This window comes from Orbicella franksi, chromosome 6 (assembly GCF_964199315.1).
Source record: "Orbicella franksi chromosome 6, jaOrbFran1.1, whole genome shotgun sequence".
Lineage (NCBI taxonomy): Eukaryota > Metazoa > Cnidaria > Anthozoa > Scleractinia > Merulinidae > Orbicella > Orbicella franksi.
In genome coordinates, this window is record NC_138150.1 from 30732042 (window position 1) to 30798018 (window position 65977).

The 65977-nt window shown below is 38.0% G+C and overlaps 2 protein-coding genes and 2 pseudogenes across 3 annotated transcripts; 2 read left to right on the top strand and 2 right to left on the bottom strand.

Annotated features, from left to right (window-relative positions):
- The first annotated feature begins 8415 nt into the window (after positions 1-8415).
- LOC145489241 (uncharacterized) lies at positions 8416-9083 on the top strand (annotated as a pseudogene).
- An 8762-nt stretch (positions 9084-17845) lies between these two features.
- On the top strand, positions 17846-19954 carry LOC145489997 (uncharacterized). Its single transcript, XM_081469085.1, has one exon. It carries the CDS (start codon positions 18239-18241, stop codon positions 19952-19954), a length of 1716 nt encoding a protein of 571 aa, XP_081325211.1. The 5' UTR covers positions 17846-18238.
- Positions 19955-20270: 316 nt separating this feature from the next.
- LOC145490605 (uncharacterized) lies at positions 20271-23319 on the bottom strand. The gene is made up of 2 exons (XM_081469695.1): positions 23004-23319; positions 20271-22670 (listed from the first exon to the last, which is right to left on the bottom strand). Exon 2 carries the CDS (start codon positions 22635-22637, stop codon positions 20271-20273), a length of 2367 nt encoding a protein of 788 aa, XP_081325821.1. The 5' UTR covers positions 22638-22670; positions 23004-23319.
- A 5330-nt stretch (positions 23320-28649) lies between these two features.
- Positions 28650-38634, bottom strand: LOC145490606 (DNA topoisomerase 3-alpha-like; annotated as a pseudogene). Its single transcript, XR_014049711.1, has 20 exons — positions 38518-38634; positions 38103-38186; positions 37610-37669; positions 37459-37509; positions 36845-36919; positions 36560-36610; positions 36376-36454; positions 35553-35666; positions 35285-35353; positions 35000-35028; positions 34243-34301; positions 33635-33698; positions 33171-33267; positions 32507-32680; positions 32046-32131; positions 31410-31664; positions 31256-31292; positions 31066-31148; positions 29490-29633; positions 28650-28732 (listed from the first exon to the last, which is right to left on the bottom strand). The product of XR_014049711.1 is annotated as a DNA topoisomerase 3-alpha-like (transcript).
- Positions 38635-65977: the final 27343 nt, after the last annotated feature.

The following is a 65977-nucleotide window of genomic DNA, read 5'->3' on the forward strand; positions in this document are numbered from 1 at the left end:
ATCGCGCTATGTCCTTTCAATATTCAGAACTAGTGTTTTGGTAGATCCATCAGAAACTGTATCACTTATGGAGCAAATATTGTAAACAAAGATTCGCTTATTGGTGTACCACGGAGGTACACCAATATGGCGGCACCATACTGGGCTCTGTAAATTTGTGCAAAACATTTAGGCGAATATCTGAAGTTTGGGATAGCGCATAGACCTAAAACCGCATGTGCCTTCTTTATTTATCTTCTATAAGATCGCATTTTCTTGTTTGTTTGTTTTTTTTTATGACATGACAATAAAAACGATCTATTGTAGTCCGGATGTCTGACTAGCTGTGCCCATGATTTTTTTCAAGATTCAAAACCTTTACTCGACAAAAACAAAACAGCCTTTCCAAAATTTTTGTGAAGATTCAAAATCCTTCTTTACTCGACAGAAACACAAACAAAACAGAAGAAGCCCTTTCTAGAGCGATCTTATTTTAAATTTTAAAAGTAATTTTAATACGGTTGTACTCAAACAGCACTCTTACAAGTAGTTTGCGATGTGTGAGAAGTGACGAACTGGAAGATTAAAACCTTTCAAGTAAGATACTTCACTTTATATTCTCGAGAATACTGCTCAAATGTAAAGGATGCATACAGGCAAAACAACAATTCCATGTATCATTCATCTCAGGCTTAATGGGAAAACTAGTGAGCATTCACGAGTTGATTTTATTGACAAGCCGAGGTCATGTCTTAATTACTACCCCTTGCTCTTCATTTAAATTTCTCTCGAAAAGAAACCACCATTGATTTCAATTAAGCAAAATATTTTTTCTCTTATCTCCATTTCCGCAACTTTTGGTTATGGTCTTCATCAATACCTTGAAAAAAACAAGAATTGCGAGAAATAATATTCGATAGTTTCAGGTTGACCTTCAGCATAACGAACTGGGTGGTAACTTTTAACACGTCCCATGCTCAAAATGTTTTCTCATATTGTTTTAAATGTTAACTCTGAGAATTTAGTTTTTCAAAGTGGCAACTCTTAAGTACATCCCATGCTCAAAAATGTACATTCTCGTTACTGATTTTCTCATATTGTTGTTAATATTAATTCTAAGAATTTGCTTCTTCATCAAGACAATATCTTCTAGTTAATCAGTTTCTGAGATTTCCATAATTCTTACACTGAAACTGTTAAAAGTTAACGAGAGTAGAAATAATGTACTTATCTGAGATTTGATGTTTCCAATAGTCAACTTCTGCCAGAGTCCAACAGTACATTGCGATCCAAGATGGCTGCCCTTTCTGTCAACAATGATATATCAGCCGCATGGAGCGAGAGAGACAGAGAAAAAAGACTATTTAATCAACACTACCTTGTCAACTAAAAAATTTACAGCAGTGTCAGATACAGTTGATAACTATGTAAATGCAGAAAACAGTGTTTTGATGTGTTTTCGAATTTTAGCATTTTCTTCAAAAATGAAATAGAATGATGGGTTGTATTGTTCGCGCTTCTAAGAATCCAGGATAATGCTTTCTAACTTGGTTAATAATATAAGCTAGCTATTAAAATTGGATTTAATGATTATTAAAGAATCTTTTTTATGACCATTTACGTCGAGGTATTCTTCTCTTCACCTAAACGTTTTCAGACGCTTAATTCCAAGAACGTAACATGAAAAGAAAAGTGCAAGATGTTCAATTCCTTCACATAATAACTCCACCCCCCAGGCGAAAATGATCTGAGCCAACAAATGTTCGACCCAAAGTCCTTCCAAACAAATGGTAGTCTCATTACAATTATTATCGAACATAATATAGTGCACGTGTATTGTACTGATATAAATTATGGCATTTTGTGGACAACAAGACAACCGTACGCTTATATGCAGCAATGGCACGAAACTTGAAAATCTATCAATTTTACAATCGGAATCACGATTTTTAACACTTTCGGAGTGTAAAGATAGGAATACCATTATCTACTTATCTGAGATGAGATGTTTTTCCAATAGTCATCGATCGTACGCCAGAAGTGAAGCTCTGCACACTGCCATCCAGAATTCAGTTAACGTTGATGAAATTCAAATAATTAAGGTTGATGAATAAATCCAGAAACTCGTGAACTGTCCTTTAACACATCTTTGGTCATCCTGGAGATAGCAGAGCAAACGGCAGCATCTTAAGTTATTTAATCACCTAGGTTTAGTTATGATTATTTCATGGTCAGATAACTTTCTCACCCCAAAAACCTGTTCGCATGTTGTGGTCAGAAAGTTGACCCATAATAAATGGCCCTCTCAAATTAAAACAATCGATTTGGAACAACTCTTCATCTTTCATGTATTTCTATTCAACTTGGTAGTATAAGAATGAGTTTATAATGAAAGATAGCCGCCATTTACGATAAAAGACTTGCTGAAAGGTTGATAACGAGATTTACATACTTTTTTAATTGATCCTCTTCGTTCTCTGTGGGACACTAAGCAGCCACAATCCATCTACATTTATCTCTATTTTGTACGATATGTCGTTGCTCATTGAGCTCATGGCAGGCGTCAGGTTGTTTTTGGCCAACCAGGTTTGCTGTTGCCAGTTGGTGTCCATCTCTAGGCAAACTTGGAAAGTGTGTGGTCAATCCATCGGATTCATCTGCGTTTGATTTCCATGACAACATTCTGGCAATAAGTTTTTCTGTCAACGGATCAGAGATAAAGAGCAATATTCACTGCTTGCAGATATTGACGTCAATTGTTTTGAATTTAACTTTCTACAACCAAACAACTCTTTGTTTCAAAAGCCAACTGCTCTCATGTCGGCGAACAAATAACATAGCTAGCCTAACGAGCTTGCAAATCTTTTCCTGCGCTGAGAATTTTTTCTATTTTTTTGTTCATTTTTCTCATTGAACTACGCCTATAGGCTCGTCAGTTAGCTTCAGCTCAGATAATTTTTTTTTTTAGAATTAATAAACGAATTTGCCAGTGTAGTCAATAAGTTAGAAGCTCTTAGATTCTTGCTATGGATTTCAAAAAAAGGTTTTTAAAACAGAAAAACACGATCGCAGGACGATAAACTGAAGCATTCTACGAATGGACTATGTAAAAGAAAAAAAAAAAAAAGTAAAACTTTTGTGCCACCAAATCGTAAGATCTTTGACTCGGTACTCGATTTCCTGTATTTTTAAGATAAATGAAAAATGAGTTAACTTAATAGTACGGAATAAATAATACGTGTCAATTTTGTCTGTGGGTTAATTTTAAGCAAAAATACGTCCAAACACGAGACTCGTCCATTAAAATTACGAAACATTCAGCACCAAGGTATACAAAATTACCAGCGACACGCACTCATTTTGAAATCTATCACATTCTTTATTAAGTTGCAAACCGGTTCTAATGTTACGTCTGAATGCTCCTAAACTGGACTTATATTATATTAAATGAAATCTAGCGACAACTGTGATTCACTTATCCGAACTTCAACGGAGTTGTCGTCAACATGAAACTTGCCAGGAGTCCATAGCTGGTCGTGCTACACTTCATTTGAATTGGCGAATGACGCCTGTCACTTCAATTCAATTCCTTTGGATACAACTTTGCTGCCTCTGGTCAATTCTTGTGAAAAAAACAGGAAAGTCATGGTCAAGTTTTTCGCGTGTTAACTCAAGCAAAACGGACTTGAATGAGTATTAGTATCAGTTAACGGACGTCTATCGGCCTTGCACTTAACAAAACTCCCTCAAAATGTGGAATAACACTTTTAAACGACTACCAACAAAGTGGTGCACTGCACTGGGAACGAACTGAAGATTAGTTATAGGTTTTAATATAACTACATATCTGTTCTCTTCGTATCAGAGCAAAGGCAAAGGCGGTTGGAATTTTCTGTTTTTGTAACAGTTAAAAAGAGTGTGCGTGGTAGCGCTCCGAGGTGACGAAACAAATTGCGAATGACAAAGTCAAACGGCAAACCAAGCAGATTATCAAGCTGTAAACAAACATTTTATTAAAAATAATCATTCAGTTACTCAGAAGAGAAATGTTTGCTATTCGGTTTTTCAACTTCGCCTAAATACAGTCTTCGGTGTCAAGGAAAACCACATGCACCTCGAAGCTTTCACAGCATGGAGGAAAGTTTTAATTTTACCGTTAAATTATCAAATTGAAAGACGAGGGAAACAGCTAGGACACGTAACTAGCTAGAGAAAATGTGGACTTACCTGAAGGAAGCACATCGGCTAAGATGTCTTCGCCCTTGCTTTCAATTCAACGGCGGCAATAAATAAAGAAAATATGGACTTGCCTGAAGGGAGCACAGCGACTAAGATGTCTTCGCCCTTGCCTTCAATGCAACGGCGACCGACGCTAAAATGGGTGTGTCATTCTACACTTCTTTATATATGCCCACATTAAAATTCATTACAGCCACGAGAAATATGCTTTGAACAAAAGAAATGCATTCCACGTCAAGATTGTATGCTTTGAATTGTGAAAAATGAGCAACTTGGGAGAAAAACACGCACCTGAAAGGAATTTTGATCCGAATATGCTATGTTTGTAGTTAATAGGCCAAATTTGACATATTAAAATTCTAACTTGGCTCCGCGAGGCTTAACGGAATAATAAAAAAAGAAGTTAATTATTCATCCCTTAGACCCGAGGCGGTCTCTTTTGTTTTATTCCCCTAAGCCTCGGAGCCAAGTAACACATTTAATAAATCGCAAGTGCCCTCTAACTGTCGAAAACCTCACAGACAAGAACACCGCGGTGAAGCGTCGTAAAACGTACTTTTGGTCCAGCTAAGTAATTACAGTTGCGTCATAATTCAACTTTAATAACGACGAAATTTATGCGCGCGCAAATTATGACGCATACTCAGTTTTCTTACCTCTTTTTCACGTCTTTGGAAAATATCTTTGGAAGAAAAACTTTTCTCTGACAATGAATAAGGTTACGCAATCGCATGAAGATCTAACCGTCGATACAACCAACATTTTTAATTTTGACCATAAAAATTCCTGCGGGCGAAGTTCGCTGGAAAGAACGTGCTGCACTACGGTATTTTAAGTTAGCCCTTCTATATCTAGAATTCAGTTTCTTTGTAGAATTTAAATCTTGCTATTTGTTCGGTTTCTTTTTAACATTTTCTTTCGTTCTCATAATTTCTCGTAATTTTTTTTTACGGAAATACCCAAATTTAAGCTTATTTAAAGGAGCTCAGTCACGGTTTGCGCATATTGAAAATTTTAACCTCAATTTTTCAAATTCGTCGTTTGCAATCCGTGTTAATCTTCTCTATCCTTAGCCATCCTTGTTCCTTTATGGTTTATCATTATGTCTTTGGTGTTTTTCTATCTTATTAAACTGTTATTTTTCAGGTTTCCTTTACCCTCCGTATCTGAAGGTTTATCCTGTCCATTTGACGCGGTGAACCAGCTTTTTCACTGCAAAAGTACACAAAGGAAAGATTAACAAATATTGCCAGAGATAAAGTTCGATAGACTGTAAACAAGCAGGCGCGGATCCATACCTGTTTCCATCTTTTTACGGAAATCGGTCAGAATTTTCATAATAAAAAAAAATCAATAGATATGTATCTATTTTTAATAAAAGTAAACTGCAAGTTGAATCTCGAAAATAGTTTTGACATTTATTTTTTATTTATTCTTTTTTGCCAATTACCGGAAATAGACAAGGGTCATAGACACGTTCTGGCGGCAAAATTTTACAGCCGGGAAATCACTAGTCTCCCGACGGCGGTCACGCCATCACGTCATCGCCGCGGGCGTCTAGACCAAAATTTAATTTCCCCGGGCGATTTATGCAATTCTGCTACTCGATTAGCCTGTATGATCATTCAACGTCTTTGGACAACGACTTCAACAAGAGTGTGGAATACATAACAACGTCAAGATGTCACAAATTACTGACTACGTCAGGAAAAAAGGTCAGTTCGGGTCTTTGTTAATAATGGTTGAGAGTGGACAAATTAATTTTACTGAAAAGTTATTTTCGTTCGGTATGCACACGCCTGGCTAACGTGATACCCAGACGTGTATTTCTGGGCTGAAATTTTTCCTCTTTCTAATACTTGAACAAAAGATTTATCTTTGCAGTGGAAACTCGTTCTAGCAATAGCTTTGAGGCGACTGAAAACATATTTACGAAGCACGATGTTACAAACGAGATTGACAGGACTTGCCTTGCTGCACATTCATTACAACATGGACATTGACTTTGACGAAATAATTCGCAGATTTGCAAGGCTTCATCCAAGGAGAACGGAACTGGCAAATATATTGTCTGAGTGACTCAAAAAGCCAGGAAAGGGTACTTTAGGTAGTTAAAATTGAAAAAATTTCCTTGAGGAGCATCCTCCCGGACCCCCCTAGGAGCTTGCGCCTTCGGCTAACCCTGACCTTTTGCAGTAAATCGGTCAACATTTTTCCTAGATCCGCGCCTGTACGTTATACGTATATCTTGTGTTTTTGTTTTGTTGTTTGCCAGAGTATTGCGTTGGATTTACCTTTTTGATATCTCTGCCAAGTTCAGTTTTAAAAGGTCTGTCGTTTTACACACTGACCCTGTTGTTTCTCAATTCCTCTCTGAATCCTGTTATTTACTGCTGGAAAATGAGACACATTCGACACGCTATCATAGACGTCCTGTGAAATATATTACAAAGACATAACCAAGCAAACTTGTAGTTACTAGACAGTCCTGTTGTAAGAATAAGTTTAGAAGCATTATAATGACTAACTTTTCATCTCGACCACGAAACTACTTTTTGGGAATTTTGCTTTTACTGATAGAACATAATCTGTGTACATTCGGTAGACGCCTGTTAATATATGATGTACAAATATAAAATATCAATGTTTTTAATGTCAGAATAACAATTAGCTTATTCTTATCTTACTTCTTTCTTGAAGTCTATTGGTAATCAAATAAAATATATCTGTTGTAAAAAGAAAAATCGTTTTTTAGAAATATTTTGGTTCCATTTCTAAGGTAGCGGCATGGGGTAGGCATCTCCGGGTTAGTGAATCTTCAACAACCAAATGATTTTTCGTGTTAAGGAATTGTGAACTCTATCGTCCCTATCAAGTCGATGCATTCGTATAATTAATCTAAAATTTATTTCTTGAGTACAATTCCCCCCCCCCCCCACCCCCCATGATCAGGAGTAATTCTGGTAGAAAATCAAGAGAAGATCAAGGTATTTATCTGGATCTCTCTTGAAAATACATACATGTTCTTTGCCGGCTGGGAGGTCCGTATGGTGAAAACCCGTGACAGAGGTCTTGAAAATGCTGCCCAAGGCCGCAGGCCGAGGGCAGCAGTTTCAAGCCCGACGTCACAGTTTTTCACTATACGGACCGACCCTAAGCTGACAAATAACATATTTATTTTTACAGGATTAAGTGCCATTACAGCGCCGAGCTACAAACAACCAAACAAATTCTCACAACTTCGACATACTCAATTGAATTTACTTACACTGACTTTCCTTGCCATTTAAAAGTGAATAGAGCTAAACTTTCGTTGGTTAATCGTCGATTGAAGTATGAAGAGGGCGAAAGATTGACGATTACCGCCGGTTCACTCAGGAATATTGACCAACGCGACAATTTCGCCCGCGCGGTTCCCCGCCGGTACCGTGACCGTGGTCAGAGATAGGAAAATCCGGACCGCACTAAGAACCAATCAGATTTCAGGATTCGTTACCGTGCCCTCTTGGGAAAAAATAAATCACGATATGTCCTTGACATCATTGTGCCGCCATTTTAACAATCACTTCTTATCCACAAACTCAGGTTATTCTTATAAGTAGTTTTTTTGAAACTCATTTCAGAATAAAAACTAGCGATAAAAAACGACGTTTAGATCTCTCTGAGGCTCCCTGCCACTGTGGAAATAATATTCCCAAGGCAGTTGCTGGCACAGTTATCCAGAATGGTTCGAGACTAGCCGATCCCTATGGCCTGCCAAAAACCCACAAGCGACAATTAGCAATGCGACCAATGCTCTCGGCAACCGGGACATATAATTACAAGTTGGCAAAATGGCTTGATTAAAAGCTTAAACCTCTATCAGTCAATGATCACACCATCAGTAATGTTTTTAATTTCGTGGATGCTCTCCATGACATGGAAGTTTACGATAACAGCATCCTTGTTTCATATGACGTAACTTCACTTTTTACCAATGTCCCTGTTGATGAGACGATATAAATTCTAGCTGAAAAGGTATTTAAGGACGACTGGTTAAATAAGCAGCATAATCTGAAAATTACAAAATCAGGCTTGGTGGAGTTGCTTAATATTGTCACCAAGAACCAGCTTTTTCAGTTTGAGGGGAGTTTATATGAACAAACCGATGGTGTTGCTATGGGTTCGCCAATTGGACCCCTAATGGCCAACGCATTTATGTGCAGTATCGAAGATCGACTTCAGGACCAAGGCAAGTTAACCGAGTTTTACAAACGCTATGTGGATAACACATTGAGCATAATGCCTGACACCGAAACAGCTGAAGCATTCCTTTCCTCTCTAAATGAAAGCTATCCATCTGCCAACTTCACCATGGAACTTGGCGAATATGGTAAACTTCCGTTCCTGGGAACGGAGATCAGGAAATGCAATGGTCGCCTGGAGACAAGGGTGTACAGAAAACCAACTGACACCGCATTACAAGAGCCACGTCAATGTTAGATACAAGAAGTCAATGCTAAAAACAATGCTGGATCGTGCCTTTAAAGTGTCGTCTACCTGGCAACTGTTCCACCTAGAATTTGATCGTCTCAAACAGACGTTCTCCCGACTTCAGTACCCAGCCTAACTTCTGCAATCGACCATCAGTAATTTTGTCACCAAGAAAGTTTCTGGCGATCCAATTTCCACACGAGCATGTAACGTAAATGAAGCGCCTGTCGATGTCAGAATGGTGTTACCATTCAAGGATAAGAGTTCAGTCAATTCCGCGCGAAGGCAACTTGGGGAACTGGGTGGCAAAATTGGAATTGATAGTCGCCCCGTGTAAACAAGCCGTAAGATCGGACACGAGATCAAACCAAAAGAAAAGAAGCCGCCTACCATTAACCAGCAACTCGTGATTTTAAAATTTTGAGACAGAGCCAAAGTATATTCGACTGCCTGATCTACGAAATGCTCTTTATAAAGGAGCTTCAGCCAACTTTGAACAAACAGTCAGATTCAATCCGTGCAAAGTTATTTATATCGTTTTTTTGTAGTATATTTCATTATTTTAACACTTACATTTTAGCGCTTGTATTTACATATTTTATCGTTGGACCGTTCTCACGCCCTAATTTGTACTTATATATGTATATTTCATTCGCTTTTTTTACAACTTGAAAATGATCTCAGAGAGATCGAAACGTCGTTTTTTATCCTTAGTTTTTATTCTGAAAACTGAGGCTATTGTCTAGGGAAACACGTATATTAGGGAGCTTAAGAAAACCACGACGGCAACGGCAACGGCAACGGCAACGTCGCTAAACAAAAAGTTTAAGGTGGCTGAACACAGTTTTGATACCTGTGTTTCATTCACCTTTTTCTCCAAAACCCTTGATCCCTCGGTCGCCAAAAATGGCAGCACGTTAACAACACAAACTTTGGTTTTTTGATGGTTAAGTTGACGTATGTGCCGTTGCCATGGCAATATGAATAAATATAAACAGGCCTTAAAATCGGTTTTGTTTCTTTGTAAAAAAACTAGTCATTAGATTCTCTTTATAATTTGCGCGCAACAAGCTTGTAACGATTCTCACAAGTTGACACCATTTTGTTAATAATTTAACAGAGATCTTTAATTATCCCTTGTTGAAGGTTCACTAGAATATCTCAAATTTCCTTTGTTGAAGTTCAATTATTTTCAATACTCCAGTTACTTATTTCCTAAAGTATTCTCATGCAAAATTTCGTGAAATTCTAATCAGCGGTTCTCGTGAAATAGGCGTATTTCCGAGAGACCGAGAGTGCAATTTTTCATTCAATCGCAATTTTTTGACTTACTACGCATGCGCTGCATTTAACTGGGTTTTTTTTCGGTAACAAAGAAAAGACTGAGAATTGCTGGGTTCTTTGCATCGCTACCTTTTCTAACATATCTTTGTAATAAAAGACTAAAGCCATCAATACACTGCGTTCAATTATAGAGAAAAATAGCACAGTTAAGGCGAGTATTGAGTAAATTGATCGCTCTATTGGCGGCATGTTTGTTTTTTGCAATATTTGTGCGCGCGCTGAATTGCATAAGCAAAAGCGCGCGCCAAAACTGTGTTCGGCCACCTTAATGAGGAGAACAATGGCTGTACACGTGCGTTATAATTCTTCGTACATTTCTTTGCCGTCCTCTCCAGAACAACTGCGTCGTCTACGGAACGTGGACGAAGACGGCTAATTTCTGATACTTCCACTGGAATTGAACCCCGTCGTTGGGTGTTTAGCTTTAGCACGTTTTTAGAGCCATTAGTGAACCGAACAGATCTAAACAAAATATAAAATAAAATAAAATATAAATTCACTTTTTACTTGGCGTCTTCCTCGGCGTCGTTGTCGTGGTTGCTTAAGCTCCCTAACAACGTGAAATGACCTGATTCTGCGTTGTATGGAGAACATGAACCACGACGGCTAATTTTTTAAATTTTTATTTCGAATTTATCGATGTGTCCCAGATTCAGTTTCGGGATAGCTTTGACAGTGATAAACAAAGTAAATGACTTTAGGTACCGAGAGATTCGGAGATAAACTACAAAATGATTGTTTGATAGACGTTGTCCTCGGCGTCACCGTCGTGGTTTATTAAGCTTCCTAATTTCGGGACATGAGAGATCGTCGCGTTTTTTTCTTTGTCTAGGTCTTTGATTAAACTAAGATGGTTGCAAAAAAAAATTGTTGATGTATGGCATACTCTTTCTGACACTTTCATTCATTAATTCTTTCACCATCGCCTGTTTTCAGTTTTATTTACATTTCAAAACACACTCATTTTGAAACTTGGAAATTTTTGTTTTTTCCAATAAATGGTGGAACCAACACAACAATGACAAGCTGGTGTTATATTTTCGCTCAAGGAGCGGGTTGCTTACCGCTGCTTCGTGTTTGTGATCAGTTAACTCGCGTCATTATTACTCTAATTTCAAGCTTTATTATTTATAAGTATGGGTTATTGATCAAGTGTGAGGTCAAGATGGCAGGATACTGGCCAAGTTCTTTTTTATTACGTGTTTATGGACCGAGACGGAGTCGACCTCCATAAACTCGCAAAAAAAGAACGAGGCCAATATCCAGCCATCTTGATTAAACAAGCTTGGTCAATAAAGGATTCATTGTATGGCTTTAGGGGAAACTTTTCTTGCGGGACACGGCAGGTAGTCCCGAGCAGGCAAGATAGCTCCATCTTGCGCGCTTGGGTAGCCAATCACAGCGCAGGATTTGATTCATCTTGCCCGCTCACGGAGCTAGCCATATGATAAATTAATTTTCTGTATCAGAGACACTTTTATTCACTCAGTTACGAAAAAGAACCCGAGGTGGTCGGAAACCGAAACATACCAATCACGGGCTGGAACAAACTGCGCCTCAAATGGGGAGAGAGAGGGAGGTTGTTAGAAAGGAATTCCCACTCGCGCTTCCCCTATTTACTTTCCCGTGCCTAGTACAGTCTGCCGGTCCCTCTTAGCACCCGCAAACTCGGACGAGAAAACGATTATGGACACAAAACGTTTTGGTGAAATTCTTGGACTTAGATTTTCACTTGTTCGAAGCTCGCAGCTTTCCTCGAGCTACCCTCTCGGAAAACTGTTCGCTTCTCGAAACAGATGATCTCCGGGGACAAACATCCTAGCATATTTTCGCGTCAAATGGAGGCTATTGTTTATATAACGGTAGTTTTGAGATATAACATACAAACTACTACGATATATTCCCGGGATATATTCTCATGTGGAATTTCTTTGTTTGTTGTTACAAGTAAAAACCTCCTCTATAAACTCGTCGTGCTTGACTGCAGTTGGTATGCTGCTTGTCACAGCTTTCTGGGGTTCCAGAATTCACATTTTACAAAACGGAAAATGTCATGTTTGCATTCACGTTAATTATGCAAGACATTTTCTATTTTACTAATTATGTTTCATCCGGCGATATTGAAGAAAAAGCTAATTCGCAAGTAGGCTTTTTCGACGTATAGTTCTTCCGTTGCCTGTTTACCTCGATTTTGGCAACAATTAGAGCTCTTAGACTCCCATCGCTCTTTTTCACATATACCATTTTCACAACACGTTTTTGCGACAGCAGAGTACTTGCTGCTACAACATGTACATTTTTAAAAACTCAGTAGTGCGTCTATATATATATATCACTTTTCTTTAAAGGTTCTATCGGCTTTTTGCGTAAAAATAAGAAACACCCTAATCCATCATAGAGCAGTATATTCGGACTCGAACATGATACTGAACGCGACAGGTTTCTCACTTAATGAATTAACAACAGTGTGCCCTGTGTAGTTTAAATGCATTGAATAAATATACAGCTACAAATTCACGCAAGGAAAAGTAAAGACGTTTTCTTAAATAAAAGGCTAATTATATTTCACCATTTATTCAAATCCATGAAAAGTTATTAGCTCGAATTCCAAACTTTCTCCCGGCTGATTGCCGCACATTTGCCAGTCACGTTCAGTTTCACTTTTCCAATCATTTGTCTATAATATTTTTTTCCTGCGAACTTGCAAACACAAATTTAATAAGATTAAAAACGGAGTTGGCGTTTTTTTACCATAGCTACATATCTCAAATTTGGTGAATGCAATTCTTTGCCCAGTATCTTAACTTTGCTATTCATGAATTGTTCGGAAATTATTTTACATCGGATTCGCTCTCAAACACTGTAATTCTGACGCGTGTTGTCTACCCATTAAGATGGCTTCCAAAACCGTAATAAGGTCTATTGAAATTTAACATTTCTCTCTGTGAAATGCAATTATATACAAAAATCTTTTTTCTGCTTCAGGCGAAAGTAAACTTAGTGAAGAATCATGACATTTGTTGTTATGGAAATTCAAGTTCATAATCAACATCTTTTTGTAACTCACATTTTTATGGGAAATGCAAAATTACACTCTCCATTTTTCCACTTGAACGTCTAAAATATACCTTAAGTTGAGTATTACTTATCACTTTACTAGCTTTTTCGTTTTCTTGGCAATAGCGATGCACAAAACGAAAATTAAGTTATTAGGTTAAACAAAAATGTCAATCGCTTACCTGTTTTATACTGACATTTATTTTTGCATGAAAATAGATATTTGTTTATTACCCGCATTCATTAGGCGGGAAGTGTTTTGTTAATAAAGGACTTAAACCAGCATTGCATCGTTTAAGATCAAACCATCTCATGTTCAACTCAGTCCATGGTACAAGTTCACTATAACATTGCTCAGTGGTCTTTTTCAAAGTTCAAGCTGTAAAATGAACGAAGCTGACCCACTTTACTCAACGTACGTCGTTAACTGTGTGTTCAACGCTTTCTCAGCCTACACCGCCATCATGTTGAACATTTTAACAATACACGCGATGATAAAAACGTCGTCGTTGCCAAAGCCTTTGAGAACATTGCTCCTGAGTCTTGCTGTTTCTGATCTTGGTGTTGGTTTACTGGTTCAACCTTCGTACATCGCTGTAATGGCCAGTCCTGCCTATTTCACAAACACCGCGTTTAACATGATCTTACCTTTATTTGCTAGTGCTTCATTCTTTAGTGTTGTGGCCATAAGTGTCGACAGGTTCCTGGCCGTTCATCTTCATCTCAGATATCAGGAACTTGTGACTCACAAGCGTGTTGTAGCTGTGGTGATCTCAATTTGGGTTTTTAGCGCTTTTCTTACATCAATCGGGTTTTGGATCTCCCTTGATGGCATCCTGCTCGTCGACCTCATCACCCAAAGTGTTGGCTATATTATTACGGGAATTATTTATTGCAGAATTTATTTTACTGTACGACGCAATTCAGACCAAATTCATTGCCAACAGATACAGGTAGCACAGAACAGCCAAATAGAAAGTGCTGCGTGGCAGAGAAAGTCTGCTGTCAATACTTTATACGTATATCTTATGTTTTTAGTTTGTTGTTTGCCAGACTTTTTTTGCGCTCGGGTCGCCCGTTTGATATGTCCGCAAAGTTCAGCTTTAAATGGCTTGCTTTTTCACTCACTGACCCTCTTTTTCCTCAATTCCTCTCTGAATCCTGTTATTTACTGCTGGAAGATGAGACACATTCGACGCGCTATCATAAACACATTGCGAGGCATATTTCTAAGGCAAAACTGAACAAAATTGTAACTGGACAATGATCGAACAAAATAGCACTGCTGTTAGAGTAACTTTATAGCAGGGCTCCGGCGGCACGAAGGGCCAGCAAGCGGAGCACCATACTCATAGGAAACCGTGAATCGTTTTTTTTTTCATGGTCATCATGGCTAGCGGTTTGCTCGTGCATGGGCGCCTACGTGAGACGACGACGCAGGCGCAACATGTCTGCCATACTCTGGCAGGTTGACCGAAAAATGCAGCCTTGGTTTACAGCTACATCTTTGATATTGGAAATCCATGTTATGGTCAATTGACAACTGTCAAAACAAAGTATCCGCTCACCAGTATCACGTGACGATATCGCGGGCTCAGATTTAAAGCTTGTCTGGCACACGTTTTTTTTAAGAAGCTGACCGCTGCCCAAGTACTGGTTTTCGATTGGATCGCAGGCCGAAGCCAGGTTAACTTACTGTAGTCAGGGGTCTGTTTCTCGAAAGTCCTGGAAACTTTTCGGGCCCGCAAAGCAGTTTTTAATTAATGAGTATCTAAAAGCAGAAAGTTGTATACGCCTGAAACTTTTTGTATGAAGAGAACCTCTCTTCATATTAAGAATACGTGAATAAAACGAAGCTTTTACGCTAATGTTTCTTAATTCCTCTCTGAATCCTGTTATTTACTGCTGGAAAATAAGACACATTCGACACGCTGTGATAGACGAGCTGCGAAGAATATTATTAAGACAAAACTAGACAGTTCTCCTATAAGAGTAAGTTTAGAAACGTCATAACGACTACTAACAGTTCATCTCGACCAAGAAACTAATTTTTAGTAATTTAACTCTTTGATGGAAGCAAAATCTGCGAACATCAGATAGACTTAAGTCTCTTAATACACGATGTTAAAAGAAGTATAAACGTTGTCTGGTTGAAAAGATTAAAAACATAAGCTTCGGGCCATCAGTCTATGGTCTTTAACGAATAAAATATGTTTCTGTGCGAATAGAAGTAAATACCAAAAGAGTGAAAAAATTTAGAAACTAAAATACCATAGGTGTGTGAAAAAATAAACTTAAAAGAATGCAAATGACATCTAAATTACAAAAAAATGAAATATTGCCCACGCAACGGTTTTGAATTGTTGTCGAGATAATGATGATGATGATGATGATGATGATGATGATTGAGATATAGCAGGGATTTTTATGCAAATCAGTCACTCACTCACTTGGACAATCAGCCAATCGCCAGGCGCAATTGTAGCGGAGTACTGTATGCAAATCAGTCACTCGCTCACTCGTAATCGGAAGTCTTATCAATCAGCCAATCACCAGGCGCAATTGTAGCGGAGTACTGTATGTAAATCAGTCACTCGCTCACTCGTAATCGGAAGTCTTATCAATCAGCCAATCGCCAGGCGCAATTGTAGCGGAGTACTGTATGCAAATCAGTCACTCGCTCACTCGTAATCGGAAGTCTTATCAATCAGCCAATCACCAGGCGCAATTGTAGCGGAGTACTGTATGTAAATCAGTCACTCGCTCACTCGTAATCGGAAGTCTTATCAATCAGCCAATCGCCAGGCGCAATTGTAGCGGAGTACTGTATGCAAATCAGTCACTCGCTCACTCGTAATCGGAAGTCTTATCAATCAGCCAATCACCAGGCGCAATTGTAGCGGAGTACTGTATGCAAATCAGTCACTCGCTCACTCGTAACCGGAAGTCTTATCAATCAGCCAATCACCAGGCACAATTGTAGCGGAGTGCTGTATGCAAATCAGTTACTCGCTCACTCGTAACCGGAAGTCTTATCAATCAGCCAATCACCAGGCGCAATTGTAGCGGAGTTTTGTATGCAAATGAGTTACTCGCTTATTCGTAACTGTAAGACACACTAGCTGCTTTTGAACATCAGTACGTTGTATTTGAACTGATGTTACACTGGCATACACGAAAGATCTAGAATTACTGAGAAACACCGATTGGAGACGACCGTGAAAGGAAAAATCTATATGAAACTACTCCAGGACCATGGAACGAGTTTGCAAAATATAAATTACGAGTAAAACGCAAAGATCTTGTATAGTGCGTAGCAGAACGTAGCGACTTGTGTGTTTATATATAATATGTACTTCTTGTTTCTACCTTTCATTAAAGGTCCTGATGATGGGACTTAAAGAAAAGGCTCTTCTTTTCTCTTCCTTTACATTTCCCAAAAATTTATCATGGCGTGTTTCGCTGCCTTTGAGCGAAACAAACTTCACCAGTTTTTAAAGATTGTTTCCTTTTCACCTAAGCGCTCGATTTACGCTTTTTTGAGTTTTTCTTTAGTCTTTGCCTCGTTTTTTCACTGATTTTAAGTTTTGTTGGCTGTTCCTATATTCCAAAAGGAACGTTCCTCAAGTATCGACTGTTCCTCGTTTTTGTGTTCCTATTGACTATAAGAGGACCAGATTTTTTGCATGGTAGGAACAAAACGTTCACTCTAGTGTAAAAGAGGAACATTTCGTTCCGAGTTCCCAACTGTAAATGGAACATATTGTTCTCAAACTGATAAATTAAGACTGTTTTGTTCCGAGTTCCTTTCTGTGCATGGAACACATTGTTCCGAAATTGATAAACTAGGACTGTTTTGTTCCGAGGTCCCCTCTGTAAATGGAACACATTATTCCCAAATTGGTCATTTAGGACTGTTTTGTTCCGAGTTTCTATCTGTAAATGGAACACATTGTTCCCAAATTGGTCATTTAGGACTGTTTTGTTCCGAGTTCCTATCTGTAAATGGAACACATTGTTCCCAAATCGGTCATTTAGGACTGTTTTGTTCCGAGTTTCTATCTGTTGATGGAACACATTGTTCCCAAATTGGTAAATTAGGACTGTTTTGTTCCGAATTCTCATCTGCCAATGGAACATACCGTTCCCAAATTGATATTTTTGTTCCGAATTCCCATCTGTGAATGGAACAGTTCGTTCGTAAATGGAACACATTGTTCCCAAATTGGTCATTTAGGACTGTTTTGTTCCGCGTTCCTATCTGTAAATGGAACACATTGTTCCCAAATCGGTCATTTAGGACTGTTTTGTTCCGAGTTTCTATCTGTAAATGGAACACATTGTTCCCAAATTGGTCATTTAGGACTGTTTTGTTCCGAGTTCCTATCTGTAAATGGAACACATTGTTCCCAAATCGGTCATTTAGGACTGTTTTGTTCCGAGTTTCTATCTGTTGATGGAACACATTGTTCCCAAATTGGTAAATTAGGACTGTTTTGTTCCGAATTCTCATCTGCCAATGGAACATACCGTTCCCAAATTGATATTTTTGTTCCGAATTCCCATCTGTGAATGGAACAGTTCGTTCCCAAATTGGCCACTTATTACGAAATATAGGACTGTTTTGTTCCGAGTTCCTATCTGTAAATGGAACATATTGTTCCCAAATTGATTATTTAGGACCTTTTCTTCCGAGTTCCTCTCTGTGAATGGAACACATTGTTCCCAAATTGGTCATTTAGGACTGTTTTGTTCCGAGTTGCTATCTGTTGATGGAACATATTGTTCCCAAATTGATAATTTAGGACCTTTTCTTCCGAGTTCCTCTCTGTGAATGGAACACATTGTTCCCAAATTGGTCATTTGGGACCAGATTTCGGACCATTTCTCTGCGCATTCCTATTTTGTTCCCAAATGGAGGTGTACTTTGTAAGGCAAACAATAGGGCGCGCTCAGACCTGCTTGGGCAAGTTTGGTTGCATGTCACTGTCATGAATTTTGCACAATAGTAATGAGGGCGGGCAAGTAAGGGCATGACTTGGCAAATACAAACATATATGCAGTTCCTTTGCTTGTCATCGGCTCCTTGGTTATGGGTCAGATTTAAAGGAGATCGTGTTGGCCAAATGCTCTTCAAAAGGCAAAAATGAGCAAGAAGTGCAAGGTCAATTGGTCGGATATCGATGGAGCATCACCCAAACCAAAACGGCTTCACTTGGAAAAGGATGAAACCGACAGCTTGTATCACTGCCCAATACAAGAGTGTGACCATGGTGGATTTCAAAGTCAAAGAGGGTGCAGAAAACACGTTAATACCAAGCACAGTTGGTTCTTTTATTTCGATGAAAAGCCCAATTCGAAAGAAATCACAGATTCGCTAAAGGTAGCAAGAAATGTTCCAATGGTGAACACAATTCAAGATCAAACAAGTGAGACTACAAAACATGCCGGAAAGTTACTTCCCTCATTTTCATTGTCGTGTGACATTGGCGAAGTATTCACGAGATGGTTGACTGGAAGTGGTGGCGGTTGCAAGAAAGATCGCGCAGCTCAACAAATAGTGACAAGATGCTTTAAGTTTCTTAGATTTTGTTGTGAAGACGAGGAAGAGTTGACTTTTGACGTGGTGGACTTTAGTCTGTGTTCTCCAAATTTGTTGTTCAAGTTTATCGACTACTTACAAGACGAATGCAAGCTTGGACATGGTGGACGTTTAGGCTACATAGATGCCATTTCTGAAATGATCGACTTCAGAAAGCTGCATGGCGCATCAGAGGCAGTCTTTGGAAAGTTCTCTGCAACAGAGCTGTACCTCAAAAGAGCGCGAAAGACGGTTGCTAAGATGATGAGATTGCAGTGGACACAAGATTTAGACATCGAAACACTAGAAGCGAGAGGCCATTGGGCAACAATGGAGGAGTTGTTGGAGGTGGTGAAATTCCATCTGCCGCGCTACGAGAATACCGTGAAGATTTGCAAATCGAGTCCAGCTCAAGTTAACCCTTCAGACTTGACATTTGCCACGAAATTCGTTGCCATGTATCTGTTCATCAAAGTGAAGGGGTCGCGTCCCATGACTTATCAATATTTGACGGTGGACATGATTGCTACAGCTAAGGAAAAGGGTGGATTCATTGATCAGAAAACGTTCAAGACTGCTGGAAAGTATGGATTTGATTCTTTGATTCTGACCGATGCAAACATGCAAGTTCTCAATGGCTACATCTCGAACGTCAGACCTTTGCTTAAACCCCAGTGCGATTTCGTTCTCGTCAACAGAAATGGGGGCCAACATGGTAAATTGGGGGAGATCATGAGCAAACTGGTGTTCGATGCAATTGGAAAGTACATCCATCCCACGCGTTATCGCCAAATTGTTGAAACGCAGAGCCTCAATGAGCTCACTAGCGAGGAGCAGAGGATTTTGTCGGAAGACCAAAAACACAGCTCTGCTGTTGCCAAAGTTCACTATCAAAAGCAACGATCCCGTGAAGTTGCTTTGAAGGGTCACGAGTGCCTGCAAAAACTTCAAGGTGCCAAGGGTTCAGAGGTGGACGAGGACGTCCACGCAAGACTCGGAGATTCAACTTCCGACGCCGGGCCTTCAGTTGGAAGAGTGCAAAATATCAACTCCTCCCCCAATAGGGACGCCCTGCCTAAAAGAATCTTGCACTCTCAGAGGAACATTCGTCGTGTTTTGAAATTCACAAAAGAAGAGGACGATTTTCTAAAGGAAGGGATAACTAAGCACGGGTTTGGACAGTGGACTGCTATTTTGAGAGATGACGATTTCCAATTTCAAGACGGAAGAACAGCGGACTCTCTAAAGAAAAGGGCTGGAATGAAGATGCCACTCGGTTAGCAATTCAACTAGCAAAAAACAACAAATGCACACCAACTAAAATGCAGAGGAAACTGGACCATTTAATTATCGCAATTCGACAAACAGCTAGCCTGTTAACACATCTACGGAACGCGTTTTATAAATGATAAAGTGTAATAAACTCTATTTTCTTGGACACAAAAGTCTATTCTTGTAACGAGTTATCGTAGGTACATGTAGCGTTCTGAGTGCCTAATTCTATCCTATCTATTATTAATTCTAATTCTATCCTAATTATCAAACTACTGAAAAAGACCACCCTACGGCCTATCTTACGAGGAAAAAAACACCGCTTTTACTTTTGACTAGTAAAGTATCGAGTTAGAACGTTCTGGGATTTTTTGACTGCTCGTTGACTGCTGGATTGCCTCTTTCGCTTCTTTTTGTTAGAAGTACTAGCTCGAAGTAGTTCAGCAGAGACTGCACAGTCGTCGAAGCTTGAATGAGGCACAGACGCACCACTTGTGCTCGGAAGAGGAGTGATGAAAATACTCTGTACCTCTTCCGTCTCATCCACTCCATTACACTGCTGCGTGATGAAAATACTCTGCTCGTCATCCGTCTCATGTGCATGTTGCTGTACTCCCTCGGTTTCTGAACTGAGGACAGGCAACACAGGCAGCCTTTCAGCAACGCTTGTGACTAGGTGGTGCTGCTCTTTTCTCAGCAGTCCAAGAGCGGTGCACACTTTGATTCGTTCTTGGACAGCCTCGGCAGTGTTGAAAGTGCCCAAGGACTCGTGATGCATTTTTAACTTGTCGCACAGGACCTTCATCCAATCTTTGACGTTCAAGCGAACCGTGGGATCGCTACTGCGTTGATATTCGTCGCAGCAGGTCTTTAGCTCGACCTCAGTGGCTCTTATCCAGGTGCCTTCGAACGCTCGACGGGCTTTCTCGCGTCTTTCTTGCTCTTGGTGCGCTTCTTGTTCGTCGCAGTGCTCCTGCAGTTGTCTTTGAATTTGACTTGGCATCGCTTCGTCGGGGTCTTCTGGCAACAGTTCGGCAATCTCGCTGCTGATACCCCTCTCTCTCAGGAAAGATCTTCTTGCTTCATGTAGTTCATGTTTCCGCCGATTCTCTTCTTCCTTCTCTCTGACGCGCGTGTGCAAGATGCTGGCAATTTGTCTATGTCTCAGGGAGCCTGTGGAAGATAGAGCAAGTGCCGTCCTCAAGTTACAAATGGGCTGGTCGTCATCCGAGTCCACTTTATCGTCACTGGCAGCGTCAGCTGTTGTGACTGGCTCGCCCGTCTCTTCAAGAGCGTCAGTCCAGACGTCTGCGAGAGGCAACGCTCGTAAAGCGTCCTTCTCCTCGTCTTTAAGAACGCCGTCACCGATTTGCTCTTCTTCCAAGCTGCTGTCGGAGCTTTCTTCTTGGTCTGTCGTCGGACGCGCTTTCGTCGAGGCCCACACAACACAATCCATGGAGTGCTTTCTGAGCCACTCTGCAGCTTTCTTCCTTGGGTTAGGCAGACTCTTGAAGACATAGTTCCTTAGCCTACGGTCCATTGCTGGTTGATCTTCTGGTCCGAATTCAAGTTTCTGTTGTGCTGTTAAAAGCATCGGGCAACGGTTAATGAATGACTTAGCTGTTTGATACTTGATGTCACAGGCCGTGTAACCTCCCTGCGTTAGGATTTTCCAGTCATCTATATCTAGTGTGGAAGGATTCGCTTCGTCCACGAAGATTACTTCTGTGAAGTGATTGATCATGGCCTTATTGAAGACGCGCTGTTTAGTGATAGTCGCTATGTTGCCATGATGTACCAGGCCTAGAATTGGTTGAAATAAACTCGTCTTTCCACTATTAGCAGCGCCAATTAGGCAAGGAACTTTGTCTTTGTGTCTCTTTTGATTGTGATTCAAGAGCCTCAAGAAATCTTCGCAAAATTCTTCAATTTCAGCTTCTGTGAGGCTGTTTTCCAAAATTTCTTTGAAATACTTCGGTTCTGGCTCTCTTGTTGGATCGTACGGGGAAAACGCTCGCGGTGTAACATGATCAATGTCCTTGTCCGCGATCACATTCTCCAGGAAGCGACGCTCCTTGATTGACCAGCACTTGCCATCGTTAACCTCAATCAAATTATAATCTACGCGAAGTGGTCGAATGACCTCGCAGTGCGGGTTGGCTAGGATATCGATGACTTTCTTCATGTCCTTTAGAAGTCGCGCCTTGAAGGATTCGTTAGCCGCCAAACTATTAACGAACACCTCCACCTCGCACTTGTAGGAATAGGTGTACTTTGCCTTGTCGCATTTCTTGTACACTTTTCCACCGTACAAAGCGTAGCCCAGCCTCTTCATGGCGATACCGATGTCATTGACAAGCACTGTGAGTTTATCGGACAATCTTGCCTGTTCGTAGACGATCTCATTCTCTCTTGGAACAGCCGAGCCGTCTAATTGGAAGCCGAACTGGTCGATGACCAGTTTTACATCTTGAAGTTTCCTCAAAGCCCACGAAAGACTGGAATAAAACGAGGGATCGACGAGACAAATTCGGACTACGTTCTCCGTGCCGCATTCGTCGAGATCCACTGAATCAGCGTCCCCCACGAAACTTTCAAATTCATCCCGAAAGCAATACTGGTAAGACGAATTCACCAAATCCTCCATAAACGGGTTCTTGTGGTCTTTAAGGACTTTAAACAGCTCTTTCATCGCTCCGGTTTCTTTACCCTCGTGACAGGGGACCTAAGATTGAGAAATACTTAAGAGGTTGATTCCGGTTCTTTCATAATAACCAGCATTCGCCTGGTCAACAAGTGATCAGTGATTTTCAGTACCGAGGAAATTCATCGTTAGTGTACTTTGAAATTCCAGGCTAAATAAAAGTTGTTGAATCTAACCGTTGGAATTATCTTGGGCACTTATACGTTTGATGTAAAGCCTGACTTTCGCTATTTTTTATTTATTAATATTATTTTTTTTTTTCATGCCTTGTAATAAGCCGGTAAAAGAGTTGTTACACTTTATCACTGATTAGTGTTACTTATGTCAATTTTACGATTGGAATAAAGTTGTTACCTGAGTTGCGAAGACATCCACGCTGCACTCCAGGAGGGCACGGTGGATAACAAGAGGACTACACGGCGCACCATTTGGCGTGGTCAGAGCGATCCAGTAACTCACACATGGGCACAACTTCTGATTTATGATTGTGGAGTGACTTGCAACCCATTCTTGGCTTGTTGAATTTCCCAATTGACTCGAATCTGGAAATTCGTCTGCATCATCGCTCCCCTCTTCCTCGACATGTGCTTTTTTCCTGCTTTGTTCTTTCTTTAGACTTTGCGTGCTAATGGCGCTGAAAAAGAATGCGACATTCTTTATGCCTGCAAAATAGACGAAACAGGATATTATTCACTGAATCTGCATCAATTTATTCCACCAAAACAACGACAGAAAAGCTCGACATTTCAAACAACACACATATAAACAAACCTTGCAGAGCTTTATCACAGGCATCTCTAGTGCGACACACGCCATTCCACGCATTTTCAAAACCTTCCTCCTGAACTTTGCAAGCACATTTTGCACTGATAAGACTACATTTTCCCAGAACTACCGGGCTCAAGTAGCACAACGCAGCGCTTTTTATCGTCCTGCTGTTTAGTTGACGGCATGGATAACGAGCCCTCTGCATCTTGAACGACGATGTAAGCCTTGAAACGTGTTTCGCTTTTATAGAGAGAAGACTTGTGAATTTCCCGGGCATAATTATACCACACAAATGCAATCAACAGAAGACGTAATTATTTGTTTTAAATGGCCAATTGTGACACGCTATCAGTTCGCAGATGCTTTCCAGTGAGTTTTCTAGACGACTTTTCTCGCCACTTAATTTTCATGTCGATGCCATTTTTTGTCGCACTGGTCAGCAATCAACAGTTATTTTACACCAAACAATAAACTCGATTAACAAGCCACAGTGACGGTAAATTCGTGTGAGAGGAATTTAGGAAATGATGTCTACTCATGGTCCCAGTAGGGGCTATCAACAACATCAACCAGAACTAATGAGGCAAGCGAAAAGAGTTGAGAAAACATTATCTACAGCGGCGTGTTTTCACCGTGTATCACACAATTATTACGACTCATGTTAAAAACACGAACAAGAATAAATAAACTGAGACAGTTCTCATCTTGATGTTGGGGAAGGTAGGAAAGCGACGTATCAGTGTCACTGGCTTTTGAAGAAAGATGTAACATTTTCTATGTCACCGCAAATGTGGGATGTGGTTCAATAAAAACAGTTGAAACAGAATATAGAAACCAGAGATAAGTAAAATCTTGTATTTTAAAGGCCAAAGGATAAAAGCGCAAAATGTTATGCTTTAGTTTTACAAAGAGATATTAAAACAAATCTGAACATTTTCGCAAAATCCGTGAAATCCGTCCTTTCCGCCGTGATTACAAGAAAGTTTCATCCAACTGCCTCCCAGTACTGGAAGTTTCCACCGAGGGTTTTTCCTATTAATGGCGGAAAGGACGGATTTTACGGATTTTGCGGATTTTTTAATTTAAATCTTCTCTTTAAAACTGTAAGTATAATATAAATAATATATTATAATATATCATTAATAATATTTTACTTACAGTTTTAAAGAGAAGAATTAAATAAAACCAATTAAAAAATCCGCGAAATCCGTGAAATCCGTCCTTTCCGCCGTGGTTACAAGAAAGTTTCATCCAACTGCCTCCCAGTACTGGAAGTTTCCACCGAAGGTTTTTCCTATTAATGGCGGAAAGGACGGATTTTACGGATTTTGCGGATTTTTTAATTTAATTTAAATCTTCTCTTTAAAACTGTAAGTATAATATAAATAATATATTATAATATATCATTAATAATATTTTACTTACAGTTTTAAAGAGAAGAATTAAATAAAACCAATTAAAAAATCCGCGAAATCCGTGAAATCCGTCCTTTCCGCCGTGGTTACAAGAAAGTTTCATCCAACTGCCTCCCAGTACTGGAAGTTTCCACCGAAGGTTTTTCCTATTAATGGCGGAAAGGACGGATTTTACGGATTTTGCGGATTTTTTAATTTAATTTAAATCTTCTCTTTAAAACTGTAAGTATAATATAAATAATATATTATAATATATCATTAATAATATTTTACTTACAGTTTTAAAGAGAAGAATTAAATAAAACCAATTAAAAAATCCGCGAAATCCGTGAAATCCGTCCTTTCCGCCGTGGTTACAAGAAAGTTTCATCCAACTGCCTCCCAGTACTGGAAGTTTCCACCGAAGGTTTTTCCTATTAATGGCGGAAAGGACGGATTTTACGGATTTTGCGGATTTTTTAATTTAATTTAAATCTTCTCTTTAAAACTGTAAGTATAATATAAATAATATATTATAATATATCGTTAATAATATTTTACTTACAGTTTTAAAGAGAAGAATTAAATAAAATCAATTGAAAAAATCCGCGAAATCCGCGAAATCCGTCCTTTCCGCCATTAATAGGAAAAACCTTCGGCGGAAACTTCCAGTACTGGGAGGCAGTTAAGTGAAACTTTTTACTAAACACGGCGGAAAAGACGGATTTCACGGATTTTGAAACATTGATAGATTTAACTTAGTCATTCCCTTCCATGTCTCAGTCAACTGTCTCCTTGTGAGAGAACAGTTTGGACCGTTTACCTTTAATTTTTCAACTTTGTTTCAAAATCCAACAACGTTGCTGTTTTTCAATTTTATATTGACTGGGAAATTGCAGTTCAACTTCTAAATGCTTTTACGCCATGGAGCGACAATGAAATGATATAATATCTCAGACTTAACAGATTTAACGAAAAGTAGCAAAAGGAACGAGGACATTTGGGAAACGATCTCATCTATTTTCTTCTCTTCTCTTCTCTTCTCTTCTCTTCTCTTCTCTTCTCTTCTCTTCTCGTCTCTTCTCTTCTCTTCTCTTTTCTTCTCTTCTCTTCACTTCCCTTCTCTTCTCTTCTCTTCTCCTTTCTTCTCTTCTCTTTTCTTCTCTTCTTGTCTCTTCTCTTCTCTTCTTGTCTCTTCTCTTCTTGTCTCTTCTCTTCTTGTCTCTTCTCTTCTCTTCTTGTCTCTTCTCTTCTCTTCTCTTCTCTTCTCTTCTCTTCTCTTCTCTTCTCTTTTCTTCTCTTCTCTTCTCTTCTCTTTTCTTCTCTTCTCTTCTCTTCTCTTCTCTTTTCTTCTCTTCTCTTCTCTTCTCTTCTCTTTTCTTCTCTTCTTGTCTCTTCTCTTCTCTTCTTGTCTCTTCTCTTCTCTTCTCTTCTCTTCACTTCTCTTCTCTTTTACCATTTTTTATATAACTGGGAAAATTAGTTCATTGTGATCGGCTGAGAGCAGACCAGTTTATCGTTAATTCTTAATTTAAATTACGCGAGCTCGTTCGCAATTTCTCAGTTGTATAATAAATGAGCTCGAGCAATTAAGGATTTACACTACTCGTGATATTTTAAAATTCTTTCAAATAACGCCCGCTCAAAGGCTCCTGCAATTTTGAGAAAATTTTGAAATATCACTCATAGTGTAAATCCTTAATTCCACTCGCATTCATACGATTAGCAATACGAAATAATGAGGAAGTCAGTAAAGATAATTTCAATCTTGTAAGTGCAACAATTGAACTATAGTCTGTTTATACAGATGATATGTAAAAAGATTATAACCAGCTTATGTTTCTAAGAGTAATTTCTAGCTGGCTCATCTTTTTTTCTTCGTTTCTTAATTCCTCTAAATTCGTAACTAAATAAAATAAACGTTGCAAAAGGATAATGTCCCCCCTAAATGTGTTTAAGAAATAATTTCCTTTTATGTTTTAGAATGTTTCGCATACTAACGACATTTTCGACGTTGTCATGCATTGTAATCCATCAAATATATTCGCTTGCAGGTGATTGGTCTAAACTCGTGATGCGACTGAATACTGGGGAATATCCGAATGATATATATTCCCCAACTTTGAAAAGATTTCGCGTGTTCCGAAAAAATATCGAAAATTATAAACACAATAATTTCTATTTGGCGCGAAATTATGCTTGGAAAGTTTTTCTTAGACATTAATTATTTGTTTATACGAAAGGGAAAAGACTGAAAGAGCGTCTGAATTGGTAAGGTTCGATTCCAATTTCCACAGGAAATTTGTTTGTTTGCTGTTTTTCCTTGTTTACTTTTTATGTCTAATCGTAACTCCTGGCTGAATAATACCGACTCATCTCTCTTCATGCGTCAAACCCCAGTCAAAGCAGCTAATCAGGTTTCAAAAGGACTGGTCACAGACAACAAAGGCTGTCACAAAAACATATGGCACAGAAAAAACATAATGAACTAATGAAAAAGAACTTTACTCATCACGAAATGCTTTTTACAAAAATGACTTGTCTCGCAGGAAACGTTCATTTGTATCATGATAAAAACTAGGGAATGAGGGGTAGGCAAAAAGAATAAAAAGTGTTGAAAACTATTTTAAGTTGTGCGAACTTGGGATAATTGTGGCGAGGTTGACTTACACAAACAGTTCGCCTCGTTGTTATGAAAATTTAAATTAAAATTCAACACCTTTAGTTAACTTCCATTTTAATGAGAAACACAAAACCAGACTTTCAATTTTTCCAATAAGCCTTGAAAAGCACTTATCATTTTACTAAAATCTTCGTTTTCGTAAAACGAAAATTGACTCATTAATTTAAACAAGAATACCGAAGGTTGCCTGGTTTCAAACGATATTTATTTTTACATGAAAACAGATATGCCAGCTTTAATATTATTCGCTTTCTGTGACGGGAAGTCGTAATAAAGCACTCAAACCAACCATACATCTTTCAATATTCACCCATCTCTTGCTCAGTAACTTGGCCAGCCTATTAGCATACGATACAATTTCATCGTACATAACATCGCTTAGCGCTCTTTCTCAAAGCTGTATAATAAATGAAGCTCACCCACTCTACTCATCGGTAATCGTTAATTGTGTGTTCAACTCTTTCTCAGCCTACACCGCCATCATGTTGAACATTTTAACAATCTATGCGATGCGGAAAACTTCGTTGTTACCAAAGCCTTTGAAAACATTACTCCTGAGTCTTGCTGTTTCTGATTTTGGTGTTGGTTTACTCGCTCAACCTTTGTTCATCGTAAGGATGGCAAATCCTACTTATTCCACACACATCACGTTTAACGTCGCCCAAATTATATTCACTGTTGCGTCATTCTTTAGTGTTGTGGCCATAAGTGTTGACAGATTCTTGGCCGTTCATCTTCATCTCAGATATCAGGAACTTGTGACTCACAAGCGAGTTTCTGCTGTGGTCATCGCATTTTGGACTTTGAGTGTACTTTATGGGCCATTACCTTTGTTTTTGAGTTCAAAAAATGAAAACGATGTCACAGTTGTCATTATTTTCGGGGTCTGTTTCATTATTATAGGAATTGTTTATTGCAAATATATTTCACTGTACGACTCCACAAAAAACAAATGCAAGCCCAACAAATACATGTAGCACAGAATAGCCAAATGGAAAGCGCTGCGAGGCAGAGAAAATCTGCTGTCAGTACATTCCACGTATTTCTCGTGTTTTTAGTTTGTTGTTTGCCAACCTGTTGCGCTCTGGTTCCCAGCTCAGCGTGATTTCTCCTCAGAGCTCCGCTTTAACTGATCTGTTGCTATACGCAGGGACACTAACATTCCTTAATTCGTCTCTGAATCCTGTTATTTACTGCTGGAAGATGAGACACATTCGCCACGCTAGACACTAGACACACTGCGACATAATTGTATTTCCAAGTCAAAACTAAACAAAATTGTAATCCCGGGACCGCGTAAAGTGTAACTTAATAAATGATATATCGCCAGCAACAGTTCATCTAGATAGGACGTCTGACTGTAAAAAGTACTAAATCATCAGTGAGTAATTAGTAAAGTGAAACATTAGATGGGAGCCATTGGATAAAACAATACATAGTCACTATACATACAAGACTTTATTCAGGGGTCAATAAAAGACACTCTGAAAGGGTGGACCCTTTGTAAAAACTTCTTACTGAAAAACTTCTAAAAATAAAATATATATTAAAAGCTATTAAAGGTTAACAATCAAGCCTGTATTATCTGGGTCTACAAACACGTTGTTGTGCATTTGTTTTGTTGAACGTCCTGAGAATTTCAGGGTTATAAAAGTATATCAAAAGATCTTCAATTATCCACGCACCTGTCTGATCTGTGGAAGAGGGAAACTACAGTTACGTTGAAATTTTCTCACGCAACTGAATAGACAAGACTGGAAGAGATTTGGTAATCGCATCGTGTTTAATTTCCAGTTTCTTCATAAAGCATAAATGAACGAAGGGCTATCATATCATAATTCAGTCGAACTTCTGGTGTTTAACCGCATAACTCTTCTTAAAGCAGTTTATTTTCAGATGTTCCGTGACTATTGTTTGACATGAAAGGTAGAAGCAAACAAACACAAACTTCAATTCGCACAAAAAACTCTGGATCAACCAACAGTGATCATGTACCTGCATCATTCTTGTTGAAGTTATTGGATGTCATTAGAGGCGCAGTTTGGCCAAACGATGATGATGAACTCCCTGAATCGTCATCAGCCCACAAGAAAAATCCACAGCCATTATCTCTGTTTGGACATTTATAAAACGGTCGACCTGAATGTAAATAATTAAAATCAAACCAGCACTGTTATTTCTTCCCTGATCAAGGTAACCTTCTTATGCGACAAATACATGACGTCCCTTTCAGTTTTACTGAAGTTTAGCCATCGCAGTCTTTGCAAAGAGTTTCAGGTTTGAGCACTGACTGCGTTCGCTGTAATGTGTTCCTGTTCCCGAAAGTACGACCACATCACTCCAATACTGAAAGAATTACACTGGCTTCGTATTTCTGAACGCATTAAATTCAAGATTATGTTACTTACCTTTAAGGCTCTTCATCAACAATCTCCTGTCTACATTCAAGATCTAGTAGCGTACTACCAACCTTCCAGAATCCTCCGATCATCACACTTATTACTTCTTAACCCCACAAATTTTCACCTGAAGACATATGGTTCTCGAGCTTTTGCTGTTTCCGCTCCTGAACTCTGGAACAGTCTACCTGTTTCTATCCGCTCATGTGACAATCTAAGTTCTTTTAAATCTAAACTCAAAACTCATCTTTTTAAGAAAACTTATTATTCTTAGCGATTTTTACTTTCTATTACTTTCATAAATGCACATTTTTAATTATTAAGATTAGTACAGATCATTTTGGCGAATTGTACAGCGCCTAGAGCAGGCATGGATAGGCGCTATATAAATATTTATTTATTATTATTATTATTATTATTATTATTATTATTATTATTATTATTATTACTCTCTGTGCCTCTCTCTACTCAGGTGTATAGGAGAATCTTTGTTTACAACATTTGCCTCATTACCATAACCGATACAGTTTCTGATGGAGCCACAAGGAGATTAATACTGAATATTGAAAGGGCACAGCACGATTAACTATCCCAAGGAATTTGAGCGCGATGTATTGAATACTTTTTGTGCGACGAGGGTTTAAAAGCTCAAAATTTTACAAAGAATGTATCAGCTCATTAGCGCTTTTACCACCCAGAAATTTTGATGTTTTTGAAAGTCAATCTCTCCTCGAATATTACACCCAAAGAGCCAAAAATTTCACCACTTCCTAAGCTTCACAAGCTCTTTAAGTTTTCTTCGTAAAATCGTCTCTAGCATGATGCCCTCTATTCGCAAAGTCGTATGTTAATGAGGAAAAATGTAAACAAAGACGTCAGCCAAGATTCGCCCATAAAATGAGTAACAACAAATTTGTAGGGCAACCAGACAAGCTGCCAGGATAATCTGACAGACTAACATCTTGCCAAAATGGAGTAGCAATATTCATACAATAATAACATTGTAAGTTGCTCCATGCAAAGAACCTGGCGCTAATCAGAACCAGTATGCCATTTAAGATTAAGTTCTACTGATCTCTCCTAGCATGGGATAGACTTTCACTGTTTTATGGGTTCTTGCGAGCCACTTCATATATCTATATGCTACTGGAACTAGTGTTCATGTTACTTACCTTTGTTAGGTCCATCTTTCTTTACAGTTAATGTTGTTGCAGGTTGCCCACAGGTACAAACCACACAGTTCTCATTGTCATCTCTGTCGTAAAAGTTAACAAAATAGGATGAAAAAATGACCTCAGTATAGTGGTAATGGTGCATTAAAGCAGAGGGCTGGCAGCAAATGCAGATTTCTGTAAAACTTACCCTCCAATGTGGCTACCTGAAGGAAATTGGTTAAAACCTGAAAAGAAAAACGGGAGCACACACATTTAGATGAAGATTTGACTTCTTCTCATGTTGCAACTGTAGATCGTTAATTTATAGTTTGGCGTTAATTGAAAATGAAATGAGGAAGTACCTCCCGAAAATGATGAGCTCAGTCCCCAACTCTGACCAGCTGGTGTATTACCACGCCCTGCATTCCTATTGGATTGATTGGAGGTAATACCTCCCTTTGGAACAGAAGGTCTTCTTACTTGAGATGTTGCAGCTGATCTAGAGCCGCTCCCTCTGGTCTCGCTAGGCATGCCTCGACCACGCCCTGAAGTATGTTTGTTTCCTCTGTTGCTGGGCTGAGAAGTTTGTCTCCCTCTTCCAGCTGAATTTGAACCACCTGGTCAGGTATCCAGGTATAAGAATCAGTGGCGAATGCATGTTGAAGAATTCAAAAAAAGAACTACTGCCTTAAAACGGCTAACAGTATGACAGCAAGAAGAAGTGGCAAATACATGATCCTTCTATCACCAACAAATGACTTAAGCCATGATTTTCCACCTTTAGTACAACAGATACAGAAGAAGCACCTTAAACTGATTAAGTTTCTGAAATTCTCCCTGCGTGTATGCTCAGAGCACTTGCTATCGAGTTTCAGACATTCCCCATGTTTTGCTACAAACAGAAGAAAACACTACCCTTATTGAAGGATTCCCGACTGATCTGGTGAAACAATAGTTCTTTTAATGAAGAAGAACATTTCCTGGATAGAGCTTTTTACCTGACTCAGACGGCAGCCTTGTTAAGTCCTTGAGGTCCAATAACTCTCTTAGACTATCATCACATCCACCAACGCAGCCAGTATATCTAAAAAGCAAGAATGATACAATCATCAGCGGCCAATAAAACAAGCTTCATGCACGAGGGGTCCCTTTCAACAAAGCCAACGGTTTCGCTGGAGTCTTAAGCACTTAACTGAATGTTTTAGCAATAAGAAAACATAGTGTCACGCTTTCAACATTAAAGGTTAACAATTATTTCATCATAAGCATTTGGGAAAATTTTGGTGACACAGACCTAGCTTGGCTTGAGGAAATGCTGGATTTTGATAGTAAATTAGGAAAATGGGTCAAAGCCAACATGTTCTGCATGTTGTTTCAAGCTACTCAGGCATGCAGCAAACACAGGTGAATCACACAAATCCTCCACCCACCTTTAAATAATGCAAATTTTAAAACTTACTGTAAAGGCATCATGGGTGGAACAGAACCTCTCTTGAATTTGAAACTGATTTTATGTACATCTCCTGGTTGACACCGCTGACACACAGAGTCATGAACTGCAGCCTCAACCACAAATTTAGGGAAGAAGGCACTGGCACGGCATCTTGGGTAGCCTTGACATCCTATCATGAAGCTGCAGAGTCAAAAGAAGAAAAACGTAACAAGGCTGTTGCATTTTAACAAGTCAGGAACTATACATATTACAAACCTGGGTGGGAAGCTACAGGGGTTTCATTAATGTTTTCAGTAGGAAGGCAACTGGTTTTCACAGGTGGGCAAAACGTTTTGAACTGAACTCGGACTCTCCAAGAAAAACTTTTTTCCAGATGGCCTAACCCGGGGGACAAAACCATCCTCACAGCCACTCAATTTGCTTGGTGTCCAGCCCTTAATGAAACCCTGTAAGTAAGTTTGGAAGAAAGTAAAAGTGGACGAGGTGACTACTTTCAAAAAGAAGGTCAACTTGGCACCTAACAGCAGCAGCAGTCATTGAAAAGTCATTGAAACACTCTAAACTGATGGTTTTATGACAAAAACTTGGAAAATCACTGTAAATATTTGCAGTCACTACATGTACATCAGCCATAAGTATTTGTATACTTATTTTAACAACATCAGCGTACCTGCCATCTTTAGTTTTCTTGAGCACCATTTGTTCAGTTTTGCATCTAGGACAAAGGCGATCAGGTTCTGTTTGTCTCTCGTCCTCATTACCAAGAACTGTAATCATAAAAAAACCACTAAAGGTTTGGAAAGTTTGTAGATAGACCTTGGGAAGGCATAAGCAGAGTCCGGATTCCACCAAGAATTTGGTTATACAGTAAGAGCAAGATTTCTTACAATACTTGAACCGTTGCGAATGAAAGTAAATTAAAATATCAATTCTCAGTTTCTCACTGAGTAGATCTGCATTAAGATAAAAAGTTAGTAATCAGCATTAATTCGGTTTTGAGCATAATGCCCTGGTTGACAAACTCTGTCATTCAGTTATCCTGTGCTTGATGTTCAGTGACATAAACAATGCATTCAATCAAACATTTTTCTCCTTCTATTTACGCATACAACAGTATGCAACAGTAAGTTTTACCTTCATTGATAAATTCTTGAGGATCTCCAAAATAAGATGATAAGGCTTGATCCAGTTTGACTGCCTATACAGAGAAAGAAAACAAACCAATCATGAACCACCAAAATTGATGAATTCCAAGAAGTCTGTAATACTGATTTGAATATTAACCCACTATAAACTGAGCAGCCAAAAATAATTAAATCCAAATTAGTACCACTCAAGCAAGTTTCACCATTTTTTGACAAAACACTTCAGCCACTAAAAGATAATCTTTATATCACAAAAATAAATAAGAGTTTGTGCAGACTGAATATATTGGTATGAACTCTTTAGATCATGAAATATTGTACAGAAAATGTAAAAAATTTAATATATTGTACATCTGAAGTAACTATTAGACCTGTAAATAGTTATAAAAGTCTCATCTCCAGCCTTTATTGCAAGCATACCTACAGTATCCAAACAATTTCCAACAATGATCTTTTGATTACTGTAACAATGAAGCCTAATGTGGGCCAAGGTTATTTATTCCATAAGAAGGTTTGAGCATCACAGGAAAACTGTGTCCCATTATAATCTGTAAATAAATTTGAATACATGTAAATGAAGAATACATATAAGCCCACCTCTTGCACAGCTTGAACAAACTGTTCCTTATATTTGGCTATCTGTTCAACAAGTACATCTAAACAACAGGAATGATAATTATCAGATATTTTATGGCAAAAGCAAGTCTACTACATCTTGTTTTCTTGGTCATAAACATGTCTCAAGTACTGTCCACCATGCTATTGCTACTTGACAATGTTCTTTTTATTAATTTTTGACAACTTAAGGTTAGGGTTTCATGTCTCTGTGAACTCTCTGATGACTTCTGTCTTATTTGGAATGAATGTATTAATGAAGTTTTCACTGAAAAAGTCAGACTCAGCAGACATACCTGTAAGTTTACAATCGAAATCATGAATAAAAGTAAGATAAAAACAATTTAAAATCTGCACTAGTTTAGAAAGACATCTGTTTATAAATGAGTTTTTATATCTCCATTCTTATCTGGGAAGTTGGAATTATTCCCCCCTTTTACTTAGTATTCTTGACCATTTTGGCAGCAACAAATCTTGAAGTGGGTGATTTTTCATGGTGGCCATCTTGTTAAATAAATGTTGAGCAGCCAATGACAATGCAACAAGTGAGGGAGGCAGTTGACAACAGACTGAGTGAGAATGAGAAACTTGACAACTGCACCTATCACATACGTTACACTTTCACTGGACGATATCAAATAGTTGTTTAAAAACATTCCAGTTTGCTAGTAGCAAATATTGATCAAAAACTTGATCAGGTGACAGTGATAAGGTGCACAGTACTGTAAATTGTCCTTACCATCTTTGTTTCTTGTTCCTTCACAAATTCTGCAAAGTTAGATCATAAAGTAGGCATTAAATTTAATAAAATAACACAATAATAAAAGTAAATTCACCACTGAGGATAGTGTAATGTTGACGATCATATGGGCAGACATGGAATAAACATGTGTGCAGAATTGCTCTGTTATTATCAGCTAACAGAATTACCAACATGTGATTACATTTGAGAACAGCTGGGAATAAATTTTTTAACAATCAGCTTTTACTGAAAATGCTGCTGTAACCAGTATATCTCACTCACCTTTTTAAATCAGCTTCAAGTTCTGACCTCAGCTTGGTTTGGAAAGCTCAAATCCCATCAAGTCATAACCTTTTCAAATACAAGAGAAATGCAAGGAAATACAACCAGATTCTGGGTCAAAATAGCAGAGTTAAGAAAACAGGTGGCAACATTGTAACAGAAGACTGCTGTATGAAAATAATGCAGAGTTTCTGAGATGATTATTCCATATTGAGGATTAATTAGTCTTCATAAATTACAACTCAATAGATCTTTGTGAAGCTATTACCTTCAACAAGTCCCATTCTAAGCTGTCCTGGTAGAAAGGTCCCATCTTGCTGCACTCCCACATAGCACCTGTTTTTTATGGTCTCTATATGTTCTGCATGAGTTGCATCTGTGCCTGTATGTAAAAGGTGAACAACAAGAATATTTCACTTGTCTGTAAAGGTGGATCATCGCTAAAATTCACTTCTCCTTTAGTTATTTGCTGTTACTACTGACAAAAGTATTTAGACAGAAAATACAATCATTAATTACGCTAAACAGAGACACAGTGGAACCCTGTTAAAACGGTCACCAGCGGGCCACAAAAATCTGGTCATATTAACCGGGTGGCCATATTAAAAGGAGTTCTTTAAATACAAAAATGACTGACTGAGCTTTAGTTTAGGCCAGAATAAAGTGGCCATAAATAACAGGGTGGCCGTAAGGCAGGGTTCCACTCCATTGGAGTGTGAATTATAAATAATATTAAGTGAACGGACTTGAAAAGTTACTACGCAGGAATTAACTTGTATTAACTTGAATTTTCATGGTTATAATAAGTGTATATTTGGAAAAACATATTAATTACATTAAATAAGAGAAATCTTTGAATAAAATTCAATCAATGTTTTGCATAATCATATAATTTCACTAGATTTCAATAAAAAGTAAAATAATGAAAAATAAGACTGTTCCTGGCAATATTGAAAAATTGTCTTCACTCATGACTCCAAACTAATCCTCTCAAGGATCCAAGGAGAATATTATTATGGAAAATGTACAGTAAAAATAAACGTTGACATTGAATCTTGAACAAGTTTGTAAATTGAGCTTTTCCAATTTACCTATACCATGTTTCTCCATTAGACTGATCAGATCAGCTTCAGTTAACAAAGGAGGAGGTTTGGTTTCACCATCAACCATCTGCAAACAGTTTGAAATAATTAGAACACAAGTACTCATGTTATGTTAACTATTGACCAACAACAGCTCGTTAATCAACAGAAGTCAAGCTCAGTAATTACAAACCTCAATTGAACTTGGTTGAAATTCTTCACCTTGGTTGTACACTGGGATTGTCTAACATGACAAAAGCAGATTTGAGAATGCTAAGATAATCATAAAAGTAAAAGAAGTTCAACTTTGTAATACATGTATGTAAGCTCAAGAAATCACAGTCATGAAACCAATCTAAACAGTTCTCAATATACAAATTTACATTGCACACTCCTGATTACAAAAGCTGCTTGATATGTGCAGACATAATTATCTGAATTCAGAAAACAGAACGTGATTGAAATAAAATTAACCTACCTTTGCATTCCACTTGTCATATAGATAAACATCAAGATAGTTTCTTGCAATTATCATGAGACCTGTAGCTGTAAACTAAAAGCATGGAGTACAGAGATCCATAAATAATCAGTTTATTCTCAACTTGAAATAACAATAAGATTTAATTTAGTACATTTTGAATATAGTACATCTCTATATTTACTGTAAGAATTGAGAAGCATTTTATGTGTAAAAAACAACTACTGCATACCTGGACACTAGGGCACTATTTTACAATGCTATTCACCTTACTATGCCACCTACGAAAGTTTTTGATTAGATTTTGACAACTTTTTGCCATCTTTTTGAAAACTTCTGATGGCTTTCGTTTGAAACCGCATATCAAACTGTGACAACTTCCTGCTGGTTTCAAATGTTCACAGATTGAGACTTTTGAAATGTTGAATTTCACAATTTAACATCTTTACCTTCAACAGTCCCATGTTTTGATTTGCTGGTTCAAATAGAGGCCAGCAAAAAGTTGTCAAAAAAATTCAAACTTTAAGAAAAAACTTTCTCAAGTGGTAATGGTAGGATGCATCGCACAGTAAACCCAAAATGATTTGTTTTCACAAGTTAGGATGTCAACTCACCTTTTCTCGAGCAATCTCTATTTCCACGTTTGTCTCTTGACCTTTGGCATCCTGACAAAAAGAGTCAGTTCAGTTTATGATATGGCTCGCAATTCACAACTTCAGGCAATATTAATGTATCTTTAGCAAAGCATAATGTGAAATTTCTTACCTCAGAACAGCAGGCTAAGAAATGTCTCACTATAAACTCGTACAGTCTTTTCTCATTACCCTGCCAATACAATGCAGTGTACCTTTGAGTTACAGAATATATAAATATTGTAGACAAGAGAAATAACATATCATAATATTATAATCTACATGTAGTTAACACAAGATATCATGAACTATAATTAGAGATTGGCTGAATAAATTATATCCCAACAGTACTTCTGAAGGCCAAAATGCTTGTGCTTTTCCACGCGATTTGCTTTATTTTCGTGGAACTTTCTACACCCGTTTGGTAGAAAGAGGCCAGACAGATAACATATCAAGTCGTTGAAGCCATGCGAAAAGCAGAGAAAACTTAAACGGGCTCGATTGAGTCCCTTGTTCAAGGAATATTTCATGTTACGATCGATCGAACGGTGGGATCAAATCTTGTTATTTTATCGTTTTCTCCTGCTCGATTCACTTCGACATCTTCTGTGGTGAAAATAACTTACAGCGCGTTGACTGAGCGTATTTTTGTGATTCTGTTCTGGTTCGTTTTTCGGCCCAAACAAAAAAATCGTGAGTTGTCCTCCATGTTTTCAGTACTGCTCGTCCAAGGACCTGGGGAATATTTATATTTGGTTCCAGTCTTTCTGAGAAAAATGTCACGCAACTCACAGATTTCAAAACAAAACTTTTGCTTCGAACGAAGGTTAATATCGCCGCCGCTCAGTAAAATTTCTGAAAGATTTCGGCGTAGTCGTTCTCGTCATATATGGGGTAGCCGAGATAGTGTTTTACTCCATTTTTATAACACTCGTAACATAGTCCTTTTAGGCGACAGGAGTTGCATTTACGGTAAAACATGACCTTTACAATTCTTGATCGTTTTTCACAGAAGCGCGCCTCTTCAATATCATCATGTACCTCATCCCAACCCATTTCCTTTTTTTGCCTCCTTTTTATTCCGAGATACTCCTTGTAAATTGTCTCACGAAGCTCTGGAGGGGGGTTTTGGATGGCTTCGGAAAGTTGACAGCTCATGTCCGGTGTTCGAACAGTATAACACAGCTCGCGTTATGTCTAAATAGTGAATCCCTCTCCCCGGTTATCCCGTTTAATTCGGTTCGGGCGCTCCCCTGTTTCTTCACAGTAGTAATAAGAGGAGTAGTAATAAGAGGATTAACCAAATAAAATTTTGTAACCCAGACCATTATTTTCTTGTTTTAACTCCCTCCCACCATAATAACCGAAGCGAGCAAGCGAGGTTCGGTTATTACGGTGGGAGAGTTAAAACAAGAAAATAATGGTCTGGGTTACAAAATGATATTTGGTTAATTCTCTTATTACTACTCGTTACTATATCTGTTATTTATTTGATTAGAGAAATTTTATTTTTATCAAGGGAAAGTCGGAGAAAAGCATTGTTCTGGACCTCTAGTTTTGTCTCTAACTCAAATCCTTCCATTGTGGGGAACAAATCATGTTTTGAATTCAAGACAGAATTGATGTTAAATACATTTATCAGAATTATTTTTAATATGTTTATATTTTTTGCTTTTACACAATTGTAGTCCCAGTGTTGTCACCGAATAGTTCGAGCACGCCTTCCGTGCCTATCTTGGTAAACATCTCACACCTTCAGTTTTCAGGGCTTGGCTCTGTAAAATGCCAACACAACTGAGAATAAGACACGTTGTGCATTTAAAACGCGGCGATGAATTTCAAGCTCCCGAAGACACATGTTCAGTCTTTCCTTGGGGTTTTCAAAGATATCACACACGACTTCAAGAGTCAACTTCTTGAAAACTATTCAACGAATTTCATTTGAAATACCTGTTCTTTTTTAGAAGAAAATAACTTACGACTGAGTGCGTGCTTTATTCGATATTTTTTTTAATGATATCACTGTATGCTCTATTGTTTGACGCACAGAAATCTCAATGAAATATTCTGATGCAGCAAACACTTTTCTAGTAGGTGGAATGAATTTTAATCGCGTATGTAAGGAAGTCTCAAAGGACATCCCGTTCATTTTAGTGTCAGAAACCGTCGTGTGATGTAGAGGTGAAGCAGCATCTTCGTGGATGTACGAACTCCCCTTCGCAGATAAGTCTACGCTTTCGTTTTCTCTTTTCATGTCCTTGTTCGTTTTTCGCTACGCCTGCACTTTTCCGCAGTTTAGTGGTTTAGTATAGCCATTTCGATGAGCAATTTTTTACGTCCACACATTGAAGAAATTGTTGAATACTGGGAGGGTGTGAAACTTTCGGAATAAAGAATTACCAAGTGCGTTTAGACAAGCACATCGGAATAGTAGGTTTGAAAGTTTCTTACTGAATACCACATTTCAGAAATAAGTTAATTTACTAGCTCTCTCGTTCGTCGTTTTTGTAACTGTTTTATGTTGTCCACGGCGGGTCTGAACTACAGGTCACATTCCACAGGTCAGAGTACAGGTCACTGTGCTTCAGATAAATAAACAGCACCAAGATTCAGTCTCCTAGCCCTAATTAGCCCTAGTACTTTGCGAAAATGTTGTTTTAGATCGAGGGAAAACTTTTGGCATAGTTATTCATCAGTAGAGTAGGGATTTCTACTCTTGACCTGTGGAATGCGACCTGTGTTTTAGACCCGGTTTGTTGTCCATTGCTCCGATGCTCTGAGTTGCTAAGGATATGAAGATCTGACTGACTTAATATCAACAGTTTTAAAATTACGTCAATAATATTTCCTGAGGATTTAAATTCTTTTCTCATGCACGAACAGTTTGTTTCAATTTAATCGCTGAACTAACTCCCCGTGAAGTTTTTAACTGGAGTTAATTTAGGCGGTTTTACTTTGGGCGCGACTTTGTTGAGATGTTGAGCAGCCATCCTTGTCCTTTTCTCCCCGATTGATTTCTGATACATTTTCGGGTAAGTAATATCAAAACATTTCGTTAGAATTTCAGACATAAAGGCAGATTTGAGTTATAATTGCATTGTGGCTATTGTTTCTTTATCCTCCTGTTTTCGTAATTTGCGTGAAATCAGAAATTACTTGACGAATATAGAACCAATTTTGAACAAACTTGCTTTGAATTCTGGCGAAAGCATTAAAACTACCTCACTCCAAATAAAATACTTCTAAGAGAACATTCAGAAGTTTGTTAATGCAGGCGATATTGACCGACATTGTATGGCCGGTTTCTAACTACCTAACTGATTGACCTACTGAATATATTTTTTGACAGTTTCGTCTCTCCCGCCTCGCACTAAACGAACAGAGGGGTATCCAAAGGAAATGTAACCATTATGAGCAGCCGTGTTCAGCTTTGGAGCTCCGTTCTCTCCTTATCAGCCTCTTTATGCTTGTTGCGTTCAACTCTAATTTCAGGTAAATTCTAGGTTTTACTTTATCTTTAATTTACAAGTATGATCTGACCTTATAGCAAAGTTAGACTTAAAAATTCTGACTAAGAACAAGTAGCTATCACGATAAATGTATTGTTATGCTTCAGTTTGACCCTTGCTACAATTCTATTTTTTGTGTTTTTGTTTTTTTTGTTCTAGTGTATGGTAATTTAAATTAAAACGTAACCGAAGTCTTTTTGGCTTGTAGGTTGTGGTTCTTGGGCTCTAGCGCAACCTGGAAGTTGACCACAGGAAATGACTGATTTCAGATAAGTACATTGTAGTTTTGTTATTTGTTCGTCGTTTCCCTGGTAAGCGATTTAATTCAGAGCAATATTGATCAGGAAATACAATATACCCCCAGAGTCCCAGAACTAACACGTTTGTACGCAGTAAATTTTCTAAGCAAAAAGAAAGCCAGTAACCCCTATAAAGTGCATTTCTCTATTGTCTTGATTTCAGGCTAGTGAATACAATATAATAGCCTGAAAATAGCAAAATTGTACAATAATTGCAAGACTGTACTATTGAATAAAAGGAGAAGTACTTCTTTTATTGACATCTCTCTTTTTTCCAAGGTTGAACACAGAATGCATTGAACCCGGAAAAAGCAGCCATTTTGGATTATAGTGTGTTACCCTTCGATGCAAGCTGACGACATCTGAACAGGTAAGCTCGTCATAATTTTCTTATCTAGCCTCTTCTGTCTTACCGGTGTATCATTTACAGTCTCAGTCCAAAAAAGAAAATAATTAATTTTCTTTTATCATGTTGAGTACATCCTGAGGGAAAATGTAGCAAAAAAAAAATAATTTTATACTGCTTTGTGCGTTCAAACGCTGCCTGAGTAACATTTATGCTTTAAATGTCTCTGTAAACCGCTAGCTCTGCATTGTTTTTGACCAAATTCCTAAACCTAACGCAATTTAAGTCAGTATATCAAAGCTTCCTCTTTTCTTTTTCATGTAGGTTTTAAGAAAGATATGCTGAGAGAAAACAAGTCCATTTTGTACGACAGTGCGTGGCTCTAATGTTCTTTGGTACAAATTAACTATTGCAAACATCTTGGTTCAGATAGACCAGCTATTATCTTCGCAGTTTTCTATTCGTTAACTGAGAAATGTTGTCTAAATGTACCACCCAAAGCTCAGCAGTAACGTTCATAAAATATTTTTTGCCGGTTTTAGAAATTTATCTTCAACTTGCCTCTCTTGGTTTCTGGCAAATTTATGAAACGAAGGACTGAAAATTTTCCAGTGCAAGAAAAGCAACTTCGTTGGCTCTTGGACTCAGTGGTTTCAATCAGTAGTTCACTGCTTGCTAATGGCTGGAAACTACTTTTTCTCCACAATAAGTCCAGCACCTCAAATTTTCCGTTTTTTTCGGTTTCAGTCCAAAGTTAATAAAATCTCCTTCCATGTCAATACATTTCAAAGTATCTTGCAGAGAAAATTTTCAACTATTTTAATGTCCTCGGCAAAACCAGGAAGTTTATTTGAGATTTGCCAGCCAACAAAAATGTAGTGTTTTCTTAAATAATTATATCATACAGTATTGATACCTACTTTAAGAAATCACTGCAGAATTGTCTGCTATTACGTTTATAAACAGGACTCGCATTTGTTGATGAAAAAATAGCTCGTTTTATGTTTAATCTCCTTTTTGCCAGGTGAACTCGGATACTGAAGAGAAAGTGTGGCCATTTTGGATTGCAGTGTGTAATTCTTGGACGCTGGTGCACTATGACATATTGGAAAAAATCTTTTAATTCAGATAAGTTAACCCTTTCTTTATTTTACTTGAATTTGTCGTTGACCACCTTAATAACTGTAATCCTGTAGAGAAATCTGATTGGGAGTACTGAAAGATGAAATTTTGATCCTGTGGTGAGCGTGTGGCAAAGAATTGAACATCTCAGTCCATGACGGGATTCGAACCCATAAACTCTCAGATACCGGTTGGGCAATGAGGAATTGTTCTGATGTCCGAACGAATTCTTAAAAGTAACACGATTGCGAGAGATCTGTTCATTAATTTCAATAACGTAATGCTTTAGAAAAGCACTGTAAATGTGTATTTAGGGGCAAATATTCGAAATTAACAGAACTGGAGATTCGATCATCGTTGAAAAGTATCGTAATTTGTTGCTCTTTGCTCTTTTTATCACCAGGTTGAATGCAAACACCGTTTCAATAGAAAGTGTAGCTTGCTGGATCAAAGTGTATGAGCTCTTGAAACCTGGTTCAAGTTTACAGCCATTGGAAACACCCTTTTGCAGATAAGTCGTTTTCTTCTCTGTTTACCATTGAACGGTTTCAGTTCAAAGAGTGATCAGAGTCAGACTATATCAATGCCTTGCTGACCCTTGTTAAGCATCTTGGAGAGAAAATACTGGAATCAGGGTATATTGTAATCAGTAAGAAGAATTTAATTTGTGAGGTGATATTTGTGTCAGTGACACAAGAACTCGCAAATGTCGCCAGTTTGATTTTTGCGGGAGCTCCGGCAACTGTCCACCAAACTGTTTCATCGTAAATCCTCGAATTAGCGCAACGGGGCGCTTATTTCAAATTTAGGAGAAGACAGAGGGGGCGCTTATTCGAGGAGAGACGCTTATTTTGGCCGATAGGAAGGGCGCTTATTCGAAGAGGACGCTTAATTTACGGGAGGCGCTAATTCGAGGATTTACGGTATCTAAATTTACTTGTTGAAGATTGAAGACTTGTCCAACGACGTAATGAAATCATTAATTATTATAACTTTCGTAAGAACATTGTGAAACGGTAAGTGTTTAGCGATACAGTCAATAATAACCAGCTTTTTTTGTTGATGTGTAAATTCCTTTTTTCTTCCAGGTTGTGTCCTTTGAAACGAATATGTAGTCATTTTGGATTGCAGTGTGCTAGCTCTTGGACCCTGGAAATATCTCACTTCAGGTAAGTCGTTTTCTTGTTTCTCTAGACTAAGTCGTTTACCATTAACGGGTTCAATCCAAGAGTGATCAAAATATAATCTCATCGTACCTCTCTGCGTTGTCAAGTTTGTTCCAAAGAAAATGTTGCCAAACTCATAGAAATAACAACTAAAGAAACGTGTGACAATCAATGGGGAAAATTAATATTTTGAGCTTGAGACTGAATTGAAAGGTTGAACAACGCAATTTGTTATTTTAAGGGACAACTTGAAACGGCCGAATATTCTCCGCAATGTAAATTTGAAGTCCTATTTCCCGACATTTTGAAATCAAATTTAACAGAACAAAAACCTGGTGGTACTAGTAACTGTTACAAAATTATTTTTATATAAACATTGTGATGAACAAAGATTCTAAAGTAGCATTCCGGCTTACTCTCGGCTTGGCTTTGCGAACGAAGATTTAAGAAGGGAATGATCCACTTACGCTGCAGACAGAGAACCATTGACGACAATTTACGAGAACGATTCCAGTTTAATAGAACAATGATAATTGGCAGTGCGAACAATGCTTTCCTTATACGAGGCCGCAAATGAACTTTAAAGGCGATTCATTTAATTTAGAGAAGGAGTTGCTCAAGATCAATTGTGTTTTAAAATAGTTTTGTCAGACCTTCAAGAACGAACAGCAACTTAATTTTATAACGACTGATAGAGCTCATGACTTTATCGGCGTGACAATTATAACTGCGCTTTGGTAGACACGATCATTTTTTGGTCATTTATGTTCGAGGCTTGACCAAAATCTATATAAACATGCACGTACAATGCTAAACATGGAGGTGAATGAAAAAAATATCATCGACTAGGGCAATTCAGTGTCTTGCTACACCATTTAATATGAACATTAACTTTTAGAACAGAGACAACAGAATTAATTTTTCAGGTGGCTGAAAATATTTACGAGCGTTGTTTGGTTTCAATACTTACCTGTGTCCGAGCACGACTGCGCTCAAGCCTTGAGAGAAAAGTCATGTTTTCGATGTAGCGATGTTTCACTGACATGGATTTCAAAGTGTAGTTTGAGTATTTTCCGTTTTCTCAAGAAAACAACAGTTTGTTCCATGTGAATAAAGTTTTTGTGTCGGTATTCAAACAAACAACAAACAAATAACATTCCAGCTAGAATAAATATGTGACGCTATTCTCACAGGGTAGCTGAAATGATAAATTGAAGTAATGGTCGCGATACATTTTAAAACAAAACAGCAAACAAAAATGGACTCTGAGAAAATAGATAAATAAAACAAGTACACAGGTCAAAAGGTGTCAAAGCTACTGTTTATACATATGAAATGTAATAATGAAATGGAAAATAGATAAAATCGAAAACTTTACAAAGCTTTGAATTTACATGTCTGTTAATTGATGCGCGCCCAGTTTGCCGCTTCCTTGGAATGTCGATTTCCGTAAAATAAACAATCTTCAATCTAAGGAGGAGACATAGTATTGGGATCTGCGCGCACCTATGATATGGGACAATTTTGCTGTTTTTAGAACAAATTGCGCCAGCTGACGACATATATCCGTACGGATCTACGCACATTTCGTGGGTTCTCGCGTGGATGTTGTCATATTACGTCATGCCTCGTGCTCCCATCGGGCCTCGGGAGCTTGAGGTAGAACCTCTGGTATGCGCCACATTGTCCGCTCGTGTTGTCGTTTAGTACCCGTTGCGTTGTTAAATAAAGAATATAAAAGGCAATATTGTGACAGATGTTGTCTTGTTGCGTGATCAAAAGGCGAGAGTTGTGAGATTCTGTTGCGGATTTTTCACAGCGATGACAGGGAATAAGAACCAGGGCGCTTAAATGTAGTTTCATGCTCTTTTCGAACTAATGGAAAAGGTGAGTTTTTTTCAGGATCGAAAACAAGATCAGACTTCAATTTCGCGCTGTCAATGAAAAATATTTTCTCGCGCTAGTTGTTCCCGTAAGTTTTTGCTTGTTCTGACTTAAGAATAAAGCTTACGTAAGAAAACTCTCCACTCTGGTATCGAGGTAATTTGTGAATTTCTCAAACAATCATAACCAAAACCTGTTTTTGATAGTTTCTTATTGTTTCTGCTCGTTTGGCAAGTTTGCAAAAGTTTTTCGAAGGAAAGTCTGACGCGTACAAGTAGCTTCAGGGCGTGCACTTTCAAGTCCGGGTCGCCGGTGTTTTCACTTGTCAACAAATATTTTGTGCTGAGATTCTGCAACAATTTTCACCAACGCCAAAGAGCTACCAACATCATGTGTGTTTCTTGAAGGTAGTGAAATTTTATACTGCGAAAATAAAATACATAACTCAACCAACACTGAATCGAAATCGTTGTTCGAGTTGATTAAAGAAGGCGTCATCGTAACTTTGCTGATTATTTCTGCTGTATTCACATATTTTCAGCTAAGCTTTTAATATGTTCTTAAACATTTATCAACCTGAAACATATTTAAAAACTAGAGATATTGTATGAGTTCGATGTTCGATGTTCGATGTTCACTCGAAAATGCGGAAGTCCAATTTGCCATGTTTACTGACTGTACAAAACACGCATCGGCGGGCGCTCTTATTCATCGACAACAGACAAGTTATTGGATTTTTACACAAACAAAGCTTAGCAGTATCTACAGTCATAAGATAATTGGACCTTGATGAAACATCAAGCGTTGCTTACAATTCAGGCTAAACGTAAACTTGCATTTTTTTATTGCTTTCGGTCGCGATAGAATCTGGCGAAATCCCCGCCAGCGTGTGGCAAGAGGAGGGAAACTTTGAAGTACTAAAACGCTGCTATATCCAAATATATCCAACTAGTTTTTTGCTGTGTTGTGGAAAAGCTATTAATCTTCAACATATCTGAAGTTTAGAGTGGAGTAATGTGGAGCTCTTATAAAAGAAGCAGCGGAACACAACTTGGTCGGTGATATAAAACGGGACACACCTAAATTCGACAGTGTGTAATACTTCAGTCAAATTGGTGCACCTTACGACGACAATACTTAAGCAAAATTTGAACAGACATAAACCCCCTGAGTTGTGGGCCAAAAGCATTGAAAATTTCGAGAATTTCAGACGCCATTTCCTGCGCGCGCGACATCCGCAAAAAACCTCGCAGCATGTACGCGCGTGTGCCGCGGGCGATGTTTCAATTTGTTCTAAAAATAGCAAAATTGTCCCATATGATAGGGACAGCCCCAATACTGGAAATAGCGGGCGCTTACGGTCTCCTTCCCCGATTATGGCTCCTGATCTAAGCTCATTTTAGCAAATCAGTGTACAATTTTCACATCGATTCGACATAGGGAAGATTAGGGAAGTTATTGGAAAACGTTATTATATATCAGAAGCTAAAAACTAATCTCACTTACAGGAACCGTGATTTTACAAGAAGTATTTACAAGCAGTATTACTGAGTAAAGTTTTCAAGAGATAATTAGCATTTAGCCTTAATTTTTGGTTTGGAACTTTTGAACAAGCCTTTTGAATTTTAACCATGTTCGTCTATCCTTTGCAGGGCTTAAGTTTTGTATCACTCGACTTCTTTTGCAGAGAAATATTGTGCCACGGCCCATCCAAGGATGCGAATAGGACAAGTGGAAATGAATATGTCAGTTTCTTTCTTAAGATTTGTTAAATGCAGTTCAGAAAACCTGAAAAAAGACATTAAATGCAAGTCATTTCTTCCCTACTGGTTCAGATCGAGGCAGAGCGTGTTGTTGATCATAAGTAAGGAAACAAGGTCGTGTCAACATGCCAGCAGAAGTAAATAGTTGCTGCAAAGTTAAAGTTTTAACTTTGAAAATTAAATTTACAATTTTAACTTTAAAATTTCTAGGTCCAAAAATGTTTTCTAACAAAAGAATTCACAAAATTAAACAGTTTTTGTGCTTGACAACGGTACAGTAATCTGTTTATCGTTAGTACAAATCTACCGGATTATACTAATGCAATACTGCATTCTGATTGGCTAAGGTATATCTTGTACGATCATTACTAATCAGTGGTTGAAGATTGTCTGCAAAGAATGATAAGCGTTCGGACAAAGCTGAAAGATGGACTCAAAAGACAGTTCATTCTGCGCTCGATAACACTATGGTGACGTTTTAAAGTGCAGAGATTTAATTGGCAATCATTTAGTAAGAGTTCTATATTTAAACAACTAGTTTATTTTGCTTAGTATTTGTTTATTTTTTTCTGAAGCCAAAAGCTAGCGTTACCTTGTGAACATTTCATTATATATGAAAGCACCGTAACTTTTATTTGGAAAGAAAATATAGAACAAGTAGAAGAGTATCGCAGCAGCACCCTCACTCCGACAGTCCATCGCATAATAATACATGTTGATTCAGCGTGACACATTCTGATGAGCTGTTAATATTTGATTCCATCAACAGGTAGCCTGAGGAATAGTAAAGAAAGTGAACAATGATACACCACAGCGAACAACTGGTTTAAAAAAAGACAAATGCAGAAACACTTTCAAATAAACTCTCTTTGAGCTTGGAAATAAACTTTAAGAAAAGCACCTGTACTCCGTTTATCGTAAATCTGTCGATCCTCATAGGTGATTAACAAATGAAGCGGACGTGAATATATATAATATCAAGTCTGTATGAGGGAAGAATAAAAAGATAGAGATTTTCGCAAATAACGAAAGTAAACTTAGCTGATGTATGGAAGGTGCAAAGAGCAAATTAAAGACTAGACTCCCATAAGCTCTTACATCTTCCTGTGATAAAATATTATTTAGAAAATAACTGTAGGAAAAAAATATGCCGCAGAACCAGAAAGGTGAATGCGGTTAAACCTGTGTCGTTGTCCTTTACTTTGCATTTAAATTAAGTTTAATCCAATGAACATTGCTCATTCCCAAAGCAGAGGGCAATGCCAGAAAAAAATCATCAGATGATCAAAAAATCGTGAGATACCCCTACACGACCCATTGTGCACAGTAGTTTATCTTCGGCCAAAAATCCCCCACCATCTTACAGGGGAAGATTGCTCGAAGAGTCTTAATTCCTGTCCCCCAAAACCGCCAATCCCCTGTATTAAACAATCGCGAAGGAGGATTAAATCTCGTCCATAATCCTTTACTTTCCTAGAAAAAATATTTGGAGAGGAAGTTTAACTCTCATCTATAATCCTCCACTAGTCCTTTAAAGTTCAAAAAGGGGTTGTAATATGAGTTGGACTTCCTCCCAAAGTACTTTTCTCTGAGAGGGTTAAAGGTTAAGAAGTAGCAGTAAGACTAAACTACACTGTGTCGACACTATGGGCATAAATAAGCAGTCTAGTCTTACAGCCATTTCCTAAACCTTGACCGTCCTAACGAAAATTACTTTGGGAGGAAGTTTTACTCAAAACGGTAACCACTTTTGACTTTTAAGGAAAGATTAAGAGATTATGGTTAAGACTTCCCTCCAAATCTCCTTCCTAGGAAAGTAAAGGATTATGGAAGAAATTTATTCCTCACGTGTGATTGTTTCATTCAGGGCAGTGGAGGTTTGAGGAACAGAAATAAATGCTCTTCGAACAATATTCCCCAGCAAGATAGTGGGGAATTTTAGCCAAAAGATAAACCACTGAGCCCAAAACATCGTGTAGGGGTATCTCTCACTGACAATTTTCTTGAGGCACTGCGCTCCACTTTGGGAATAGAAAATGTACCTAGGATTAAACTAAATTTAAAAGCAAAGTAATTCTCCCTCCAAACAAGGTAGAGGATAATCACTGTTAATAAAAAAAACATTTCAACTTTATTTATTACGATTCCTGGCGTCATTAACTAAATTGAATAAATGAATAAATTAACCATGGAAAGAGTCATCTTGCTCCCTGCTCCCTCCTCTGTGGAGGAGGCAGGAGGGAAAAAGAGTCATCTTGCTCCCTGCTCCCTCCTCTGTGGAGGAGGCAGGAGGGAAAAAGAGTCATCTTGCTCCCTGCTCCCTCCTCTGTGGAGGAGGCAGGAGGGAAAAAGAGTCATCTTGCTCCCTGCTCCCTCCTCTGTGGAGGAGGCAGGAGGGAAAAAGAGTCATCTTGCTCCCTGCTCCCTCCTCTGTGGAGGAGGCAGGAGGGAAAAAGAGTCATCTTGCTCCCTGCTCCCTCCTCTGTGGAGGAGGCAGGAGGGAAAAAGAGTCATCTTGCTCCCTGCTCCCTCCTCTGTGGAGGAGGCAGGAGGGAAAAAGAGTCATCTTGCTCCCTGCTCCCTCCTCTGTGGAGGAGGCAGGAGGGAAAAAGAGTCATCTTGCTCCCTGCTCCCTCCTCTGTGGAGGAGGCAGGAGGGAAAAAGAGTCATCTTGCTCCCTGCTCCCTCCTCTGTGGAGGAGGCAGGAGGGAAAAAGAGTCATCTTGCTCCCTGCTCCCTCCTCTGTGGAGGAGGCAGGAGGGAAAAAGAGTCATCTTGCTCCCTGCTCCCTCCTCTGTGGAGGAGGCAGGAGGGAAAAAGAGTCATCTTGCTCCCTGCTCCCTCCTCTGTGGAGGAGGCAGGAGGGAAAAAGAGTCATCTTGCTCCCTGCTCCCTCCTCTGTGGAGGAGGCAGGAGGGAAAAAGAGTCATCTTGCTCCCTGCTCCCTCCTCTGTGGAGGAGGCAGGAGGGAAAAAGAGTCATCTTGCTCCCTGCTCCCTCCTCTGTGGAGGAGGCAGGAGGGAAAAAGAGTCATCTTGCTCCCTGCTCCCTCCTCTGTGGAGGAGGCAGGAGGGAAAAAGAGTCATCTTGCTCCCTGCTCCCTCCTCCTCCCAACGTGTTGTGCGTGTTTGGCCACCCTGTTGCGACATGTTTGGTGTTTTAGTCAAATATGAGCCGCCAGCACGTAATATGTCGTAACACATCTTAACAGGGTAGCCAAGCACGCGCAACATGTTACGCACAACAATGTTGGGATATGTGAGGTTGACCTGTTGCGATCATTTAAAGGGGCTTAGATCTTTTTTTTATTAACATACTGTTTAAGTATTTAAGTAATGGACAAGGACACAAGATTTGGCTGCAAACTTAGTTTGCGGCTTGTTTATATATCTGTTTTTTCGTTACTTAATGTTCTAACGGATCAGAAGGTTTCAAGAGCTTTTTGTTGTGAGTCCTTTAATTAGCCCTTACACCTTCTTAACACCAGGATAGGCTTTGCGAAATTTCACTTAAGTATTGTACTTTGATTCACATTGTTTCAGGGAAGAAAATGCTGATGAAAGCTACCTTGCAAGTCTTGTTTATTGATTAAATAGCTTTCAAAAATTCAGTAATGTTTTCCCAAAAAGTCACTTAATTCTTTTCGAAGACTTGCTCACCTCCTTTTTTTAACACGTTATTTTAAGGTGGTTGAATTTTATATTGATAAGTGCTGCAGCCCATTTTCATAACGGATCCGTCTAATCTCTGTGAACCTGTTGACAAGAATTATCATTATTGATCAGTTAGAAGGCAAGTGTAAGTGCTATCTAGACAATTGAAAATACGTGCCCTGAGAGGTTATATGCTAATTTACCAACCGTACTGGTTTAACAAGAATGAGCGCAACAATTTCAAATCTCTATGTCAAGTTTTTCTTTCTTAATTTCTTTTCATATACACAAGCTAATCGTATCTTTTAGGTTTGATAGGTTGCCATCAATATTTGGGTGCTACTTTATCGCCAAATCCGTTAACCAGGATTCTATTATCATTCTATAGAAAGTCAAGTTAACAACGTGAACAAGAACAAGAACCGTAGATCTACTTCAGCTACCTTAAAAACAGCAAGGAACACACACGGTATCTATGCATACACTGACTAAACTTATACTAGAAAATTCGGCAATGTTGTCAGATTTGATATCAAGACAATGTCCTATACAGTTGCTTTATTTCTTCATTCTCATCACTTGACTTTTTGAGAATGTTTTAAGACAGCTAGGAGAAATTGTATGTTGATTTCTAGTTCTTGGGAATTGAAAAGTTCATTCAGTTCTACCTTGCCGCTATTTTCTACGTGACAAACACATTGCTCTTCCACTGTCAATTTTAAACCTTATCCGTAAGACAAAGCATTTAACTTGACTCATTTACTATTTTATAAAGTGTCCATGAAATGATCTTTCGAGCTAAATCAAGCCATTCTTTAAGTGAACCTCAAATGGCTGTTTATTTGTGTAACTGAAGTGTGAAGAAACATATTTTAAACTCAAAATTGGTAGAAAAAGCTCTATTTCGTTTTGGAGACTGATGGCAAAATCAGATTTGTAAACTATCTCGCTTGTCAGTTTCCCACTGTCAGACATATTAAACAGACTGCGTTTATTTTCTCACTGAACTTGTCGTGTATAGTAAGTCATTTTATACAGAGAACGGGTTTGTTGGGGAATTTGATGCCTCGCCGACACCTCTCTCAAGACCGTAGCTAGAAACGCTCCAAACATGCACGGAGTTACTACTTTTTATCGGTACTAACTGGAAAATTTAATATCCGTTCACGACAAACAGAAATATCTTATTATTCCAGGCTATATTCCTTCCAGGAATCTTAAAGGTACTGAATAATTTTAAAATGCCTTAAGCTATCCCGCAGCATTTCTAACAGAGTGTTGCCAAATTATTTGTGGTTACAATAAAATAATGGAAAATCGAAAACTAATCATCATTATGGAATAATATAACTTTACTTCTTGTTTACTTTGCAACAAAGTGGGCAACACTATTGAACGTTTGAAATGGATAATTATAACTTAACTCAAGTGTCTGCATATTGAACATTTTACTTTTTAATTGTCATCGTACACAAAGAAATTAGAAAAAAATCAGAAATCGAGAGTGAAATTTGCCTTCCATCGCAAAAGTGGTTTTGCACGACAACTCGTTTTCAAAGAGAAGGACAACGTAAACTCGGAAATGGTTTATTCACCGCTCCATCAAGACAATGATCCAAAATTGATGACTTCCTTTTTTCTCATCATCTTATTGAAATTAATATTATTGTAATTAACTGAAATTAATTGAAATTCTCATCATCTGCAGAAAGGAGAAATGAGCTGTCGATCACTATTTCTTGGAAACAATAGAGTTCATCTCTATAATCGACATAACACGTTTCAGCGATGAACGACTTTTTAACTTGAATTTGTTATCGCTTTCTAGGAACAATACGTGAAAACTGGAGCGGAGAGAATGCTGGAAAATCACATCTTCGTTTGCATCGAAATCGCAAAGATATCTTTCGCTTGAATTTATAAACAATCCACCTCTGAATTACAGTTCAACAGTTTCTCACTTTTTCTTCTACAAATCACCAGTTAAGAACTTCACAACCTTAACTTTTCTGTACAGGACGCTTAAAACAAAAGTACTGTCTTTCCTTATCATTTTTCATGTGACTGTACCATGCAAGGAATTAAATTCGCACTCCTGGTATTACTTTGGAATTTTTTTCCTATTTTGTCGTTGAACATCTTAGTCGTCATTTACTTTTTAAAAAAAAACATGCTAAGTCGAGCTGCCACAAATTGCAGCCGCTTCATTTAATGCTCTAAAAAACAACTGTATCGAGATGAAATCTACACAATATGCCACAAGAACAGTTCTTACAACCTGTCTGTGGGTAATTTATAAAGCCAGAATTCCTAAATCAAACGTAATGGTTATTTTGGGAGTATTGATTTCCCTTCTTGAACATGTACTGCAATTTTGGTGTCAAGATTGAACTTAAACAAAGTTTTCAAACACGTAATTCCACTTCTTTTCTCTGACCTTTCCCAATAAGAACGCCGCAAAGAGCTTGTAAATTGTACATTTCTTCTACCAAGCCTCCTCTTTAACAATGCATAGAGCCAGTTTCGTCACGACACACGACTGAAAACAATCTGCTGCTGGTGTTTGTGGCGCTATTTCAGCCCACAATGCGAGCGATTTGACAAAATAAATCTTACGTTTGATATTTTTTCCACTTAAAAGTATGAAACATACAATACTTAGTTGCTACATTCTTTCTCCTATATTTTTATATGCAAAGGTGAAAATTTGGCAATAAATATTGTAAATTTTGACATCAAGACAATATCTCATAGTTGATGTATTATTTATTCTCATCACCTGACTACTTTGGCAATGTCTTAATTCAGTCGAGATTTAATTACTGATCCACTGTCAATTTTATAACTTTCCTATCCATTGGCTCACTTGCAATTTTTAAAGCGGTGCCCTTGAAATGAGCTTTCGAGCTGAGTCAAGTCACTTTTTTGTGCAAGTGATGTACGAAGAGTCAGTTTTTAACTCTAAATTGGCAAGAAAGCCGTCTATTTATTTCCTCTTCTGCTGGTATATACGTAGCCAAACAGTTTTGTAAACTCTCTCGCCTGTCACAATTTCCCTTTGTCAAACATAGCCATAATACATTTATTTTTTAGTCATGTGATGCAGTGAACAACAGGGTTTGGTTTAGAATTGATGCCTCGCTGACATCTGTCTTCAGACCCCGTTAACGCCCAAGCATTGAATTCACCAATCATGGGCGGAACACTTACTTTTCGTATCAGCTCTAGCTGGAAATTATCCACTCACGAAAATCAGAAACACTTATTGTCAGATGTCACCAAAGAAAAAAAATAACACAGGGAAATTGCGTTAACTGCTCTCGGAATTACGCTAAAAGAGGCGGAGAAACAAATCATTTGCAAGCAGTTATCTCACAAAGGTAATGTGATTATAAATTTGAATTTACGGAAATGTCTTACGAAACACCGCCCTACGCTCCCAGTTACCCTTGTGTTCTAACTTTCCGGACATTAGGGAGCTCAAGCAAACCACGACGGCAACGGCAACGAAAACTTTTGGACGGAAGGGCAGTCTAAGTCACGTAGAAATTTATTAATCTAAATATTGTGTAGGTAATGATTGCTTTTTTTTCGAACCTTCTTACATTGCGTAGCACAGTAAAGGCAAGCACTAATGTGACTTTGACTATTGTTTTCCTATAAAACAAAAATTGGAAAAGCCAAGTAAAGGGGTCAAGCTAAAGAAAGAATTTAGCCTTGATGACAAGCAAGTTTCAGAGGCATTTCTTCTGCCAGTGAGGACTGCTAATGAACCGTATCTACGCTCCTTTCGGTACAAAGTGTTGAATTCTGTTCTGTATACTATTGACCGCCTGTGTAAAATAGGATACGTTTCTAATCCCAACTGCACCTGTCATCAGCTAACGGAAACAATATCCCATATTTTGTTCGGTTGTTCTTTTTCATATTCTTTTTGGCATGAGGTTAATGATAAAAAATTGACTAAAATCAAGAGTTGCAGGAGCCTCTCGCTCACATATTGCGATGTTATTGTTGGGTCTTTTGAGGAGGAGATGGATCTATTTAATTATATAGTAATTTTAGGAAAATCTTCTTGGACTTGTCGATGTAGAGAAACATTACCTTCCTTGAGCCACTTCATATGAATTTAGGCAATTAAATATGAAACCGACAAACACATATTTCAAATCGAATAAAAGGAATTTGTTTAAAGAATAGACTATCTTTGAGGAAACAATTTTAACTAATAATTAAAGTAGACAACGCTATTATTAAGGAAAATCGTTAAGTTAAATAAGTATGAAGATAAGAATTGACAAAATCTTTTTTCTTAATTAATTCAATATGGTGTCATTGTTAACTTCTGTAAACCAAACTTTATTCGTTCTTCTGTAACTTAATTGTTGAAAAAAGAATTGTAATTGATGTAATTGTGGAAATAAAAAAATCCCAAATGAAGAAAAAACATAAAACGGCAAAAAAACATAAAAAGGCAACGAAAACGTCACCAAACAAAAGATTTATTCAGTAGAACAATGGCTGTGCACGTGCGTTTTAAATCTTTGTGCATTTTGAAGCCGTGACGTGAAATGAACAGGTTCTGTGTATTTTGAAGAACGTAGGTCGGGATGGCAAATTTTTTGTATTTCTTTTTGGAATGGATCGCTGGCATTACATATTTAGTTTGAGCAAGTTTTAAGTACTGATTGGCGTACGGAGCAGATATCCAGATTGTTAAGAGATTAGAAATATCATTTTTCCTTCTAGGGGTCGTCGCTGGCGAAGGTATCGTCGTTATTTAAGCTAACTATTTCATTTCCTATCCACAACTCAAATTCATTCTTTCATGTATGAAAAACACAGGTTTTCGCATGCAGTTTCTAATGAAATTGAAAACAAAGTAATGAGTTTAAAACCAGTCAAGAAGTATGATCTTTTAAGTCGATATCAATAAACGACAGAAATTCCATTCATTAATTATATAAACGTTTCCACGTCTAACTGACCTTTTATCATGTCTTTAATATCGATGTATTAACACAGTTTTAATTTTCTTTCTATGATCAGTTATAATAACTCATGATGTATTCTTTAAAATTAATATTTTCTGAATATTTTAGCACAAAGTTCCCTCCGATAGATAATACGGCCTGTCAACAATGCTCCTTTCCCCATCGGAATGTCATTCAAAACGTTTTTTCCCACGTAAGTACAATTTTGATTTGTTAAATTTTTAAATGAACTTCAGTTTTCTGCTAACATTGTATCACAGAAATTTCATGAGAGAAACTTTATTCTTAGAAAGAGAACTCATCGCCGCAAATTGCGAAAAAACGTTCTTTCCGCGAAATTTAACCTGTAGACCTAAATTAAGTCATAAAAATGTTTTTTTGAAACTTTTCGCTCTTTCTGATCTATCTACGAATCTGTGAAAGATTTAATCCCCCATAGAAGGCATTGTACAGATTTTGAAGGGCCAATGTCTAAATATATTCTGAAATCCCCCATCAACGGTCACTATTTTGCCTGTTTTCATTCTTTTTTGGGGGTGGGGTGGCGGGAGAGGGTCAGTTGCAGTATTCAAAAAAGTATCCTTACGTGATTTCATAAGCATGACGTTACGAAAAAAAATTTACTCAGGGTTCCATAGATGTAAACATTATGCAAGTAAAAAACAAGTTGGGAACTAATTTCAAAGGCACTTCAATAAGCTTGTATACTGTGGTATTGGTAGAATTCATATTGCCAAATCCTCTGTTAAAAAAGTCCAGTGACGGTATGAAAGTTGTTTCATGGTATCCTCTTACAATTGCTTACCAAGTTCATTCAATAATCTCCCTCCAAGTAATTAAGAAGGAATCCACAAGACGTTCGAGTAACAAGTGGAAAACAACTTTGTACCGAGATTATTCACATCGTATAGCAAACCTCTGTGCGACTGTTTCAATATCTTCTCAAAGGAAGTTATTCCTAACAACACCAAATGTCCAAAACAGATTTGAAGTTCATATGAAACACTTGAAATTACTGGTGAAATGAAACTGTTGTTGACATGTTACCTTTGTTTGCACAACTTCTCTGAACTTTGAAATTTATTTTCTTACGTCTCCATGGGAAATTGTTTTCGGTGTTATTTCAGGCAACTATTTATACCTCAAGCTTTTAGAAAATGTATAAAGGACTGTAATATACTTACAAATATTCTGGAAGAAGGTTTTTGTCCAATAAAAACTGAAATTGGTCAATTACCCCTCGGATTTTGTCTTAATTATTATTGTAGAACTAATTACTGATTAGATCTGAATAAGGAGATTCTATTCTATGCTCAATTCAATGGGACGTTTTCATGTGACGTCATCAAGTTTTAAAATCCAAACCTAAAGAGCCATCAGAGTTTCTATCCTCATCAGGCATAAGAGGTGCGAAAAGTATATATCTTCGCAACATTTCAGCAGAATAACGTCCTACGTTTGAAACAAATGCACTTTGAATTTTAGAGTTATGGCAGTGCGGGACGTAAAGCTACGATCGCGTTTGTCGAAAAATATATACTTATCTCATGATTGTTAGCCCTTCGTGCAATAGAAAAGTAGTAGTAAAGTGTTAATTTATAGGTTTGTGCTATGCAGGCAAACAGTGGCCTAGATAACCAAGTAAGCTCCAGATTATCGCACTATCTTCCGGCCGCCATATTGGCGAATCTTTGCTGACTTCTGTGCTGACATTTTTCCTCATTAACATACCACTTTGCACGGAGAAGGTATCACGCTAGACACGAATTGACTACAACAATTTAAAGAGCTTGTGAAACTTAGTAACTGGTGAAGCTTTTGGCTCTTTGGGTGTAATGTTCCAGGAGAAATTGACTTTCAAAAACTACAAAATTTCTCGGTGACAGAAGCGCTATGAGCTTATACATTCTTCGTAAAATTTTGAGCCTTTAAACCCGCCTCGCTCAAAAATTATGCAATACATCGAGTTCAAATTCCTTGACACGGTTGATCGTGCTATGTCCTTTCAATATTCAGAACTAGTGTTTTGGTAGATCCATCAGAAACTGTATCACTTATGGAGCAAATATTGTAAACAAAGATTCGCTTATTGGTGTGCCACGTAGGTAGACCAATATGGCGGCACCATACTGGGCTCTGTAAATTTGTGCAAAACATTTACGCGAATATCTGAAGTCTGGGATAGCGCATAGACCTAAAACCGCAGGTGCCTTCTTTATTTATCTTCTATAAGATCGCATTTTCTTGTTTGTTTTTTTTTTTTTTTATGACATGACAATAAAAACGATCTATTGTAGTCCGGATGTCTGACTAGCTGTGCCCATGATATTTTTCAAGATTCAAAACCTTTACTTGACAAAAACAAAACAACCTTTCCAAAATTTTTGTGAAGATTCAAAATCCTTCTTTACTCGACAGAAACACAAACAAAACAGAAGAAGCCCTTTCTAGAGCGATCTTATTTTAAATTTTAAAAGTAATTTTAATACGGTTGTACTCAAACAGCACTCTTACAAGTAGTTTGCGATGTGTGAGAAGTGACGAGCTGGAAGATTAAAACCTTTCAAGTAAGATACTTCACTTTATATTCTCGAGAATACTGCTCAAATGTAAAGGACGCATACAGCCAAAACAACAATTCCATGTATCATTCATCTCAGGCTTAATGGGAAAACTAGTGAGCATTCACGAGTTGATTTTATTGACAAGTCGAGGTCATGTCTTAATTACTACCCCTTCCTCTTCATTTAAATTTTTCTCGAAAAGAAACCACCATTGATTTCAATTAAGCAAAATATTTTTTCTCTTATCTGCATTTCCGCAACTTTTGGTTATGGTCTTCATCAATACCTTGAAAAAAACAAGAATTGCGAGAAATAATATTCGATAGTTTCAGGTTGACCTTCAGCATAACGAACTGAGTGGTAACTTTTAACACGTCCCATGCTCAAAATGTTTTCTCGTATTGTTTTAAATGTTAACTCTGAGAATTTAGTTTTTCAAAGTGGTAACTCTTAAGTACATCCCATGCTCAAAAATGTATATTCTCGTTACTGATTTTCTCATATTGTTGTTAATATTAATTCTAAGAATTTGCTTCTTCATCAAGACAATATCTTCTAGTTAATCAGTTTCTGAGATTTCCATAATTCTTACACTGAAACTGTTAAAAGTTAACGAGAGTAGAAATAATGTACTGATCTGAGATTTGATGTTTCCAATAGTCAACTTGTGCCAGAGTCCAACAGTACATTGCGATCCAAGATGGCTGCCCTTTCTGTCAACAATGATATATCAGCCGCATGAAGCGAGATAGACAGAGAAAAAAGAATATTTAATCAACACTACCTTGTCAACTAAAAAATTTACAGCAGTGTCAGATACAGTTGATAACTATGTAAATGTAGAAAACAGTAGTGTTTTGATGTGTTTTCGAATTTTAGCATTTTCTTCAAAAATGAAATAGAATGATGGGTTGTATTGTTCGCGCTTCTAAGAATCCAGGATAATGCTTTCTAACTTGGTTAATAATATAAGTTAGCTATTAAAATTGGATTTAATGATTATTAAAGAATCTTTTTTATGACTATTTACGTCGAGGTATTCTCCTCTTCACCCAAACGTTTTCAGACGCTTAATTCCAAGAACGTAACATGAAAAAAAAAGTGCAAGATGTTCAATTCCTTCACATAATAACTCCACCCCCCAGGCGAAAATGATCTGAGCCAACAAAAGTTCGACCCAGAGTCCTTCCAAACAAATGGTAGTCTCATTACAATTATTATCGAACATAATACAGTGCACGTGTATTGTACTGATATAAATTATGGCATTTTGTGGACAACAAGATAACCCTACGCTTATATGCAGCAATGGCACGAAACTTGAAAATCTATCAATTTTACAATCGGAATCACGATTTTTAACACTTTTGGAGTGTAAAGATAGGAATACCATTATCTACTTATCTGAGATGAGATGTTTTTCCAATAGTCATCGATCGTACGCCAGAAGTGAAGCTCTGCACACTGCCATCCAGAATTCAGTTAACGTTGATGAAATTCAAATAATTAAGGTTGATGAATAAATCCAGAAACTCGTGAACTGTCCTTTAACACATCTTTGGTCATCCTGGAGATAGCAGAGCACACGGCAGCATCTTAAGTTATTTAATCACCTAGGTTTACTTATGATTATTTCATGGTCAGATAACTTGCTCACCCCAATAACTTGTTCGCATGTTGTGGTCAGAAAGTTGAACCATAATAAATGGCCCTCTCAAATTAAAACAATCGATTTGGAACAACTCTTCATCTTTCATGTATTTCTATTCAACTTGGTAGTGTAAGAATGAGTTTATAATGAAGGATAGCCGCCATTTACGATAAAAGACTTGCTGCAAGGTTGATAACGAGATTTACTTACTTTTTTAATTGATCCTCTTCGTTCTCTGTTGGACACTAAGCAGCCACAATCCATCTACATTTATCTCTATTTTGTACGATATGTCGTTGTTCATTGAGCTCATGGCAGGCGTCAGGTTGTTTTTGGCCAACCAGGTTTGCTGTTGGCAGTTGGTGTCCATCTCTAGGCAACCTTGGAAAGTGTGTGGTCAATCCATCGGATTCATCTGCGTTTGATTTCCATGACAACATTCTGGCAATAAGTTTTTCTGTCAACGGATCAGAGATAAAGAGCAATATTCACTGCTTGCAGACATTGACGTCAATTGTTTTGAATTTAACTTTCTACAACCAAACAACTCTTTGTTTCAAAAGCCAACTGCTCTCATGTTGGCGAACAAATAACAATATAGCTAGCCTAACGAGCCTGCAAATCTTTTCCTGCGCTGAGAATTTTTTCTATTTTTTGTTCATTTTTCTCATTGAACTACGCCTACAGGCTCATCAGTTGGCTTCAGCTCAGATTATTTTTTTTTTTAGAATTAATAAACGAATTTGCCAGTGTAGTCAATAAGTTAGAAGCTCTTAGATTCTTGCTATGGATTTCAAAAAAGGTTTTTTAAAACAGAAAAACACGATCGCAGGACGATAAACTGAAGCATTCTACGAATGGACTATGTAAAAAAAAAAAAAAAAAAAAAACAGTAAAACTTTAGTGCCACCAAATCGTAAGATCTTAGACTCGGTACTCGATTTCCTGTATTTGCAAGATAAATGAGAAATGTTTTAACTTAATAGTATGAAATAAATAATACGTGTCAATTTTGTCTGTGGGTTAATTTTAAGCAAAAATACGTCCAAACACGAGACTCGTCCATTAAAATTACGAAACATTCAGCACCAAGGTATACAAAATTACCAGCGACATGCACTCATTTTGAAATCGATCACATTCTTTATTAAATTGCAAACCGGTTCTAATGTTACGTCTGAATGCCCCTAAACTGGACTTAGCTGCAAAACTTTAAAGGATTATATTAAATGAAATCTAGCGACAACTGTGATTCACTTATCTGAACTTCAACGGAGTTGTCGTCAACATGAAACTTGCCAGGAAAGTCCTGGTTAAGTTTTTCGCGTGTTAACTCAAGCAAAACGGACTTGATTGAGTATTAGTATCAGTTAACGGACATCTATCGGCCTTGCACTTAACAAAACTCCCTCAAAATGTGGAATAACACTTTTAAACGACTACCAACAAAGTGCACGTGGTGCACTGCAGTGGGAACGAACTGAAGATTAGTTATAGGTTTTGATATAACTACATAACTGTTCTCTTCGTATCGGAGCAAAGGCGGTTGGAATTTTCTGTTTTTATAACAGTTAAAAAGAGTGTGCGTGGTAGCGCTCCGAGGTGATGAAACAAATTGCGAATGACAAAGTCAAACGGCTAACCAAGCAGATTATCAAGCCGTAAACAAACATTTTATTAAAAATAATTATTCAGTTACTCACAAGAGAAATGTTTGCTATTAGGTTTTTCAACTTCGCCTAAATACGGTCTTCGGTGTCAAGGAAAACCACATGCACCTCGAAGCTTCCACAGCATTAAGGAAAGTTTTAATTTTACCATTAAATGATCAAATTGAAAGACGAGGGAAACAGCTAGGACACGTAACTAGCTAGAGAAAATGTGGACTTACCTGAAGGAAGCACATCGGCTAAGATATCTTCGCCCTTTCCTTCAATTCAACGGCGGCAATAAATAAAGAAAATATGGACTTGCCTGAAGGGAGCACAGTGACTAAGATGTCTTCGCCCTCGCCTTCAGTGCAACGGCGACCGACGCTAAAATGGGTGTGTCATTCTACACTTCTTTATATATACCCACATTAAAATTCATTACAGCCACGAGAAATATGCTTTGAACAAAAGAAATGCATCCCAGGTTAAGATTGTGTGCTTTGAATTGTGAAAAATGAGCAACTTGGGAGAAAAACACTCACCTGAAAGGAATTTTGATCCGAATAGGCCATGTTTGTAGTTAATAGGCCAATTTTGATATATTAAAATTCTAACTTGGCTCCGCGAGGCTTAACGGAATAATAAAAAAGAAGTTAATTATTCATCCCTTAGACCCGAGGCGGTCTCTTTTGTTTTATTCCCCTAAGCCTCGGAGCCAAGTAAGACATTTAATAAATCGAAATTGGTCTGTAAATGTCGAAACTCTCACAGACAAGAACACCGCGGTGAAGTGTCGTAAAACGAACGTTTGCTCCAGCTAAGTAGTTACAGTTGCGTCATAATTCAACTTTAATAATGACGAAAATTATGCGCACGCAAATTATGACCCATACTCAGTTTTCTTACCTCTTTTTCACGTCTTTGGAAAATATCTTTGGAAGAAAAACTTTTCTCTGACAATGAATAAGCTTACGCAATCGCATGAAGATCTAACCGTCGATACAACCAACATTTTTAATTTTGACCGTAAAAATTCCTGCGGACGAAGTTCGCTGGAAAGAACGTCCTGCACTACGGTATTTTAATTTAGCGCTTCTATATCTAGAATTCAGTTTCTTTGTAGAATTTAAATCTTGCCATTTGTTCGGTTTCTTTTCAACATTTTCTTTAGTTTTCATAATATCCCGTGATTTTTTTTTTTACGGAAATTGCCAAATTTAAGCTTATTTAAAGGAGCTCCATCACTGTTTGCGTATATTGAAAAGTTTAACCTCAATTTTTCAAATTCGTCGTTTGCAATCCGTGTTAATCTTCTCTATCCTTAGCCATCCTTGTTCCTTTATGGTTTATCATTATGTCTTTGGTGTTTTTCTATCTTATTAAACTGTTATTTTTCAGGTTTCCTTTACCCTCCGTATCTGAGGTTTATCCTGTCCATTTGACGCGGTGAACCAGCTTTTTCACTGCAAAAGTACACAAAGGAAAGATTAACAAAGATTGCCAGAGATAAAGTTCGATAGACTGTAAACAAGCAGGCGCGGATCCATACCTGTTTCCACCGTTTTACCGAAATTGGTCAGAATTTTCATAATAAAAAAAAAAAAAATAGATATGTATATATTTTTAATAAAAGTAAATTGCAAGTTGAATCTCGAAAATAGTTTTGACATTTATTTTTTATTTATTCTTTTTTGCCAATTACCGGAAATAGACAAGGGTCGTAGACACGTCCTGGCGGCAAAATTTTACAGCCTGGAAATCACTAGTCTCCCGACGGCGGTCACGCCATCACGTCATCGCCGCGGGCGTCTAGACCAAAATTTAATTTCCCCGGGCGATTTATGCAATTCTGCTACTCGATTAGCCTGTATGATCATTCAACGTCTTTGGACAACGACTTCAACAAGAGTGTGGAATACATAACAACGTCAAGATGTCACAAATTACTGACTACGTCAGGAAAAAAGGTTAGTTCGGGTCTTTGTTAATAATGGTTGAGAGTGGACAAATTAATTTTACTGAAAAGTTCTTTTCGTTCGGTATGCACACGCCTGGCTAACGTGATACCCAGACGTGTTTGTCTGGGCTGAAATTTTTCCTCTTTCTAATACTTGAACAAAAGATTTATCTTTGCAGTGGAAACTCGTTCTAGCAATAGCTTTGAGGCGACTGAAAACATATTTACGAAGCACGATGTTACAAACGAGATTGACAGGACTCGCCTTGCTGCACATTCATTACAACATGGACATTCACTTTGACGAAATAATTCGCAGATTTGCAAGGCTTCATCCAAGGAGAATGGAACTGGCAAATATATTGTCTGAGTGACTCAAAAAGCCAGGAAAGGGTACTTTAGGTAGTTAAAATTGAAAAAATTTTCCTCGGGGAGCATGCCCCCGGAACCCCCTAGGAGCTTGCGCCTTCGGCTAACCCTAACCTTTTGCAGTAAATCGGTCAACATTTTTCCTAGATCCGCGCCTGTACGTCATACGTATATCTTGTGTTTTTGTTTTGTTGTTTGCCAGAGTATTGCGTTGGATTTACCTTTTTGATATCTCTGCTAAGTTCAGTTTTAAAAGGTCTGTCGTTTTACACACTGACCCTGTTGTTTCTCAATTCCTCTCTGAATCCTGTTATTTACTGCTGGAAAATGAGACACATTCGACACGCTATCATAGACACACTGCGAAATATATTACAAAGACATAACCAAGCAAACTTGCAGTTACTAGACAGTCCTGTTGTAAGAATAAGTTTAGAAGCATTATAATGACTAACTTTTCATCTCGACCACGAAACTACTTTTGGGAATTTTGCTTTTACTGATAGAACGTAATCTGTGTACATCCGGTAGACGCCTGTTAATATATGATGCACAAATATAAAATATCAATGTTTTTAATGTCAGAATAACAATTATCTGACTTCTTTCTTGAAGTCTATTGGTAATCAAATAAAATATATCTGTTGTAAAAAGAAAAATCGTTTTTTTAGAAATATTTTGGTTCCATTTCTAAGGTAGCGGCATGGGGTAGGCATCTCCGGGTTAGTGAATCTTCAACAACCAAATGATTTTTCGTGTTAAGGAATTGTGAACTCTATCGTCCCTATAAAGTCGATGCATTCGTATAATAAATCTCAAATTTATTTCTTGAGTACAATCCCCCCCCCCCCCACCCCCCATGATCAGGAGTAATTCTGGTAGAAAATCAAGAGAAGATCAAGGTATTTGGATCTCTCTTGAAAATACATACATGTTATTTGCCGGCTGGGAGGTCCGTATGGTGAAAAACCGTGACAGAGATCTTGAAAATGCTGCCCAAGGCCGCAGGCCGAGGGCAGCAGTTTCAAGCCCAAGGTCACAGTTTTTCACTATACGGACCGACCCTAAGCCGGCAAATAACATATTTATTTTTACAGGATTAAGTGCCATTACAGCGCCGAGCTACAAACAACCAAACAAATTCTCACAACTTCGACATACTCAATTGAATTTACTTACACTGACTTTCCTTGCCATTTAAAAGTGAATAGAGCTAAACTTTCGTTGGTTAATCGTCGATTGAAGTATAAAAAGGGCGAAAGATTGACGATTACCGCCGGTTCACTCAGGAATATTGACCAACGCGACAATCTCACCCGCGCGGTTTCCCGCCGGTACCGTGACCGTGGTCAGAGATAGGAAAATCCGGACCGCACTAAGAACCGATCAGATTGCAGGATTCGTTACCGATCCCTCTTGGGAAAAAATAAATCACGATATGTCCTTGACATCATTGTGCCGCCATTTTAACGATCACTTCTTATCCACAAACTCAGGTTATTCTTATAAGTAGTTTTTTTGAAACTCATTTCAGAATAAAAACCACCGATAAAAAACGAGGTTTAGATCTCT

Excerpts from the sequence above, each read along its gene's own strand:
- LOC145489997 (XM_081469085.1), top strand. The coding sequence starts at position 18,239 with ATGAGCAAGAAGTGCAAGGTCAATTGGTCGGATATCGATGGAGCATCA.
- LOC145490605 (XM_081469695.1), bottom strand. The coding sequence starts at position 22,637 with ATGAAAGAGCTGTTTAAAGTCCTTAAAGACCACAAGAACCCGTTTATG.